This window comes from Pangasianodon hypophthalmus, chromosome 3 (assembly GCF_027358585.1).
Source record: "Pangasianodon hypophthalmus isolate fPanHyp1 chromosome 3, fPanHyp1.pri, whole genome shotgun sequence".
NCBI lineage: Eukaryota > Metazoa > Chordata > Actinopteri > Siluriformes > Pangasiidae > Pangasianodon > Pangasianodon hypophthalmus.
In genome coordinates this window covers 19,010,323-19,071,270 of record NC_069712.1, presented here as the reverse complement: position 1 = coordinate 19,071,270, position 60,948 = coordinate 19,010,323, and the positions used below count along the sequence as shown (strand labels likewise).

Below are 60,948 nucleotides of genomic sequence, written 5' to 3'. Positions count from 1 at the left end.
ACAAAAATGACAATTCTCCCATTTATATTGAGCATCTGTATTTTGGTTTCCTATAATAATATGTAATTATCATTTTGAGGGGAAACTGCTTTTTGTTTTTCTAGCCACACTAATTACCTTTGTTAATATCAGGATGTTTATAGCTCCTGAAATGTATGCTGAAATATCTGCAGCTTATGTCCAGCCTTCTAATTGTACACTTTGACCAGCAGATGGCAAGAGAGTTTTCTGATGAGTAACTGTAGCAGCAGACAGATATCCCTGTGATGACTTTTATTTCAGGTGTGGAACACTAGCCTCCCAAGCAGATGTTTTAGACTAAACAAATGAAATAAATCCATAAATAAATAGCCCTCCACTTATTTTGCTTGTTTGAAAAAAAAAAGACATAATCGTTTTGTTGTTGTTGTTTCTGAGGTGCATAGCTGGTATCTGAAAACAGAAAATGGAGAAGAATACTTAAGTACACTTGTATGGGTTCATTATCATCATTCATAACCCCTAGCTAATAAAGGAGCTTTGTTACAGTCTGTGCATTTAAGCATGCTGGACACCAAACACATCCCTAGGTATATATCACCTTTATATCAGAACATAATCATATTTTACATCTTCAAACCTTCTTGTCAGGTTAAGTCTGATTCACTCCCTCAAAACTTCACACCTCCCAGTTCAGTCAGTCCAAAACAACCACTCTGTTGAAAATGCTATTCTATTCATAATTTGTATCCATCCATTTTCTGTACTGCTTATCCTACATAGGGTCGCAGGGAGCCTGAAGCCTATCCCAGGAGACTCGGGGCACAAGGCGGGGGACACCCTGGATGGAGTGCCAACCCATTGCAGGGCACAATCTCACACACTACAGACAATTTTGAGATGATAATCAGTCTACAACACGTCTTTGGACGTTGTGTGCTTTTTTCCCTGCAGAGATTTGTGATTGTCAGTCACAGACTCAACTCAGGTCATGTGCAGCTGAAACTGAAACATAGCAGTACCTCTACAGAAAGAATCCTCCATACATAATTTGCTTTATGGCCAGAAGTTTGTGGACATCTGACCATGAAACCCATGGTCCTTCCCCAAACTGTTGACACAAAGGTGGAAGCACACAATTCTATAGGATGTCTTTTTATGCTGTAGCATTACAATTTCCCTTCACTGCAACTAAGGAGCAGAAACCTGTTCCAGTATGACAATGCTCCTGTGCACAAAGCGAGGTCCATGAAGACATGATTTGCAAGGTTGGAGTGGAAGAACTCGAGAGGCCTGCACAGAGCCGTCATATCAACCCCACTGAACACCACTGGCATGAATTTTAATGCCAACTGTAACCAAGGCCTCCTCACCCAACATCAGTGTCTGACCTCACTAACGCTCTTGTGGCTGAATGGGCAAATGCCCACAGACACACTCCAAAATCTAGTGGAAAGCCTTCTCAGGAGAGTGGAAGTTATTATAACAGCAAAAGGGGACTAAATCTGGAATGGACATATGGAAGTGATGGTCAGGTGTCCACAACTTTTTGGCCACATAGTGTATATAACTTGCAAAAGTAGCCTACAAATTGTATACAATGTATGTTGCTTTTGTGAATAATGTATTTAGAGGAATAGTAAAAACAATACAGATAGTAGTTTAATTACTGTAGTTGAAAGTATCTAAATCAGCTATGAGCCAACATGATTATTAGACTGTCTATAATTAAACTGTCTTCTCTTGTAAATCATGATTAAAAATACTACACAAACTTTTTTTTTTTCAGTACCAAATATATACAGAAATACCAAATATCCTACAACAGTAAATGAGTATAGGCGGCACAGTGGTGCAGTGGGTAGCACTGACACTTCACAGCTCCAGGGTTAGTTCGATCCTGAGCTCAGGTTACTGTCTGCATGGTGTTTCACATGTTCGCACTATACGTTCCAGAACATGTGCAACAAACATATTTCAGGCTCAGGATTTCCAAACCCATGTCTGTAGATTTATTTGTTGCATACTTGCTGACTATTTGTGCACTCCACTTCTGTAATATTCTGTCTAACAGTACAATAAAGTCCAAAATCACGACCACCTATTACAAAATGAGTTGTAATGGTCAAAGGTAACATTATACAATTTGACATTTAAAACATGTCATTTCCTTAAACAGTTATCTCACATAATATTACATATATTTGTTTATTTGTTATAAATAAAGAATAGCTGTGAGAATAAGTAGATCAATTCACTGAAACAAATAGTCTACATTCATAACTCATGTTAGAATTGAAACCAGAAGTGCAGAAATATGAGGGGAATATGAAGTTTTACACATGTAAATACGCTTTGTAATCCATTACCATGAGAAAAAAAAAACAAATCAAAAGAGATGGTTGTTGACCTACACAAAGAAGTTAATGGATATATATATATATATATCTGTTAATCAGCTAAAAATAATTAGAGTGATAACAAAAAATTTCACATGCCTGAAACAGTTGGAAATTTGCCAAGACCCATGACAGACAGACAGACAGACAGACAGAAAGACACACACACACACACACACACACACAAATGAGTCCAAACGTCACAGTTTTAGGATATAGAACAATGTAGTTGATTCTTGTGGTAGTCAAGTTTACAAATCAACTGTTAAACACTACTAATCTATTTTGAATCTTTGTAAGAAAGAAGCCCTTCCTGATAACATCTCACAAAATACAGCATGATTACAACTACAGATGATATTGCATATAGTGATCAGATAAGACCAAAATTTAACTTTTTCATCATGCACACCATTAACATAGGTGGACGGCATACAAGCAAAAGCACCTGATATCTGCTGTAACATATGGACGTGGATCATCGAGGCTTTGGGGTTGTTTTGTGGCTGGTGGTTCAGGGACTCTTTTGAGCATTCTGAAGGCATCATGAATTCTGCAAAGTACTAGGCTATTTCAGCCTAAAACCTGGTTGCCTCTGCCTCTACACACACACACAAAAACAATATTTTACAATGACAATCTCAGTCTCTGGATTTGAACCCTACTGAAAACCTGTAGTCTGAATTAAAGAGAGAAGTCCACATACACAAACCTAAGAAAATAAAGGAGCTTAAAATGTTCTGCATGGAGGAGTGGCCCAAGATCACCTTATAAGTGTCTCCTACACTGTTAGACATTACAGGAAGTGACTCAGTATTATTGTTCTCTCCAGGGCAGGCATGACAAAGTATTATTTTTAAGCATGCAGAGAAATTTGAAACCAAGTATAGTTTTGTAGAATATTTCTGTGTTTGAAAACAAAAATCAAACAAACAAAACAACTCTCCAATGTCCTTGTTTTTCTGAGCTCAAAATGTCACTTATTTTCTTAACACTGAACTTAACATTGTTCTTTTCACATATAGATTGTTGGTCATGATCATGAAGGGTGCCAATACTTCTGGAGGGCACGCCACTGCTGCTGTCAGTTATAGTGAGCTCGTGTTTGCTATTATAATTACCAGTTATGATCTGGTCTAGTTTTGGTGTTCTTAATATGTAAGATTATTATTAGCTCACATGCTGAAAAGCATTATAGATTATTATATTTGGATTCCTAAACCAATATAAATAAATGCGAATAATATGAATTACCTGATGTGATTAAACTGAAGAATGAATATCACTACTTTTACCTAATAAGACCTGATTTCTTTTTTTGTTTTATATACTAGCAGGCACAAACGTGATGGCTGACAGAATGGTCCATGAAGGGTGAAAGGTTTGGAAACCTCACTTGAGTTTCAAATAGCTATTTATTCCCTATATAAGTGCACTATATAGGCAATGAAATAAAGGCTAGTCCACTTTATGTAGTGCACTATTAGGGAGCCGTTTTGAATTCAGCCATATACGCCTCTGCCTGGTTTGTACTGCACATGCGTGATAACGGTACGCATGCGCAGTTCGGGCGGGGCAGGGGAGGCATATCGGGTAGCGACAGATATCTGTGCTGTACAGTCTCCTTCAGTTCGCCCTCCAATCCTTTCGGTTCACCACGGCTGCTTAGCGCTGGGGTTAAGTTAATTAAACTTATTTAAGTTAATCCACAGCTTTATCTATTAGCAGGTAAGTTATATGAGCGAAGTAAAATTTCATATATGCCATGTATTTCCATATGTATAGTTTTGGAACGTGTATAACCCTGTTTTATACTTTGTTAGCATGCTAGTTAGCTGGGTAGCTTAGCTAGCTGTGGGTAAATGACAGCTTGTGCTCTGTCGCTGTTAGGGAAATGTAGCTAGAGAACCAAGCTGTTAAAAGTTCCAGTGAAATGGGTACCCGGTAGTCTGTAAGAATGTGTGTGTGTGTATGTGTGTGTGTGTTGTGATTAAAGCTCGTGTATCGGCGTGCTGAGAGCAGCTCGTGGCTGTAGCCTGGTCAATGACAGGCGTGTTGCTTGCTAACGAGACTAAAAATGACTCAATCCACCCAGTTAAAGGTGGAGTAGAGTTGGTGTCGACGGTCCCAGCACGCACACACAGTACACAGGAAGCTTGTGCGCGGGATGTTCTCCGCCTGTTTGTCTTTAGCTAACAGTGTTGGTGGGGAACTGAAGTGAAAGTCCGCCATGCATGAGATGCGGCTTTCTAAGTAGCTAGATAATGCTAGCTGTTAGCAAGCTAGCAGCATAGCTCCTGAATGGTGACACAATGTTCCCTAAAGCTATTTGGCTAACCGGTTCAGCTGTATAACCCAATAACTGTGGTTTTCGTACAATCTGATGTAATAAATGTGTGAGGATGGGGTGCTTGGGTGCAGATCAGAGCGGGCTTTGAAATATCTTGATGAGCCAGTGAAAGCGCATGATCAGGGGGTGGGGATATGCCGGTGTTCAACTGCATCATGTCAATGTGAGCAGCCAATCTCTGGCCAAGATGGCCTCCACTTTTAACCTTGTCAAGATCTCCTCAGGATTCTCGCTTTACATGGTCATTTATGTTCATTTTCAAAGTATTTTTTTGAGGTGTAAGCACAAAGTAAGCTGGTCAGTGAGACGTTTGGAGCAGTGAACTCTAGGGAACTCTAAGGAACACCCTGTTCCCTCAAAGACATTTCCCAAAATCGATTGCACAAACATCAGTCAGATACAGGATGCTGACTGTTTGTGGTTTAATACTAAAACAGAAGGTACTGCAAAGGTATAATTTGAAAGGCTGGACATTTCTATCACATGGTCACCATGAGACGCAAGGACAACATGGGTCATGCAGGCCTTGAGCCTAAAATATATACCTGATCATATAAGAGTTATGTCACCTCTCAATGCTGCCTCATGTACAGACTGTACAGGTGCACTCAGGGATATTCCAGTATAACAGACTGTCAAGGAATGCAGCGTGTTCACTTCCTCATGAAAGACTCAGAAAGGTGTGGCCCGCTGTCATGTCTGATTAGCCCACCCATCTGTGTGCAGCAAGCTAACAGTACTGTACCTTTGAGAGGAAATATGGCAAACCAGAGATAATCCTCTGTAGACATTCATTCATTCATACGAATTTAGCACTTGTATGGTCTAGTCTTGTGTGGTGTGGGTGTTTGCTCTGAGCTACTAGTAATTGATGTTTTTTACTTGACCACTGTTTCTTTGTATTTCACAGACAATGGCAGTCCCCCCAACATATGCTGATCTTGGAAAATCTGCCAAGGACATCTTCAACAAGGGATATGGTAATGTGATTGCCTAATAGTTCAAGACAAATCAAGTTATTTTCGTGTGTGGTTCCTTGTTGTAATTTATGCATTGCTTTATTCGCTGAAAGGCTTTGGTCTGGTGAAACTTGATGTCAAGACGAAATCAGCCAGTGGAGTGGTGAGTGCATGATGCTATTATCTTTTGCAATAAAGAGGATTATCTAAGTGTAAACAATGTTTTATTGCAGGAATCACATCTTGTATTCAATACGTCAAACAATTCTATTGAACAATTGTGCTATTCAGTTGCTGTGGAGTTTGAACCTGTGATGTAAAATGTTGTGCTTTGTCTTCCCTCTGCAGGAGTTTAAGACTTCAGGTTCCTCCAACACTGACACCAGCAAAGTGGTGGGCAGTCTGGAAACTAAATACAAGAGGCCTGAGTATGGCTTGACCTTTACGGAGAAGTGGAACACTGACAACACTCTAGGAACAGAGATCACCATTGAAGACCAGGTCTGACTGCAGAGACGGAATCAAGGAAGATTTGTGTGATTGATTTATGTGGTTCATTGCACTTAATAGCCTTTGTCTGTCTTTAGATTGCAAAAGGGCTGAAGCTGACTTTTGATACAACCTTCTCACCAAACACAGGGTAAATATCTTAGTCTGTTAAGGCTTTAACTATGATTATGAAATTATAGTTTGCTGAAGGAGGTATACATTTGAGCTCTGTCTATGCCTCAGTGGCAACTTGAAAACAGCTTAAAGACACTTGTGTCTTATATAGAAACATTTGCTGACTCCTACAGAGCATAAGGTTAGTTGTAACCTGATACCATATTGAGCAAGTCCAATGTTGTCTTTTTTTAGTAGAAACATGGTGGACACCTAGATCACACCTAGACAGGGACTAATGGCACTGCAGGAATGATAAGTCATATCCAGCCCTTACAAAATTATATATATGTATACACACACACACATAATTAATGTATGTGTGTGTGTCATATTCATTATTTAACATAATGAATACAGCTCAGAGTGCAGACTGACTTTCAGCTTTAATTTAAGAATACTTATATCCAAATCAGGGGAACGATGGAGGAATTGCAGCACTTTTGCTGCAAATCCACTTTAGTTAAGGAAACTTTCTGAAAGGTTTCCACAAAGCTTAGTGTTTTCCAGCTGTTTTGAAGGTGCCCCTTTTCACTGTTAGCTTTGTGCTTTTTTGTATAGACATGATAATCATTCTACTGATTAATTAACTTGCTGGTGTAGACAGGGGGGGAAAAAAAGGCTCTTGCATTTTAGCTATTCTGCTGCCACCATCAGGTGAAAGGAAGAATTGCAACATTGGGCCACCTATTATACATTCCTTGACAGAAGCCGCAGGCCAGTTAACATCTTGTCTGCGGACTGCCTTTGGTCCTGGGGTCGGATTTGGACCCTACTCTAAGCTGTACATTAAACCCGAGGCTTTCATAACAGTGGCACAAGTACATGCTACATACTGACAGCATACTGCACTGTTTAAAGGTGCAATAGTCTTTTTTTTTTTTTTTTTTCTCCCCCACGGGGTCCTTACTTGTACAAATAGCCTGGAACATGAGTAAAACAAAAAAAAAAAAAACGGTGGATTAGCAAAAACTTAGTCGCTTAGAAAACCCACTTGGAAAACTCATCCTCTGTTTGAGATGCTTGTTTGTATTTGGCCTCCTGTCAGTCATTTTGTAGACAGTATACGGGCCACCTAAGATCCTGGGGCATAGCTTCATGAACATGGGTGGGAATCAATCAAAAGTTGAACCCACCTAACCGTTAGAGACCTAATCTTGGAAAAAAGGACTAATCTAACCTAATGCACCTTTAATCAGACTTGAAAAAATACTGTTTGCTTTTAGCTCCAAAGTACTGATGTGTTTTGGCAAGTTGGGCTGCTACTAATGAGTAATTTGATAACATCACATGGCAATCAATTGATTACTATTATTTTTCTTTAATTAGTTGGATTTTTTTTATGTGTCAAAATGTATTTTCAGTCAACTAATACTGCTATAGAACTTTGGTTTACGAACTAGGCTTAACTAAATAACAGGTCTCTAACTATAATACAACATTACTGATATTTATCAAAGAACCTTTTCTTATTGCATGAAAATATTAAGTGCTTATATAGACCACTGTTTCAAATCAGACACCCAAACTAACTAAATCCTGCCTCTCATTTCACCTATTTATACTATGCACTAAAAGTATGTACTCTTTTGTGAAGAAAAAGTACATACTTTTGAGTGTGTAGCAAAAGAGTATGAAAGTACTGGGACATACTAATGCATCATGTAACCAAAGACAGCATTGTTGCTTGGAAGAGAACACTGTCACCGTAAACAAACTCCTCACTGCATTTTAGCTTTTCTTCATTCATTATTCCTTATATAATTTAATTTGCCATTCCCTTGATTTATTTTTTACATATTTCATTTACACCTCTCTAAAATGTGTCCTTGAATTCGGTGAAGCAAACAGTCACAAAACTGCTCCCCCCTCGTGCAAGGGGTTGTGGGCAATATTAGCTGAAAGTGTCCACGGATCCACAATTTGTAAATCGACCAGAAGTAGTAGACCATCCGGGTACCTCTGGGATACTCACTTCAGCATACTATGATTTGGGACACACTAATTCTTATCTCGGATACTATTTAGGACGGATATTAGGCGAATTGAGATGCAGGGTCAGGTTACTGTATTCTGTATTTTTTTTGGTTTTGCACACAAAAAAACTATTTCAAACATTTGACCTTGATGCAACCTTGACCCTGTTTGGATCGATTCCAAAATTATTTTGTGCATCAGAGCCTAGTGGTAGAGGCATAAATGGGTAATAGTGTTTATCAGCAATTCTGGGTCTTTTTAAGAAAAAAAAAAAAAAAAAAAAGAATTAACAACTTAAATGCTAATTGTGGTGATATGACTTCCCAACACTGCATAATGCATGTTCTGATACACCTAAATGTGTTATTAATGCAGGGACTTAATTATGAATAAAATATATGCAAAATCCAAACAGAGGAAATACAGTGTAAATGAGCTTGGCTTCATGGCATGAGTTGTGTTTTGAAGTAAGAAAACATTCATCTAAGGTCTGTTGCATGAAGTGAGTTGAACAAACTCAAGAGTTGCAGAGTAAGTTTTAGTTGACCAAAAGAAAACAAATCCAACCCAGGCTAATTAAGGTCTCCAGGTTTTACGATGCTAGTTATCAACTTTCTCAGTCAACCCAGTCAACCCTGAGTCAATGTTTACTCTGCGTGCGCATGCACATAAAAGCCAGACGTTCGCAGCACATGGCCAGTAGCGTTCAACATGGGGAAAAAAGCAGGTGTACAGACTTCTGGTTGAAGAGCAAGAAATTATTATGCGGAAATATGAGGAATTTAAACCTACTCTAACTGCAAAAAAGCAACAGCTGCCAAAGCTTGGGAAAATTGCTGATTGTGTAAATGTGTAAGTTTACTTTTATAGGCTCAATGAAAATAAACCCCAACATATTTCATGTAAATTCATTTAATATAAATGTTTTTTTAAATTAAATATTAATAAAATATACATCAATTTGTGAAAATATTATGACAGGAATAATTCCACCATATAAAAATAAGTACCGCTCACAAAGAGCCACAAAGCAATTTGTGGTACAGTAAGAGCGTGTGTTCAGCGTGTCAGATTTTTAATAGAATAGTATGGAAAAACTATACCGTCTGCCAAATATCAATATCTTTTGTACTTGTGGATTCTCCACAAATAGTGAAGCCATCACTGCAAACACTAAAGGGTTAACTTTCACACGTTAGATTTCGATCACTTTGCTCCCAGCTGATTGGTCCAATTTGGATTTGAGTTCTCTTAACCAGAATAAAATCTGCTCCAGAGCAGCTTAGCTGTGTAGTGTAAGTTACCATGACAGTGAAACCTGCTAAAAACCAATCTACCTTGTTGAGAGTGAAAAACCAGAATTGGCTCAAACCACACGCAAACTTACCTGAGTAGCCACCGAAACCGGCGTCATGAAACAGGCCTCTTGACTAATCATTACCTCATAAAAACACATCAGTTAGGTCATGAGGCCAACACTGTAGTGTAATGTGAAGTGTTTCTGAGGATTTTTTTTTTTTTTTTTTTAAATTTCGATAGTACTGTTTCCTCTGTTGTAACATTTTCGGCCATTTTCCATCAAATACATTTTCTAGTATTTGTATTTAGTCTGCCATTGTGCTTTATAACTGAAGATAAAGTTTGTTGCTGACTGTTTTTGTTACTGCGTTTTATTGATAATATTTTTTTAGTAATAATTTTTTTGTTCATTGGTTGGTGCAAGCTTAATGGTGGCATTTTGCAGTGTGCAACAATGTGGAAGTAATATTTAATAAGAAATACAAACCCAGCATTTTTTTCTATGGTTTGATTATTTTTAACACTGGTCTGCTAAAAATATAAATAGTAGTGTTTGTGCTGACCACAAGCAAATAGAAGGCCTGATTTATAGTGCAGGTTGAGAGAGATCCATTATTCTCTCCACCAGCATCATCAAGCATTTGTGTTTAAAACCTTATTTTTAGTTCCTGCTGAGGTATATAGAGTTAAATTCTGTGGTAAGTTTAGTGATTTTGCTACACCACTTCTCCTAAATTTGTAGTAATATTGTTAATCCCTTGTTGACCTGCATTGTTTATACAGGAATAGTTCTTCTGATACTGCGCATATAGGCGTGATAGCCCATGGCTGTGACAACGATGCCATTTTTTTTTTCCTCCAGTGCATTGAGAGCACTTGCTGTCTGTCAGTTTTGTTTTACTCACTTTAGTGATGAATACCATATTATCATAATTATCATAAGTGAGGTTTAGCTCTATCTTGCTTTGGAAAACAGTCTATGTTACAGAATGTTCGTCTAACATCTATGTTCATCTTGATCTTGTTAATAGCAAGAAGAGTGGAAAAGTCAAGACAGCCTACAAACGGGAATATGTCAACTTGGGCTGTGATGTTGACTTTGACTTTGCTGGTCCAACTATCCATGCTGCTGCTGTAGTTGGTTATGAAGGATGGCTTGCTGGCTACCAAATGTCTTTTGACACAGCCAAGTCCAAGATGACCCAGAACAACTTTGCTGTAGGCTACAAGACCGGCGACTTCCAGCTGCACACCAATGTGTAAGTACAGATGTGTATAACTTTGATGTAGGGGAGTTTAATTTGCATTCACATTTCATGTAGTACTATTTCACTGAGTATAGTATTTATTATAGTATTGTAGTTGACACCTTGAGATTCACAGAAATAGAATGAGGCATTAGATATCATTGTGTCTATATCATTATACACTCACTGATCACTTTATTAGGAACACTGTACTAGTACTGGGTAGGGCCGCCTTTTGCTCTCAAAACAGCCTCAGTTCTTCAGGCCCTAGATTCCACAAGATGTTAGAAAAATTCCTTTGAGATTCTGGTCCATGGTGACATGCTGCTTCACGTAATTCCTGCAGATTTTTCAGGTGCACTTTCATACTGTGAATCTCCTGTTCTACCACATCCCAAAGGTGTTCTACTGGATTCAGATCCAATGACTGGGAAGGCCACTGAAGAACTCATTGTCATGTTCATGAAACCAGTTTGAGATGACTTTTGCTTTGTGACATGGTGCATTATCATGCTGGAAGTAGCCATTAGAAGATGGGTAGATTGTGGCCGTGAAGAGATGCACATGGTTTCAAGTTTCAAGTTTAATTTATTTATATAGCACCATATACAACAGCAGCTGCTGTTGTAAATGGTGCTATATAAATGCATTTGATGCTGTAAAGCACATGGTCAGCAACAATACTCAGATATGCTGTGGCATTCAAGCGATGATTGATTGGTATTAACTGGCCCAAAGTGTGCCAAGAAATCATTCCCCACACCATTACACCACCTCCACCAGCCTGGACTGTTGACACAAGACAGGGTAGATCCATGGATTCATGCTGTTGGCACAAAATTCTGACCCTACCATCTGTGTCCCTCAGCAGAAATCAAGATTCATCAGGCCATGCTACGTTTTTCTAATCTTCAACCGTCCAATTTTGGGGAGCCTGTGCCCACTGCAGCCTCAGCTTTCTGTTCTTGGCTGACAGAAGTGGAACCCAACGTGGTCTTCTGCTGTTGCCATCCACCTCAAAGTTCAATGTGTTGTGCATTCTCATATGCTTTTCTTATCTCCAGAGTGGTTATCTGAGTTACTGTAGCATTTCTGTCAGCTCAAATCTGTCTGGCAATTCTCCATTGACCTCTCTCGTCAACAAGGCATTTCCGTCTGCAGAACTGCTGCTCACTGGACGTTTTTTTTTTTTTCCTTCTCTTTTTCTTTTTCCTGTTGCACCATTCTGAGTAAACTCTAGAGACTGCTGTGCTTGTTGTGTTCAGCAGTTATAGAAATACTCAAACCTGCCCATCTGGCACCAACAATCATGCCACGGTCAAAGTCACAGAGATCACATTTTTTCCCCATTCTGATGGTTGATGTGAAGATTACCTGAAGCTGCTGGCCCATATCTGCATGGTTTTATGCATTGCATTGCTGCCACACTATTGGCTGATTAGATAATTGCATGAATGTACAGGTGTACAGGTATCCCTAATAAAGTGTTCGGTGAGTGTAAAGTGGCATATTCAAGTAGATATGAAAGTATACACATTAACATGCACCTACTTCCTGACTGACCAACAGACTGTTCTGTTCTCTGCAGTAATGATGGCTCAGAGTTTGGTGGCTCCATCTATCAGAAAGTGAGTGATAAGATGGAGACAGCGGTGAACCTGGCCTGGACTGCAGGCAGTAACAGCACACGCTTTGGCATCGCTGCCAAGTACCAGCTGGACAAGGACGCCTCCATTAGTGTGAGTGCATGATCTCTTTACTCTGTGAATGTTCTAAAGTAACCCAGGCAATTAATTATATCATAATTTTATATTGTGCCATGTATAATGCAGTTTACATAGTTCAAACCCCCTGCATATTCATGTGTGATAAGAGGTATGCAATTTAGGGACTCTAAACAGCGAGCCTCATTCCCATTGATTACGTCAGTATTTCAACACTAGTGTTGTGTTGCCTTCATGATCATAAATCCTAACCAAGAAAATGTTCTCTAATGGGTTTACTGTCATCACTGTTCTCTTAACAACTACAATGCTATTAAATACAAATGGTAGCCAAAGCATTAGCTTTGCATAGTGCTGACTGTAGCAACTTAATTTCAAGGGTAAGTGCTGTGAACATTATGAAGTATTAAATTTCTGGATTTAAATATCACCTTCCTTGCAGGCCAAAGTGAACAATACCAGCCTTGTTGGTGTTGGATACACACAAACTCTGAGACCAGGTATGGTTTTATTCTTTCTATCAGCTAAATATTTGTGACCACTGAAGAGATATTACTTGCATATTCTAGCCTCCATAATAGCATATTATAGTATAGTATAGTATGGAAATGACTATACCCACAAACACACACGTGCTATAACTGAGAGGTTTGGAGTGAGAAATATCCTGTAACTTCACTTTCACAATCTGTGTAAAATATTCAATCCATTTTGGTTAAAGCAAACCTGGGGCCTTCTTGTAACCATGCTGTAATGGTTTTGTGCAGGTGTGAAGCTGACCCTGTCTGCCCTGGTTGATGGAAAGAGCATCAATGCAGGTGGCCATAAGCTGGGTTTGGGGCTGGAGCTGGAGGCCTAAAATCCTGCACTCACTCATATCAGGGACAAGGGAATATCAGAGGAATCTGGCCTTAAATCTTAACCAGCAGGGGAATTCTGGATGGGAAGGGATTTGTTCAAAGACTCCAACAAATACGACCATTTTTAGTAGCCATTGCAGTGGTGTTCATTCTTTTCCCCGTGGTGTCTGTTTTTGGTTAGTACTACTGTTAAATACAGTCACTTTTGGTTCTGCCACAAATCTGATTTCTTATCTCACACTCCTTTGTTAGTTTAATGCTCTCCTGTTGCAGCGGTGGGTGTCTAAGCCTGCATGTTGCGTTTCCTCTCCAGTAAGGGATTTGTGGTATTTGGGAGAATGTGATGGATTTTTTTTCACCTGTGTCTATCACCTGATATTCCTTAGTCAGCTGAACTTAATATGTGCAACCATTAACTACATTTTAAAACCCATATCTGCTTATATTTAAATAATGTTATTTTTCTTTCCATACACACAAGAAGAACCTTGCTCCATAATACCATTTCTCTCTGTCAGCCATCATGATTTGAAACCTAGTTGCACTTGAATCCTGCCCTTAAACTAAGCAGTTTTTGGGTGGCCTAAATGGATGAATGAAAGCAGTTGAAACCTGTTTGGGAGAGCATGGCTGGCATGTTCGTTTTTTTTTTTTTTTTTCCTTGCAAAGATGACTAGGTGGAGCTTACGGTAATGCCAAAATGATGTGTTTTGAGTACCTAAAGCTTTCATTGTTGCCATTATGAACCTGATTTGCTGAGGTCATGCTTTCACAAAACCGTAGAGGTCCTCATGTGTATGTGTAAACTTTTCAATAAAGTCTTTGAACCCCAGTTGACTGCTTGAGATGTGTTTTTTTTTTTTTTTTTTTTTTTTTTTTTTTTTAAAGCAAAAAAAAGTACTGTTTTTAAATTAGTGCCGTGTTTTTTTTTTTTTTTTTTTTTTTTGGGGGGGTGGTTCGTATAGAACCCTAAAAGGGTTCTTTGAGTTGTCAAACCTTTTATAGGTACACTGCATAACCCTTTTGAGATGATTTTCCCAGGAGAAAAGGTTTCACAACCTGGCACCATTAACCATCCAAACAACCATGGCCTTCTGATACATAACTTAAAAATTTGCTCTGAACAATTGCTCCAGTCAGCATTTAGTTTTTAAATGGTGTCTATGGGCCAGTGTATGTTTTATGTAGAGTCTGCAGGTGCTTGCTAGTTGGGCCTGGTTAGAGTGAACATTGACCACATCCTGTCCCTCAACTAGTTCTCTGAACCTTCTACAGCGTTTTATACCAGCTCCTTTAAATTCTTTATTCTGATTTGCCAGAATGTGTTGATTAATTTTCTGTAGCAGCTTTTATATACTTCTGCTGGCAGGGCAAGTCACAGGTTTGTGCACGCATTCTAATACATTTCTAATAATAACAGCTAATTCATAGAGATTTGTATGATGGATGCTTTTAAAAATTCTTGATATGGTGAAGCTTTCTTTGAAGAGACTAACATATTTTTGGAAGGAGTCTCCAGTGTCAGCTCTTTGTAACCTGTATTTCTGACACATGGAACTAGCTTCAGAATGGAGGGCTTTGCAGTATCTTGTCAACATGACAAGCTGCATTTTTTGTCTTTACTCCCAGAGAGGAAAAAAGAGGCTGTTGAGGCAACTACTGTTTGACAGTGACGATGCTAAATGTAACTAAACATGGATTAAATGTTTTGTTCTTTAATAAATAAAAAATATGTCAGTGTTGGCGAACTGCTGTGTTATATGAGGAACAAAACACTTTACTTCTTACGTAATGCACCTCATGGACCTGGCTTTGTACCTCAAATGCTTAGCATGTGTATGATCCTCCACGAAGGGGAACTAATAACACTCAAGTAACCCTTGTTTTCCGGGGATGATTCCAGGCGAATAACCAGTTGTGCTATGTTACAGTCATGCTGTACATCCATAGAATCATAGATTCACATTTTATATTAGCTGTAACTAAGTTTGTTGTGGAGTTCTGCTACATGTCTGGGAGAGAAAAGTAATGGCACACCAAAAACAAATCGATATGCTGAAATACTATTTATTCTGCCAATATATAGCATTCTGTTAAATATACACATTCATCTAACAAGCAGTTGTGGTATAGCAAAATATTTGCATTTAAACATATACATTCTATTTTATTACCTATTTTTTATTCATCAGCCTAGATTTAACCTAGATATCAGCAAACATGCATACATCAGCTCTTAAGTTGCATGTAGGTTAACACTGCAGTTATTTGTTGCTTCATGCAGTTATGTAGCTGTTCATGCAGTTTTGAAAGCATTTGTGCAACATTCACATGACTTATCTAAACTGCTAGTTACTTTTACACTTTGCATTACTAATATTGCCTGTGAAGCTGTCTCAAAAATTCATTCATATATTTACTCCATTCTCAGTTACTTCTGGCACGTCTCTCTCTTTTTTCAGATCTGCTTTCATGCTGTTGTCCTGCCCTTTCTCAGATACAGAAACTTGTTCTTTCTCTGTAGGCTCCGGTTTTTTGGAATCTTTCAGGGGTGTAGGATCCTTTTCAAGATCTTTACTTTTAGTCATGCCCATCTTGCTACTGTCCTGCTTTGCCTCGCTGCTATCAGTCTTGTCTGATATCTCAATTTTTGTGTCCTTGATTTCACGTGAGTCTTTGTGTGTGTGTGTCTGGTCTTTACTTTGTTCTTTTTCTGGTGAGGTCTTTGGAACACTTTGTTCAGGCTGTACATCTTTAGAGGTTTTACTGTCTATCTCTTGCCCCTTAGGCTTGATTCTATCCATCTCTTTGATGTCCTCCGAAGTCTCCAGTTCATGCTCCTTGGAACCTTGTTTCTCTGGTTTTCGCTCATATTTTGTTTCCTTTTCAGTAGATTTTGGCTCTGTATCCTTCTGAATGTCTTCTTTCTGTATTTCAGAGGATTTGGTTGTTACATTTTCCTCTGTTTTAGGACTGTCTACCGTATCTTCTTTAGTGCCATCTGCATTTTTCTGAGACTGCTCCTCTGATTTTGTCTCCATCCCTACAACTTTTATCTGTTCTTTGATCTGCATTCGATCAACCTCTTTCTCTGTTTTCTTTGATTCAGTACCTTCCTCCTTTTTTGCACTGTCCATCATGTCCTTTGTTTGAATCTCCTTTGTTTCAGATGTTTCAACTTCTGTTTCTGTGGCAGCAGTTTTGGAGACATTGTCCTGTGTTTTTTGTGCCTCTGTAGATTGGGCACTGTCTCCCTTTTCTGGTTTCACAGTTTCTCTATCAACCTCTGGTTTGCTGTCCTCTTTTTTCACCTCCTCAGATTTTATTTCTTTTACTTCACTTTTTAGCGCCGGTGCCTCTGTCTTTACTTTCTCTGCCAGCTCTTTTTGCACCTCCGCTGCATTATCCTGTGCACTCGCTGCATTAGTAGTATCGAGTACTTCAGCCTGTGAGGTTTCTACACTCTGCTTTGAATCTGCTTGGCTGTTAGGACGTGTCTCTTGTCCTGTCTCAGCTTTTTGAGATACTGGCTGTGAGTCAGCAGTAGATGTGTCCACCTTCACAGATTTCACCTCACTAATTTCTCTGTCTTTCTCCATTGCTTTTCCAGGAGAGGAATCTTCAGGCTCAGCTACATTTTGTGTCTCTTTTTTTGCTGTTTCGTTCTCAGATTTTGGAGAAATCTCTTCCATGGCACTTTTTCCTGGCTCTGTAATGGCCTCCTGTGTGGCTGTTTGCTCTGTTGGCTGTGGTTGTTTAATACTGGCTTGGTCTATTTCTTTTGCTATGTCTTGTTTCCCTTTTTCAGTGTCGAGAGTTACCTTTTCTACATCCTCATCACCACTTCTATCTGCTTGTGGTTTTTCTGTTTTTGTGTCTAAATCTGGTTCTTTGGTTTTGGAGTCTGTGTCATCATCTTTGTTGTAATTGTTATCCGTATCCTTCTCTCCAGTTTGTTCTGATGCAGTTAAATTGTTCTGTGCTGGTTCAGTATTCATGCCGCCTTCCTTGAGATCCATAACATCTGTAACATCTGTAGACTTTTTTAGTAACTGCTCTTCCCTTTCTGTTGGTTTCTGTTTCTGTTGGTCCAGTTGTTCTGCATTGGGGCTGCCTGTGTTATCCTCTGCGTCTGATTCTTGGGTCTTTTTTTCCTCTAAGTGCGCTTCACTTCCTGCTGCTACACCTGCATTCTCTTTCTCGCTACACACTTTATCACCCTCCCTTTGTTCTTCAGCATCATCAGACCCTGTGTCTGATATCTCTATGTCTTCCCTGGTTGTCTCTGTAATAATCTCCTCAACAAACTTGTACTGCGGCTCTGCTTTGCGAGTCACTCCCCCTACCTTTGGGACACTAGGCAGAGTATAGATGGGTGACTGCCTGTAAACATAAGGCACTGGTATCTGTGCATCAGAAAGAGTGGAGTATCTTGACTCCTCACCCTCCAGCAATTTTCTGTGTAGGGGGACATAAGAACAACACGATTTGATGCAGCTGTTCAATAATTGACAAATTGTGAATTTTTATATTAAGTGAAACCACACTGATATTGTGACCTTCACCTGTATGAATAGATTTCAGCATCCAAGGCCATTTTCACATTTAGCAGATCGCGATACTCTTGCACATGGCTACTCATGTCATATTTGGTGTTTTTCAGCTCCTGTTCCAGTTCTCTAATGGTGTCCTGTAAACAGACATTGAAAGAATAAACTGAGGTTGTTTTTTTTAAATTAGAAACAGAAAAACAGTACAAATGATTTCTGAGTGTGTTATATAACTCTTTTAGTTTAGGTCAGGAGTGACCATATTTCTGAAGCACAGCCATTCTACAGTGTTTCACTAACACATGGCTATATAATACATGCGATCAGGATTAAGACTGGACCTAAACTAAATGATGCAGTTTCTGCAGTATGTTATTTGCAGTTTCCAGTGACTTTCCAGGGATGACAGAAAACTGACCTGGTAGTGATGGATTTCGGCGGTGTGTCGTTGCTCGAGGTCATACAGCTGCCTCTCCAGAGCTTCTCTCATCCCTCTGACTGAATCCAGCTCCACGCTCTTGGTCTGCAGCTGCCTCCTGTATTGGTTGATTTCAGCTTTTGTGGCTATCAGAGCCTCTCTGTCGGTCTCGGCAGCTTTGGTGAGTCTGGCCAGCTGACTGCTGAAGTGCTGCTCTGAGTGCGTGTCGAGACAGAAAGCGCGACCTTCCAGCTGTGTCCTGATGTTCCTGAGCGCCGCGGTGAGCTCGCCTTTCCCCAAACCGCTCACTTCTGCACAAACCCGCGTCTCCTTCATCTGCGTCAGAATATCGCTCACTTCAGCCTCGTGGTTTCTCTTCAGGAACTCGATCTCGTCTGTAAGAGCTTTCGCCTTTCTGTCCATCTCTTGTTGGGCTAGATACGCGTTGTCGATGTATTTCTTCAGCGCAGAAATGCTCTCCTCGGCTTCAGCTCTGCTGCGCGCCTCCCCTTCGCATTTCTCCCTCAGCGCGTTAAACTCGTCCTCCACACGCTTCTGCTCCAGCTCCATCCGGTGCTTCTGCATTGCCATGTCACGCACCTGCCTCCTCAGCTCCTGCAGCTCCGGCTCGTACTGCTTGGCCAGAGACGTGGACGACTTTGCTTTTAGTCGAATGTCCTCTATTTCCCTTTCCAGCGCTCTGTTTTGGCTTTCCAGACGATGCACCTTCTCGATAAAGCCCGCGAATCGGTCGTTCAGGCCGCGCAGTAATTCTTTCTCGTTCGTCATCCTTAGAGGCATCTCAGGAGCAAAGTGGCGCGAGCTGTGGCCTGCTTTCGGAGTTGATGCCCCGCTCGCGCTGGCTCTGCTGAGCGCAGGTGCCCTTGCGATGCGCTGTGATGATGGAGGTGGCTGATAGCGCTGCTCTTCCCGTCTCCAGCCTGCTCCGTTTAGCAGACGCTCCATGCTGAGAGTCGTGCGTTTTATCGCTTTGCAGACTTGTCGGGGTTTTATATTCTGCGCGATGTGTTAAGCTTGCAGAACTGAGGTGTCAGTAACACACAGAATGAGCAGCTCAGCAACAGCAGCAGCAGCGCCGGGCACGCGCACTCAGTCTGACGTCATAAAACCCCACACATGCACCTTTAGTACAGAAGGACAAAGACATAACTAGCCGAAATTTATCAGTTATGACTGAAAAAGTTTTTACCTTGCAACAAAGTGATAGTTGCAAGTGAAGACATTAAGACGCAGAAACTTTTGTCCATGCATTTATCACATCTTGTCTTGACTATTGCAATGCCCATTGTATTGGACTACCATTAAAGGCCATAAGCAGATTACAATTTATTCAAAATTCAGCAGCTAGAGTTCTCACCCACTCCTCTAGGTTCACTCACATTACACCCATATTACATAGTCTGCACTGGCTACCTGTAGTTCCTAGGATTCAGTACAAAATCCTTCTTCAGACCTTTAAAGCCCTCCATAACCTTGCTTCCTTATCTATCTGAGCTCCTTCATCCCTACATCCCAGCAAGAATCTCAGGCCCTCTGATTTAGGCCTACTCATTGTACCACGTTTCCGTTTCTCCACCATGGGTGGTAGATCATTGCTCCAAAACTTTGGAATTCACTCCCCCAGAACCTCAGAAATGTTACCTCTATCTCGACTTTCAAATCTACTTAAAACACATTTATTTCTTCAGTACTTTGGTTTGTTTCCTAACACTTGAAATATTTCTATCATTGCTCTTTTGTTTGCTCTTCTCCTATGTCTATTAGTTTGGAATGTAAAGTGTCCTTTTTACCTTGCAACAAAGTGGCCAGTTTCTGAGAAAATATGATGTATGTAAAATATACTTTGTTCTGACTACAAGCCAGAAAAAAAATGTCTGTGCAATATGTATGCCCTAAAGATTAGTGTTTTACCTTAAATCAGGTATTTCAAGGCAGGTTCTGGGGACCCATTGCCCTGAAGCATTTGATATTTTCCCTACTGCTGACGCTTCCTTCAACGTCAATCAACAAATCAACTTTTCCCTGTTTGGTCAGGTGTGCTGATAATAAGGAAGACCTCTCTTGCTTTGACCCTATAGCATGCATAATAAAAAAAGTGATGTATAATATGATATTCTTGAGCTGCAGTCACAGTGACAATCCTGTAATAGTAATTCATAGTCAGTGGTGTGTCAGACTTCTTTTGTGTCTATATTTGTGGTGAGCTACATGGTGTATGATGTATGCATACGTCATACACCATGTAGCTCACCACAAATATAGACACAAAAGAAGTCTGACTATACTGTGACAGGCAGGAGCCGGCATCCAATGAGGAGAGAGAAAGAGAGAGTAAATGAGAGAGTCCAATGTAGTCAATAAGAGGAAAATGGATTCAGGAATTATGGAGTGTTATCTGTTTTCTTGCTGAACAGGGAAGACATTTAAATTGGTCTGTAATTTGGTAGGACTCTGTAGTGAATGATAGTCATTTGAGTTATCCTTGTTGTGGAGTTTGTATTGTTACCCAGCTGTGAAGTTGTTTTAGCTAAAGAGATTACAATAGCCAGATGGTGAATAAGTTGCATTTGGTGTGTTTGCATTTTTTTCTTTAAACTCAGTTATATCTCAACTGGTATGTGTATTTTATCTGTGTCTTTTGGTGGCCAGATGTGATAGTATTGTTTTCTAAACTGTATTTTAGCTAGCTAGAGATTGTGGGCTAGCACCCTAACATCCATTGGCATGTAGCGTGGGCCAAACCTCTAAATTCAGCATTCCAGTGAAGCACTGTGGGATTACAGTGGAACAACCCCTCTGGCTTCAATCAGATCTTATATATTAGTTAGCTAGCTAACAATAAATGACTTGTTTGTTGTATAGGTTTTGTGCTGTTTATGATACTGCTTATTGAGCACAGTTACTCTGCAACAGCTCAGTGATGAATGAGCACTGCTACTGGACAGGACAGAACTAACCCTCTAAGCCCAAGACAAGTTCTTGTTGAAAGTAAGATGTTTAGCTCTTTTACCTGATACTCAGTAACTGTGATAGTCATGTTGATGTGCAAAATAAACTTTTTATTCTCATGCCACTTCTATAATACCAGACGTTTATTTATATCTTCACTAATGCTTGGACACAAACCACATTCTACTGTACTAGAAAGTGTGTCAGTACACCTTTGGTGTCCTATTTAGGCATGCTATTGCACAATGAGCTGTTTGTAGCACTGCTTTGAATTGTCTCTGAATGTATATTGACTTGGTGCTCACAGCCATGAGATTAATCCGTGCGGTGGAAATCAAGGAAGAACAACCCAAGTTACAAAATGTTCTTCCTCAAGTAGCTTCAATACCATTTTTCTACTGAAATCTTACATTCATTGGCTTTACATTTAAATGTATTCATTCACTGTCCCAGTTTAAAGGCACATACTAAAGATACAAAAGACACACCCTTGAAGGTTCCACCCTAGTGAAAAGCAATGATATAGTTTAGTACTTTTTTTTCTATACATTTCAGCAATGTAATAGGATATAAACACATTGACATTGTTGGTTTTTTTTTTTCAGCCTTACTCAGATGTATATACTCTCTCCTGGTCATCTTTGGCCCAAAGTTGGATCCATGATTTATAGGAACCATGAAGTTGTTTTATAATATTCATACTGACATTCTGGCAGCTCCCAATGAAATATCTGCTCAGAGGAGAAATCAGTGGCACTCCATACTCTGTGAAAAAACAGATGCTTTCAGTGAATTCAGTGAATCAGGACAAGGACGTGTTTCCACTTGCCTGTCAATTATATTGCTTGTCAGTTCAGAAAGGCACTGTTTGTGCCTTAGCATTCAGCTGCTCTAGCCTAGGTAGCATGTGTTTATTGTGTGCTGGGGTGTGGCTTTCAGGGGACCACAGAAGGGAGAGACTGTATGCTTCAGCTTCAGCATTAATCACTTACTATATATCTACTATATATCACCTCCACCACATAGCTCACCTCCGTCACATTCTTAGCCTTAAAGACGCAGAAACTCTTGTCCATGCATTTATCACATCCCGTTTTGACTATTGCTATGACCTTTTTATTGGACTACCATTAAAGGCCATAAGCAGATTACAATTTATTCAAAATTCAGCAGCTAGAGTTCTCACCCGCTCCTCTAGGTTCACTCACATTACACCCATATTACATAGTCTGCACTGGCTACCTGTAGTTTCTAGGATTCAGTACAAAATCCTTCTTCTGACCTAAAATGTCCTTGAGCTGTGGAAAGGCACTATATAAATAAAACATTATTATTATTATTATTATTATTATTAATATTATTATTATTATTATTATTATTGTTATGCATTTTTTAACTATTCACACACCATGTGATACATAGATTCGTCTTGGGTTCCTTTCATGAACTGCAATGTTCCATCTGTAATTATTTTAACATGCTTGAACATGTTTAGCTGGGTATCACACAACTGGCTACAGTCAGCAACTGTACTAATGCCAATCAAATAATCAAGAGAGAAAATCCTATTTAAAAACTAAGGCAGGCTATAGTCACTGGAGCTATGGCACGCTACTTTACTTTCCCTGTAGCTCTGGCTATAGTGCTATAGTTATCAGTATCAGCTTCAATATCAGCCGATAATGATAAAACACTGCATAGTTTTAACGCCGCCTTAAACAGCTTAAACTACAACAAATGGAGCTTGTGTAGGCTGTTTTGGGAAGGCCACTATAGCTCTAAAATGAATTGGACATTTTTCTGCTGTGTACATATCCCTTTAGAACAAGAGCTTCAGCCCTTCAGCCCTAGAGACCCACTGTTAATTTTTTGTGTCCCAGCACGTTCGATCAGCCTCATGAAGGGCCTAATAATAATCTAGCCAGTTAGATCAGGTGTAGTAAGCAAAAAGCTACAGGGCACAAGGTCCCCAGAACTAGACTTGGAAACCTCTGTTTTTGGCGACATATGCAGATTTTCATTCACCAAAAGCATTCTTATCATTTGCTTTATTTATTTATTTAAGCAGCAGAAAATAATTGGCCTAATTAGCAGTTTCAGTAATGCTGAAGTCAGAGAGTGAGAAATTGATTGGCATACACACACACACACACACACACATTACAGCAAGTTAAGTGAAGAATAATGTGTGGTTTATCCATGTCCTTCAGGTAACTTGGTGTTACCAAATAGTCTTCCTTTTAACAACGCTGTGCAAAGGTTTAGATAGTTAAATATTACACTAAAATGCAAATACTGTAAGTACATATACATATAATTAAAGGAAAGAACTATATAAATAAATTTTAAAATGAGTGATGCTTCCAGGCAGGTGTATTTCGTGATAACATTTAACACAGTTAACAACCACCTATGCCACCTATGGCATGTATAAAATACTGTGAAGCCCAGCTGCCCTCAATTTTGGGTCATGATGGCAAGAAGAAAAGATCGAAGTGGCTGTTAAGTAGTGATTATTAGCGAGTGGATGTCGTGAGCTTCAATTATAAAATGGCTGTTCTACTGGCTCATTGTTTAGATACAGTGAATAACGTGACATTTAGAACAATGAGAAAGATCTTTACATCTATGCTCGTGCAATATTTAAGAGAAAACAGAAGACCAACATACGTACATATATAGGAAAAAACCAACATAGCATGACTTATTAACATTTAGCGCCACCATGAGCCACCAGAACAGCTTCAATGCACCTTGGCACAGATTCTACAAGTCTCTAGAACTGTAGTGGTGGGATGAACACCATTCTTCCAAAAGAAGAATGTTTTGATGACAGTGGTGGAGAGTGTCAGTCTAAAATCTCCCACACAGTAGGTGTTCAGTTGAGCTGATATGCACTTGGGAAAGGCTTTGATGGTCATGTTCATCAAACCATTCAGTGAGTCCAGGGGATTTTGGTGCTGGAAGGGAACACTCCAATCAGAATAGAAATCTTTCATGATAGGGTAAAGGCAATCAGTCAGAATAACTTTGTACTAATTTTCAGTGACACTTTTCTCTAAAGGGACAAAACATTACAGCAAAATCCCTCCACAAAGTTACAGAGCCCTGTGTCTTAATAACATTTCTTGAAATCATGCAACAGCTCTTGTTATGATCATATGTTAAGCAGTGCTCTTGTAGAAATATACTTGACATTAATCATGATTATTGAAAATTCTAAGCAATTTGATAACAAGTTACACCAAAAGTTACACAAATCTAATTCTCATTACGTGCAGTATTTTCTCTTAAAGAGTGCATGAACTCTCGAATCTGGTACACATCATTTCTAGTATTGCGAAGGACTTTGTGGAGTCTATTTTTGCAGATCTTCCATTCAGTGGATACTTTTTGCAGTGCCATGCCCTCTTTGTAATGCTTAACTGCTGTTGCCTCTGAGCCCAGACGGTACATATTGAAGTCTCCATAGATGCGATGCCAAGCCTGGAGATCTGCTGGCTGCAGGTTCGGCCGTGCAAACAACTCTTGGAACTTTTGCTTTGCTTTAGTGTAGTTCCCAACTTCAGCATATCTGTGTGCTAACTCAATCTGCGGGTAGATGAAATCTGGATTTAGGCGGGCTCCCTCTTCTAAATGGTGTATGCAAAGGCTTAGGAGCTTTGGGTTGTGCATGTCTCTCAACTGCATAGCTTTCCAGCGGTAATCATTGGCAATTTCATGGTGCAAACGTGAGGAGTCCGGGGCTTTCTCCAACATTTTCTTCAGCACCCCCAGTGCCATGTCATAGCACTCCTCCTTCTTCATGAATTTAGCAACACTCAGGACAACACTCAAGTCATATGGAGCCATGTCTAGTGCTTGCTTCATGTGCCCCCATGCCTCTGCATTTCTCTTGTTCTTGTAGCACTTGAGGCCCATGAAGACGTGGATCATGGCATTGTCTGGATCCAGTGTTAGGGCTCTCTTTAGCTGGTTCACTGCAGGCGACTCTTCAAAAGGTATGCGCTTGTCCTCCCTGATCTCCAAGCCCTCCAGGTGAAACAGAGCGAAGGCATAGCCAGTGTTCCACTCTTTGTCTTCTGGTTCTTTCTGTAGAGCCTCATGAAAGATCTCTTTTGCCTTGATATAGTGCTTTTTGGAGAAACGCAGAAAAGACCACGCCTTTTCACTCAGGACCTCACGGAGCAAGTTTTCTGCTGGAGTAGGGAATGCTCCGGAGATTTGTGCCAATTTCTCCAAATATACTTTGGCCATGGTATCATCAGCCATGTGATGGTGCAACCAGGCTAAATTTCCATACGTGACTATATTGTGGGAATTATCATTTTGCTCTTCCTTTGCTTTTTCCAAACACTCGCGTGCCTTGTCACTGAAGCCCTGCAAGTGATAGACGTAAGCACAAAAATTTAACTCTCTCTGTCTGATATTCCCTACATGATCAGTCTGGACCGACAGACTCTCAGTGAATTTGATCTCCAGGTAATTAAGATCAGCATCCTCCTTCTGTAAGTCCCAAGTGAAGTGGCACTCCAGTTTCTTAAGTTCCTCCTCAAGCATCTTTCTGTAAAGCGAAAAAGACACAATGCTGCAGTGTGTTTTTGGCAACATTATTTCTGTCATGTGTTGAAGTGTAAGAAGGACTAAACATCCGACATTATTTCATTTGTTTGAATCTGCATAAAACTGGTTTATCTTATCTGATAACAGATCTATAAGATATTATCTTATATATATCTACACACACACACACACACACACATATATATAAATCTTATAATATCTTTATATATATATATATATATATATATATATATATATATATATATATATATATATATAAAGATATTATAAGATTTATATATATGTATATATACACATAAAGCCATATTAGGACAGTTTTGTGCCCTGGTAGAGAACAGTTACATTAAAAGGGTGTAAAGCATAAAATCACTCACTGTCTGAAGGAAGGCTTCTCTTATGATATCAGAAAACCGCTCGCGAATAGTTAGTAGTGTAGAGTCGAGTAGAGTCGAGTAGTGTAGAGTAGTTTAACTACTCACTTAACTTTCACTTTCTATTTCTTTGCAAATCAAGTTAAACGAAACCGAATGCGTGGAAGTATGAATCCTGTGACAGTCCAGTGAACCCTGGACCCAGTCATGATAATAACTAATTAAAAGCCTGTTAAGTGCACGTGAAATATTGTCTTCAACCTGAATCTCTACTCATACTGATTTTAACAGTTTGCAATATTTCTTTTATACTTTAAAAATAAATTCTGTTGAATGTTGGCGGACAAGTTAAGAGAAAGGAGTGCTGGCGCCATCTAGCGGCCACCGCCTGCTATTAAAATTCCTTAAACACAAACGTTTAATGTCTCCCCCATTTAATGTAAAGGCAATACAAAACACTAATCAAACACATGGCCGTTTTCAGGTAACACAAACAGTACACAGGACGACAGAGAAACAATTTTTTTCTTTGAAAAGTATGTAACATTGATAAAAGCATCATAGGTATACATCTTTTGGGCTTTTCTTGTTCACCAAGAAAAGCTTATTAGTCAATTTAGGTCAAAGTACATTTAGGGATCATTGTGCAAAATCACATGTCCAATAAACTCATACCATTCCCAGTGTACTCAGTATCAGAATCTTTGTGGAAAATAGTATAATACATAACATAATGTTAATAATAATAATTATAATTATAAAAAAAAGCATTTAATTTGATTGCAAAGAAACCTGAAAAGGCTAACCCAAAGGCAGAAACCACAGGACAGTTGTGACAGGAGTACGAATATAACCATTTCCATTACCAAAGAACTGTCGAAGAACAATTTTTTTTTAAATAATCAGTTGTCCAAAATAAAAACAGTAACTTTAACACAAGTGTCTAATGTAAAAGTAAAGGATTAGTGCTTTCTTTTTCAATTGACTCAAACTGTAGGTACAAACAACTTAGGAATCCAGCAAAGTAAAAATCTCTTCGGTTCATTGAGTCAGAAGTAGCATCTGTTTGGTTTTTCTTCAAAAGTATAATTAAACATGGCAGTGGTATTTGTCATGATGTCTTCTGTGCAGGGTTTATTTTGGTCCTATGCACATTGCCTTTCCAAATAAAGTAATTGCATGTGCATACTTCCACAACCTAATATTTCATAAAAAGTCAGTGATATTGTACCCTGTTATGGCCAATAGTACTGTCTATGCCTTCTTAATATGAACTATCATAGCAAAGTAGAAAACAAGGAACAGGTCATTCACATGGCAACCGATAATGCCACTGCACTATCTTGGCATTATTGTTATCAAGGAGGGAGATACCAGAGTTATCAAAAGGACCAGAATGATGTGAAATATAATATAATATAATTATGGAAGCTTTGCCCTTTCCGGTTAATTCTCTTTCCTCTTGATTTTCTTTTGGGCTCCAATATTATATTTATAATCTAAAAACATTCTAATGCTTTTGCCAAGTAGGCTGGTGGGTTGCTGCACTGTTAAAAACTAATAACGTCAAATAAGGAAAGAAATGTATTTGCACTGACCATTAGCAACTTCTAAATCATCTGAGGAAATTAGACTTATCCTATTAGATACGACATGCATTTCTGACACCTTCCAGTTTTCTAAAAAATTAGGAAAAATGTGGATTACCTTTCAAATAATGCACTATGTATAATAGAAAAGTAAATTGTCACCATGAATTAGATTTATTTGGCTGACATGATCTACTTCTAAGGAAGGAAGGAGTTAAATGGCATAATTTAACTGTTAGTGCCGTGATCCACGCTTAAGTCTGAAGTAAGCAATTAGCTACAGTGACATCAAGTGCATCGGCTGCACTGCAGTAGTTCTGCCCATGAAGCCTTGTGTCAGTCCTTTAAATAGGTCCTTAAGAAGAAAACAGAAGTATGTGTACTCTATTACTCTCCACTACTTTAAGTATATATAGGCATTCAGCTACAATGATAATGCAGTAGCCTACAAAATTCACTCAGACTGCATTTAAAGAAATCTGTGCTCGAAAAATAGGGATTAAACAGGCTCTGAATTTTTCAATTTATTCAACATTTCTCAAGACAGTAAGTAAAAGAGATCAGTGAGCTGCTGATTGATGTCTATGTCTTTAATAAACAGCCACATAATATATGATTAAGTTATAATTAATTATCAATAACAATTATACAAGGTCTATCATGGGGCACTATTTTCAGGAAATGTTTATAATTTAATAGCCAGTGTTAGGCCATCACCCACAGTGAGCATGCTCAGATCCACTCGCTGGTCTTTGTGGAGTTTCTTATTCAGCTGGTCAATGGTCTGGGAGGTGATGTCATCCTTGTCAGGGTTTATGACTTTTCCTCCCCAAAGGACCTGAGGAGTGCAGGGATGCCAGATCAGCATGTGTGCCATCTCGGTGAGGACATTGTTATCCTCGTTAATTATGTTGTTATATTCAGATTTTCCAGACACTTACAGTTATTAATCTACTTCATACTTACGTTATCAATAGCTATTATGCCACCTTTACGAATAAGCTGGAGGGATTTTTCATAGTAATTTTCATAGTTTTTCTTGTCAGCATCAATGAATACAAAGTCGTAGGTTTCAGCTTCACCAGCCTCAAGGAGTTGATCTGTAAAGAGGCCAAATCATTGACAAGTCATAGTCGTATACAGCTTAGATTGAAAGAGAATGAATGTGTAAAGCTAAAATATATCAACATTACCCAAGGTTTTAAGTGCTGTTTGTTGGCGGATGTCAATTTTCTTTTCTACTCCAGCCTGAAAAAGAAGAATTGCACTGGTTATTCCTTCTCTTGAATTGTGTCATGGTTGTGTGGTGCAATAGCTGCCCTTCTGCCCTTGGGATACAAAAACACAGTAAAGCAAAGTACTGTGATGCTTGACTTTGCAAGCTGTGTCGACACCGACACCGAAGCTGACATCGACAACTACTTCGGTCAGCATTCTCTCATCTCTGATAGACATTTCTGCATCTCTTCAGTTTCCAGGTAATTAGGCTACATACTGTCCATCCACCAGGGGATTGGAGGAAATCAATCTGTAAAATGTAGCTAGCTACCTTGCAGTTCTTTTAAATAGAGCAAAAGTCCATGAATACATGCAAAAAGAGTGATGTTCTCCTTTAAACCTGACAAGCCTTTCTTTGCCATTTGTCACAATCCTGAGAGATCTTCAAAGCCGCAGACCCTTCATGGATTTTGAACCGACCATTTAAAAATTTTTGGTAAATTTATGTAGCTTGTGTTCACAAACCTCTTTAAAGAATGGCTTGGCTATTTGCACATAATCATCATCGATTTCACAGGCCACCACTTGGCCATCCTCAGGAATGGTCAAAGCCATACTCAAGGTGTTGTATCCAGTATACATGCCTGAGACGAAACCAGAATCATTTTTTCAGAGATATGCATCTGTTATTCACTGGAATGTACAGACATCTTAATAGAACTTGCATTCTCACCTACTTCAATGGTTTTGTTGCCCTTAATCAGTTTTATTAGATTAGCCATGAACTGAGCTTGTTCTGGAGCCACCATCATTATGTTCTCAGGATCTTCCATTGTTCTCTGTGAATTAGAAATACAGATTATTTCAAACAAAAAAGCATTGGGCAAGCATTATAGGTAAAGATGGAATGCACATGTGATTTTTAGTTATGTTTTTGTTAGCCATCTTTTGTTCATATGCTAGATTTTACTGACCTCTAGTGTCTGTAATATCAAACAGGCTTGTAGAATTATGCATGTATGTAATGGATTTTTATCTTAGTGATTTTTTGTCGTTACTGCGTTAGATTTGTGAATTGGAAAAATGTGATTGGAGTATATGCTTGTGAGTGCACGTACCAAGTGCAGTTTAGTCAGCACTGGATGCTCCCTTAAAGAGTTATTCACCACATAATTGAGCAGAGGATTGTCTCTTTGGTGACTCTTGCTGATATGACTTATTGTTCCAGTTCCTTAAAACACAATAATGTTAAATTAATAATGGCTGGAGAAATGAAAGCTACCTACCTTTTTGCAGAAGCCTAAATATGAAAATTGATAGTCAGATATGATTTGTCAGATATTTGGATGGAATAATCTCTAATTCTAATATTTTTTAAAAAGTACTGTTTTCCCCAAATAATCTGTTATCTCTTACAGGTAACGCTTTTTTACTTCACAGTCCCCTAAGTTCTGAGTATGAGCCGGGGAAATATGTGGTACAAACTCCAAAGTACTGATCAATTATTTTAGTGCAAAACCAAAACTGTGTTACTAAATTTCACTGAAATGACTGGCACGATCTTGGTAATATAAAGAAAATAACATAATAAAACGCCTCAATTCTGAGGAACAAAGTGGTAAGTTGAAACATACACAAAATTTGCAATACTATGCTCTCTATGTTAATGTTTCATTTAATTATACTTAATTGTATATACTAAATCTACTCACAACATATTGATGTATACAGATGGATTGTTTTTTAATGACATGGTATGAGCCTAGTAAACCTTATTAATTGTTGTACTTATACAACCTACTATATAAATGTATAATAAATCTGTAATAGATGGGTTCATATTGTACAAGGTATATGACAACAATTGCAGTGAAAGTAAATCTAATTTCAAAGGTAGTTTTGGAAAATGCAGAATAGTTAGAGACAACTAAAAATACCAACTAAAAAATAAAAATAAAAATAATTAGCGAGTAATATAAAGTTGTAAGTAATACTGACTTTTTAGTTAGTTGTTGTTGTTGTTTGCTTACTGTTAGGTTTTACAATTTACAGTTGTCCAGTCTACAATATTTAAGGTATTATATTATGTACCACTGATCTCTCAGAGGGTTGATCACTAATATGACACAGCAGTTAAGCTTTAAACAGGATTCATTCTGGAATTATTCTACTTGTAGATTCAACCTCTCTGACTTTTCAGTTAAAAGTCTTATTAGATTTGTGTTCAAATTATCCTGTGACAGTCTTACCTGATAGTGCCAGGAAGAGAAAAACAGAGAAAATAATCCTGGAAATCATTTTGATGCCTCTTTCACTGTTTTCAGCAGGTGCCTAAGTCCAGTGACTTGTCAGTGCATGTGTTTATATCACATGCACACATCAGGGAAGGTCCATTGTATGTTTGGTCTACTCAGGGTAAACAGGAACGTCCTTTCTGCAGTGTTTACTTTTGATGAAACTGCATAACTTTGATGTTTAACTAAATGTGCAGATGCCTAAAATTTCGTAACTGAAATTCCATCAAACAGACCAATAAACAATTGTATACAAGCAGCTGAACTGTTATAATGTATAACAGCTGCACATATTATTGCAGTTGTTGCAAAGCTGTCATGCGTGTAATATTAGGGTGCTAAATCAGTACACCAGGCTTGATATTGATTAAGACCTTAAATCCTCTATTCCTGCAAAAATGTTACTTTCCATGGACATATACTTGTGTACTCCAACAATATGTTTTCTCAGTGTAGACTCTTACCTTTACATTACATTTAGTCATTTAGGGCATTCCAGTGCATGTGTTATTTATATATGTTCTACATTAAGGACATCCCAACACTGAGACTCTGTTATGACTGAGTAGGGAAAAATCAGCAGTGTTGCGAGCTGAAATCAGTGCAAACATTACACTTGCTTACACCACAACTCTTTTTTTTTTTTTTTTTTTTTTGGATTTTTCCCCCGATTTTCTCCCTAATTTTGTCATGGCCAATTCCCATCCATCAGGCAGCTCTTCTCACACAACAGCTACCAATCAGGGAAGGTGAAGGCTATCACCGGCTTCCTCCGAAGCATGGGAAGCCAGCCGACTGCATCTTTTCGAACTGCTGCTCATGCGACGTCAGGGGGCGGAGTAACACGCTCAGAGGAAAGCGCTGTTAACCCCCTTCCCCTTCTTAACCCCATGAGCTCATAGATGCTCGTGATTGGCTAGTGTCACTGTGATTGATAAGGGAGAGAGAGTAAACCACCCCTCCCTCCCTGAGAGCATGGCCAAGTTTGCTGTCTTGTGCTCCCATCCACAGATGGCTGTGGCATCATCAGGATTCAAACTCTTGATCTCTGGATGTAGGGTGAACACTTTTCTGTTGTGCCCAGCTGTTGACTTCTTGAATCTGATTAGTCAGAAGGTTGTTTAATTTTCAGCACTGCTCTGACAAAAGTGGTTCAAATCACAGGTTTATATCAATCTAATCTAATAGATCATTGTTTCTATAGGAACGACTCATTCACAGGGATTTGTATGGTGGATGCTCCACATAATCTAAATCTAATAATTATGAGTTAAAGAACATGTTGTTATTTAACAAAGAAAAGTGTATAATTAAGCAATATTGCACTTGATTGCTTTTATGTAACAGTTTTATAAATAAGAAATTAATATTGAGTAACTGACATTATATAATTAGTTTACTTTTGCTTTGCGAACAGAAATAGATCCCGAAAAAGCCACACGCACTGATAGCTTGTTGGCTACCTGGCTAGCTAGATGACAATGATTTGCACATTCTCATTAAAGGTGCTTCTGGTGAAATTGGCTTCTTGCTTTTCATCTTCATCTGCTGTGCTGTCATATTTTAAGTCAGAAGTTATATTCATGAAAAAAAATATCACTTGACATGTCCACTGATGTCAGTAAATCAACTGAATTGGATTTTTACGTGGCGAACACAGACAAGTGGAGTAATACAAACAGTGAAACATCCCAGTGTGGTTATACTAAATATCAGCACTCTTGGAATGCTGCTCGTCCAGTCAAATTAGTGAACTGGAACTAACTGTTTTATAATTGTTAATATGGCAAGGTTTTCTGTAGGATATATTTTGATCCACTGTAAAAAATGCTGTACATTTACAGTTTTATTATTTTACATGATTGTACTGCAAATGACTGGGCATTTAGAACACTGCAGAAATATCAGCATACACAATGCATAGTGGGATATCAAATGTTTTATGTTGGACTAAGAATGGTAAAGATTCTATTTATGCCCTTTATTTTAGTGACTTTAGGTGAACCCAAACTATTTTTTGTGTGTTTATATGCTAGTAAACACCTTGGTTTAGTAAAGCACTGAAATCTATATATTTTCGTGGGAGTTAATTCAATGGTAGAGGTAGTTGAATCAGTGCAGGTTAGTTGAGGAAAAGGGATGTATCCTGTCTCAAATGTAAGTAACTCTGATAAAATTTCAGCCAAATGAGCAAATATATTTGCATTATATTTTATTTCATACTGTATATTTAAGTTTATATTAATATATATTATATTTATGGTAATTGCACTCTGCTGCCAGTAAATCACTCTAAAATCAATATCTACAGTACATTACTAGAAGCATACTGATATACTATATACTGTGTAAAAGTACAGTAATTATATATATATATATATATATATATATATATATATATATATATATATATATATATATATATATATATGTGTGTGTGTGTGTGTGTGTGTGTGTGTGTGTGTGTGTGTATATATATATATATATATATATATATATATATATATAGTACAAACTTTCTAGGATTTATAAAGTGTTATTTTGTTTCCTGGGCATGCCATAATGTTAAATGTAACTATAACTAAATAACAAAAGTATGACATATTGTTCATTGATAAATTAATACATTGTTGGCATTGTAATTGGCATTGTAATTGCTGTGGTACAAGAGGAATAAAACACTTCAGGACATGCTGTTATAAGAAAAGAATCAATGTCTTTAATTATTTTCCTATAACAGCATACTCATGTTTCATGTTTCATTCCTTATATACTTAATGGCATTTCATTCAATCCCATTAACTCCGATAATTTACATAAGAAATTTAATCAAAGTATGAATGGTGGTGTGGAATGGAATGCTTTGTAGTTTGTCAGTAGAGCTAATAAATCTGTTAACCTCTTGTGCGGTTCTTTTTTATCAGGGTGCTAAACAATAATGTATAATATCAGCAGAATAATTACTAAGACTGTGTACTGTTTTCTGTTGTAGAACAGATGTGTATTGATCATCATCTGTGTCAGGATTCAGTGCCATCAAACTACCAACACGTATACTATAGACTGTGTAATTTGTGGTTGTTCTGTGCCACAGAAAACGCATCGCTGTCAGAGTAGATTTCTTCTGGCAGGACAAATGTAGTCTGCAGACCTGAGTTTGGAGCTCAGACTACTGAAGTGTGCTTGGAATCTTTATAAGTTGTGAGCTATACTGCCCCCTAATGGACAAGGCCTATCTGTTGCCTGCATGGTAAAATAATGAGGATTCCTCAGTCTTTTATTCACTTGCATTACCACCTAATCACTGGCTCTAAATAATTAATCAGTTTACAGATTTGATCACAATTTTACTGCCTTTGCTAAACTGAAGTCTCTTCCTAAAGTGCCTTTAATTTATTAGCACAATGTAATATTGCCCACAGATACAACCCTGCCTGTGGATCAGCCTCCCACATATAGCAGTGAAGTTCTTGCTGTCAGTCTCCAAAGTGTGTGCACCTCCATGAAAAGTTGTTTACTCCGTCTCATTACTCACAGTCCAAAACAAGCTAAGACTGTGTGTGCGCGACTCAGAGTTCGTCTGAGTGTGAGTCTGTGTGTGAAAGCAGGAGCGGGATGTCAGAAAAATATTCTCAGTGTTGGAGGTGGGATGGTGGGGCACTCTCGGAGGAGCGGCACACTTCCTTCACCGCTTCTCTAATTAGGTATGCGCGGATGCAAACAAATCCCCCTGCCCACACGTAGGTATCAGTGAAATGAGCCGTGACTGCTGCTGTCTCTAAAACTTGCCCGTGCCTCCTATGATGACGGGGGGATGGAGCTGCCACTGTATGTGTGTGTGTCGCTCACGTCCGCTGGGTGAAAATAAGATGCTGTGTTTTCACATCCTCTCTCCCTCTTCTTCCTTGCTGCTCCGGGCTGCTTATGTGACGCTAATTGTTTCTGCTACTTGTTCCAAGTAGCTAGTGTTCAGTGGCACATTGTATAGATATGGTCTGGTCCATGTGCTCCTGTACAGACCTCTTTAAGGCCTGAAGACATGATCTTGCCATATGTGGAGAGTGTCTTCCTTTCTAATACCTAATCCTGTTCGGTTTGGCATTGACTCTTGCCTGTCAAGGTGCCACGCTCATATACGACAAATCCAGATAAGCATGTTGTAAAGGAAATAATTGTCTCTTTTTATTATATACATATAAATTATTGATTTTGAAAGGGGTTCATCTATGATAGTGTAATTTAATCTTCATATTTATGTGTATCTGAAAATGGTGGTTACTCTGTGTGTATGTTTTTGTGTGAGTTATACATCTTCTTCAGACAACTTTACAATTTTAGAGTCTTTAAATAGTTTGAGTGTGATTACGCTTATGGTTTGGCTTTAGAGCATGTGTAATGTCGGATAATGTGCATCCTTACTAAATAAACTAAGTAGATATGAATATAAAGTAAATAAAGTTAATCAAAAACATTCACCCTACTAAAATTGTCACATGAAAAAGCAGTTTTCTGTTTAAAAGCACTGTGGATTCTGTTGTGTGTACTTATGCATTACTATTAAACAGAATTCACTTGTACAGTACTTAAATGTTTTATAAAAGCTTTCTGTGATTTGGTTTTTCTCACATGGTTTGAAAATGTGATACAGATTTTTCCCCCTCAGCAGCTTGCAGAGCAACATAAGCAAATTCTAATTCAATCATATACCTAAGAGAGGAACACATTGCACATATATATATATATATATGTGTGTGTGTGTGTGTGTGTATTTATATACTGTCATGCTCTTTGTTCTTGTTTTTTTTATTCATATCTCAAGGATTTCTTCCTGAAATTATATATTTACATTTTATTCATTTAAATCTTTAATTAATTTAAATTTTTATGACAGTTTATTAACATTAAACTATTGCCAGATGTCCAGAAGAATAAAAAGTCCAGAAAAGCAGGTTGATAAATAGCACAAGAAGACTGCACAATATGTGTGCATTCATATGAAGGATGAGGCAGTGGGGAATGGAGGAGAAAATGCTTTTCTTGTTGTTTTGCACCAAGTGGCAGTGTTGTCTACCTAATATCACAGTACACTTGGTCTGCTGTTCCAGAACACCATTACTGTTTGAGAAGCGTTGTTGTTGAGCTTCATGTTATGTATACATAATATATATATAGAATTGTAATGTTATGAGTATAAATAATTAAGTACCATTTTGTGTGGTATGTTAGACATTTTTAAAAGATCACCAAAATACATTGTTAGGTTTTTTTTTATTGGAAGTACAATCTAATAAAACGTTATTATTTTTATTCAGCACTAAAAATGGAAATTTTTTAGTAACCGGTTTACTTTTGTAATTTTGTTTTGGAAATAGTTTCCAAAACATTTTAGTTCTAGAAATAGAATACTGTCTTTATAATAGTTTGATAGTCTGTTTTATGATTTTTATGTTTTATGACAGTTTATTATCCTGCCTTTATACCTCTTCTCTATTGTACAGCTGCACTGCACTTGTCTGCATAAATTTACATTAGAGTGGCAGGTGCACTTAGGCATCTTTTTCTATTAACCTTGTGTGAAAATAAATACAGATTTCAATTTCTGTGGAGTCACACGAAGAAATGACACTCCTCAAAATATCAAATAAGGTGCTTGGGGGCAATCATGCCATTGCAAGCCCTCTAATCTGAGAGGCACTGACACCTGAAGCAAGGTGCAAAAAAGACAAATATCATTTTTTCAGAAACAATTAAGGAGGAAAGGAAGGTTTTCCACCGCTATGTCGTGTCTGTCTCAGGCTGTCTGCTTGGCAGTGCTGTGGCAGTGTGTGTATATCACTCACTACTGACGGCTGCCTGTTCCTGTCAGTCACAGCTCTACAGTACACACGCACACACACACACACACCCGCACACACAAATCTTCCTTCTCTCCACTGAACACTAAACAATGTGTGATTTTGTTGCACATTTTTTGACTTTAACATGCTAACACTTCCACTTACATAGTCAGCATTAAATAATTGTCACTAGTTTTCTGTCTTCAGTACCTGAAGTGATTTAGTGTGAATTTGACAGTCAGAGTTTCATGCACAGATATCCATCTAAAGTGGCTGGACGAAAAAAAAAAAAATCTCACATGCTCATTTGTCTACTGATGGATTGTGCAGCATAGCCACAGGGAGAGAGAAGCTGACACACGTGATGGGATGTTTCAGTTCTTTTATCTCCATACTGCTGACACCAGGGCTATTTACACCACCCAGTGCGTCTGAAATGGATGTCCTTTTGTGCAAAGTCACTTCATTTTCCTTTCCTATTCTTTTTCTTCTGCTTGTGAATGTCCTATAATTGCCATACTTGAAGTGCTAATGATAATGTTATAACTTGGATCAATTTGCTATGGCAATTGGACCTACTTAATTGAGTCGATTATTAAGCCTGTGTGTCCTGAAGCTTACAGAGACAGAGAGAGAGGGCAGGACAGAGAAAGACAGCTCTCCTCAGGTTCTTTTTGTGTTTGTATAGAGTGAGTGTGAAGTGGTCTAGTTAAAGATGAGGGCCAGAATGTAGAAGAGGTGGTTTATACTCTCAGACACTTGCCAGATCTGAAGTTAATCCAATAATAAAGAAACGCCTTATTTTCATCTGCTCCAGACGCACAAACATAAGGTCAAGAGCAGCTTGTATTAGCAGAATGAACTCAGAGTGGCGTAGATAATTAACTTTCAGTGTGTTTGAGATGGGCTCCAATAGCCAGTCAGCCATATGTAACACAAACTTTCCTGACAGTATTTTTAAGGTATGGGCACTCTAGGAACAGATTTCAGTAAAACTACATATCTTCTCTTTCATTCTTTCCTATCTGGAGGTCCGGGAGGTCTTGTTGAATTATCTCAAAGAGCAGGAATGCCGTCATTTCTCAGAGCTGAGGTGCTGCCAAGTGCTTGTCCTGACTGCAGGTCTTTGACACGTTACAGTTGGGGTTCTGTGAAAAGATTCTCACTTTGGAATAAACACATTACTGCAGCCACTTATTTGATTGCCATGATTTCTATAAATGGGGGAGAAGGCATGGTGCAGCTGCTTTAAGTACTATAGTGCATGTTGTAATAAATTTCATCCTAACAATTTCTCTCCATTTTTGGACTGAAATATTAATGAAAGCACAAGTTCAAACCATTGAAAATGGTTTCAGTGTATTGTGATGTGGCATGATTTATGAATGGATTAACACGTTTATTTTGTTACACAACACTGTATTTCAAAAAGCTATGCTCTGAAATAAATGTTTCATGGCCTATTTACAGCTGTGTTATTCACATGAGTGAAAAAAAATTCTTTAAAGGAACCATTTTGGTGTTTTTCTTCGCCCCCTCCCTTCTTGCAGTGTGTATCAGCGGTTGAGGCACAGGACTTTGTAGGGAAAACAGAAATCCGCCTAATGTTCCATGAAGACCATGGTGAATTTATATTGATGGGAGTGTTGACTCTGAACCACATAGCCATGATTTTTTCATAAGCCACGGGGAACAAGAAGTCAGTCAGCTGACAGGTGTTAACACTGAGAATAGCGCCGTGAATAAGAAAAGGGACACGCATAAGAGCGTGGTTGGATTTTCTCTTGCAGAACGTTTTCAGAACTTGTGCGCCTCACCCTGTTAAGTGTATAGCTGGAGGTTTTACTGGGACTCTGTAAACACCACAATGCATGTCAAATATGATGAGTCTTGATAGCTGTAAAACATACCCAAGGACTGTTCCTCACTTATTATCTGTAGCCGTGCCCTGGAGCCATGTCTGTATCCTCACTTGCTCGTCAGCTCCGCCGGGCCGCTCGGGAAGCCATTGATTATTTTGGCATGAGATGGGGAGAGGGAGAGGTGTGATTTTTTTTTGTACTTTTCAGTTGAAAGAAATAGAGGAAAAAATCAAGAAAAAATAAATATTTGTATGTGCACGTGAGACGGCGAGAGAATAAAGTTGATGCATCCTCTGGGTCGTATGTGTGTGTGAGAGAGAGTGTGTTTGCAAGGAGTGTCGCAGCGCTTCTCCTCAGAGGAGCAGTCTGCCAACCCCAGGCTGTGCGGCATTCTCACCAGTCAACTTTACTGCCTTTATTTGGGCTCACGAATGGCTGCCTGACTTATCAGCTCCTGCAGGCTGTAGTGGGTCTCAGGAGCTCTGCGGAGCTGCTGCTGGCCCAGCACACTTGCGCTGTATTAACTTTGCCTGGCTCCAGCACTGAGGGGAGGTACAGAACACTGCATGGCTCCAGCAAGTGGACTTATGTGGCTCTGGGGACCAGACTTCCTGCATCTGCTCAGGCCTTCATTCCCAGCGCTTTGCTCAGCACACATACATCAGATAGATATTACAGTAATCCAAAGGTAATACATTAGCTAGTGTGCCATGGGGACACTGTGCTAGGAATAGATGCCTCAACCACTCACCCCTTTTGTCGGGCCAGAGTCTACATCTCCTGGAGAAAACTCCACTGCTAACCATTTATTTATTTATTTATTTATTTATTTATTTGCTATGTCACTACTGGAATTTATTCAGAAGTAATGCGCTCAGTATTTTATTCCTAATCACACTGCCCAAAGGATTGAGGCATATTTCCAAAAAAGCAAATATATCTTGCATGCTCTTATGAAAGCAATATATTACTTAAGCACTTAGCATCCCAGAGAGAAGGAATGAAGCTAGCCACACTTATAGTCTGTTTATAAGGCTATATTACTAGTGGAGAGTCCCTCTGGGCTTTAGGCCATCTATTATGGCAAATACTGCATCTTTATCTGCGTTGTTTTACCTTCAGGTTATTATAACACAGATTTGTTTAACTTAATTTAGTATTCAATGTGTTTTATGATGCACACTCAGTAAAACCATCTCAGACATGCTCCCTGGATTAGTTATATTGCTGAAAGAAATGTTCAGAAAAGAAAATTACAAATATACTTATGCAGGCAGAAAGCAAACATCATCAATGTTTAGATATAACAAATCAGATAACGCTGGCAGGGGAGGGGAGCAGATATGAGGCTCCTTATTGACTGTAGTTCATAAAGTCAGCTACAGAGAGAAACCTGTCAGGAGGAGGACTAAACGAGACACCTCTGACATCCTCGCATATGGAGAGCCATATGTTTGCTTGATAGACAGTACTTAGACAGGGCAAGAAAAACAGAAACAAGTTCTTGGCAGTCAGAACACTCAACCTCCCGCACAAAAGGAAATAAAAGAGCCTCAGTCTCTCATGTCTCTAGTGTCTGCTGATAGAGCAAACAAATGTATTGCTAAAGGCTGTATTCTAATCGGCAACTCATCCTGATTGATATTATGACAACAAAGACTATATTACACCTTGAAATGACTCGTTTTCATTATCACACTCAGCATTCTCCTTTGACGACTGCTACTGCCTAGCAAAACAGGGTACTGGAGTGAAGGTGGAGGCAGCTGGATCAATATCATCTTTCCAAAAGTTTATCAGCTTTAGGGCCTTTGTAGAGAAGTAAGGTTGTGTGTTGGTGTAAATGGGGGCTGTGTGGATCTGCTCCCATCCCCATGTTAGCCATTGTCAGCGGAACCTTAGATAGCTGTCTGTCTGTGAGACTGACAGGCCTGCTGATGAGATGATGGCATCAGAAAGAACCGGCTGACAGCTGCTGCTTGACAGGCTTCATGTCTGCCTCCACAGCAGCTCCCTGCTCTACTCTGCTCTCTTCCGTGCTGTTGAGAGCACGCACACACACACACACACACACACACACACACTCACACACATACACATACACACATGTCCCTGGTCGAGGGGTGGAGTGAGGCTGTCATCAGCAGATCTGTTTTTTGGTTATGATGGAACTAGAATGGTAGTCATGGAAGACCCAGAGATGTAGACAAGTGCTTGTGTGTGCATTAAAGGAAGATGTAAAGTTTGTGAAATTATAGCCTGAAATGTGACTACATCCAGCTGAGATTTTCTTGCATCACCTTTTTTTTTTCTTGTTTTTCTTGGCTGAAGTTGTCTTTAAACATAGGACGTTGTGGGTAACTTGTTTTTTTTTTTGGTAATTATTAATCATTCAGGTTTATATATTCATTTGAATGTTTATGTGCACTATAATGGAACGAGTTTCTCCTTTTCAACAACTCTATGATTGAGCACTGTCTATTGGCCTCTCACTGTGATGCTTAAAAGTGACAGGCCCGGAGTGAGAACAATGTGTCAATCATGAGGCTGTCAGTGCTAACTGATACTCCAAAAACAAATATTTTCTATTCAAAATGCTTCTGCATGTACAGCACAGAGCTAGTCTTTTTCAGAAAAAAGAATTGCATCTAAAATTGCATCTAATGTACAGTATGTTTGTTCTTCAGAGCCACTGAGGTGACATGATGGTTATTTTTTAATAGGGAATGGTCACAAATTAATACACTGAGGCCATTTATATTTTGAAGCCACAAACGGTATTATAATCATGAAGTGTGTAACTTGAGCCCATGACATAATATGGTGTGAGAATGCCATACTTCAGTTATTTAGGGCGTAAAAGTCTATTCGCTTTGACAATAATTGTTTAGGCTGATGCGGACTAATGGTATATCCGTGTCACAATACCAGTTCATTTCAACTACCAATCATCTCCATGCTTAAGTTTGTGTGGCCATAATTGCCCAGTTATTTTCTCTCTGTCTCACTCATTTTAAAATTCAGTAATTGTCAACCATTTGACAAAATGTTTTGTTTATTTTTGCTCCGCTTCAGGAAATAGAGCCCAAAGAAGCTACACTCACTTTATAGCCTTTTGTATTGATTTGTACATTCCTCTTAAAGGTGCATCTGGCGAAACTGATGTCCCTTCTGAGGAGCTTTCATTTTTTTTCTCTACCCATCAGGCAGTTTTTGCCTATCACACAACAGCTACCAACCAGTGAAGGAGGGCTTCGGAGGAAGCATGTGAAGCCAGCTGACCGCATGGTTGCGAACTGTTGCTCATGCAACATCATGGATTGGCGTAACACACATGGAGGGAAGCGCTATCCGCCCACTTCAGCATGCAGGCGCTCACAGATGCCCATGATTGGCTAGTGTCACTGTGATTGATAGGGGGCCATGTCTGCTGATGTTGCTAACTCTACTGTAGTAATGGGTTTGAACTATTGCTAGAAGTGCAATTTTGTGTGTAATTTATGTGACAAACACAGATGAGTGGAGTGATACAAACAGTGAAATGTCCCAGTGCAGTTATATGAAATATAAGCACTTTTGGAGTGCTGCACGCCCAATCAAATTAGTGGACCAGAACTAACTATTGTATAATGGCCATTGTTATATTCATGTTAATGTCTTTGAAGTGATCTAGTTTCTGAAAGATCATGCTGGCAATGTTTGTCACATGTGACATGGAGCTCTGGTACGAGCACACACACAGACACACAAAAGCAGTTTACTCATTACTCATTAATACCCTGATCCTTAGTATCCTAATGCGAGTCTATGAATTGCTCAGTTAATTATGATGTTTCATCATCCAAAGTCTGCATCCCAAAATGCCCTCTGCTTGCTCCTTTTAACAGTATTTGCACCTGATCCTATCTTCATGTCATAAAGATAGTTATTATGTTTACATGTTATTGTTTTCCCTCAACAAATTAATTAACACTTAAAAATGGGCCATCCAACTATAGCCCTAGGCATACAGAACTGGCTCTCTGTCAGCCTGCATTACATATACATGTATACATATTTCCTAATATACAGTGTATATATAAAGCTATTATGAACACAAAGTAGGAAAGTAGGGATGTATCCAAATAGGAATTCATTATTATTATTAATTCAAATATGAATAGGAGGCACACTATTCAATTCTTTATGAATGCTTGCCAGAAAGGTTCACATGGGGATCTGGTTGAGAATAGAGGTGTGCATCAGGATTGGGATTCCTTCGGATGCAAAAGAAAGACCCAAATAAATTTGTTAGAAAATATTGCAGGCAGGTACAAAAACACAACAATAATAACTGCAGGATTTAAACCATCCCATGCGCATCTGTAGTTGAGACCAATTATGAACTTTAGTGATGCAGCTGAGGTTGAGGAACTGTTGTAAACACCCCTTCTCCTTTTCTAGTGTTTCCAGAGGCAAAAAAGGACATCAGTAAAAAAACACACCCACTGAGTTTAAATCTGAATACAGATACAAATATCTGGAGCACTAACCAGATACAGATAGTGGCATTGTATTACACCCCTTTTACAAAGAGATACCAAAGTTATGGATATACAGTACTGTGCATAAGGCTTAAGTATATGAAAATAAATGTTTTAAAGCAAAGATGCCTTTTTCTATATTTCTACATAAAAATATACTATGAAATGAACTGGTATGTTTTACTGAGCATCTTGGAGAATCTGCCAAGATCTGGAGACTTTGACTGTCACACTTGCTTCTGTTTTTGCAAGCAAAACCTACATTCCGACAAACCTACAAACCGACTTCATTATGTTTTTGCCTGAAAAGTGGTCTATTATGTCTATTATGCAATGTTACTCTCTTTACTGGCATACAAACATAATTTTTTGTTGTCTAAAATGTTTTTGTTGTGTCTCAGTAATGCAGAGGTCATATAATAAACATCTATAAAAAATGTGTATCAAAAAGACTTTTGCACATTACTAGCTGCCAGCAGTTGGATTTAAACCATTAGACAAAACAATGTGTGGTGAATTTTTGGACCACGTAAAAGAAGCTGTGGATCTATTTGCATTCAGGATGTCAGTCACCTTCTGCCCACTTGCACTTCTCATGTAAGACTTATTGCCAGCAGCTGGGGCTTCAGATATAGCACCTCCCTGTCCAGCTCTTTCAGCTCTCCCAGTCTCAGTGCGTGCTGGCCTTTGAAGTTAGGATCGGTGTTGTAACTCATCTGACTGCTTTACATTTCCCCCTGCCTGCCATATCGTGCAGCACTGAGGCCGACTCGGCTGGCAATGGTGTGCTGCAGAGAGAGGGGGGGCACTGGGGAAATATCCCATTTCTCTCTTTAGCAGCCAGAGCAATGGCCTCTTAATATAGTTAATGAGAAAAAGGGTGGCTCCATGAATCCTCATGAGGGAGTAATTGTCAGGCCTCCCTGAGGAAGATGAGCAGTGCATGTGTGTGTGTGTGTGTACATGTGTGTGTATTGAACCACTGCTCCTAGCCTCCCACCACCATGTGACACTTCTCTCTCTCTCCCCCCTCTCTCTCACAGCCCTTTGGGTCGAGACTTTTACTTGATTATTGAGGAGTTATCAGCTCACCTTCCACCTACAGAAAATATTGTGCAATTAAAAGTGCCCCTGGGTATAGAGTGGCCAATCAAAACACAGTGCAGCATATATACTGTACTCAAAAGCGTGGATTGGCATTTACACCGAGAAGATGGATGGCCTAGTTTAGCGCAGGGCCTATTTGGGTGCCATGTAAACAGGAGTTGGAGTTGGAGCACTAGGCTGTTTTGCTGCTGTGCATAATGTCAGGCTGTAGTTTAAATGGGACTGTTGTGTGGAAGAGGAAAGCTGAAGCATTAATAGGCCAAAATTATTCCATGGAAACGCAATGGATATTTGAATGTAGCAACTCTTTTTGCCATAAGGGGTGTATCAGTGACAAATGGTGCTCAGTTTAAGGACAGATAAACAACAATTATATAATAGTAATTTAATGCAATATTAAGGGGAACACAAATGTCCGTCAGAATAGTCGATAATGTTAAGCCAAATCAGTTGCGTCAGAGTAATTCGGTGTTAAATAATTTTAGACTTTCTGTATGAAGTATTTGTGTATGTTACATTGATATTAATATGGTGAATGAGATGTGGGCTTTTGCATTTTAGAGTCTGATTTAAATTGCACAGAGCTTTCGCCTTAATACATTAACAGCTTTATCTCTGACTTAAACAAGTTAATAAAGGAATGTCATGGATTTACTGGATTATATCACTTTATTCGTTATCTTAACGTACACTGTAGTTAATTCATTAACTCAGTAAATATCAGTCTCAGTGCAATTGTGTAAAGTATAACTTGCTGCATACTGAACAGATAAATTTAATGCATGTTTTATTGAACAATGCCATTACCTCTTCTGTACTCACAGCTGCTTAAGCAATGAATTTGATTAATTAAGATGAATTATTGGCCATCAGTGTGCCTCATTCTCATTGCTTATTTTGTCAGTTATCAGATCATTATTAAGTTTGCTTGGTTCACAATCAGTTTGTGTTTTAAAACGGGACGGTGCAGAATTGAGAAAACATTTAAGTCATTGTTATATACCCAAATCCTAGTTTCTGATTTAGTTAATAATGTGCATAAATGATTCATGGTGGACATATTCATTATTCATAATTAGATTACTGCTTGATGATGTGAAATTTATTAAGTGTGAAGGTATGTGTGCCGCTGTTAATAAACTAATTTATTTCTGTAGTTTCCTTCACTGGCACCTTGCTTGTTGAGCTGTATGGGGCTGTTGGGTCTAGTTACTGAACTGCACTAACACTTTCTTACAGCAAATTATCTCTTCTCCAAGGGAGAGCAGACATTTAGTGATGGCTACAATATGCATTTGCCTTTAAAACTTAAGGAGGGCGGTTAATTTATTGAAAGTGTCACATGGCCCCAGTAAGTAATTATTTCAAATGCCCTTAAAATGGCAGCTAATATATTCCAGCGCCATAGGGAGGGAAGTGTGACTAAGTTGTCCTTTCCTTTACAACCATTCAAACAAACCACTAATGCAACATGGGCATTAGCATATGACTGGCCTATCAGAGTGTTTTTTTGCTCTCAGGACTACTGTTGTCCTGCCCTCTTGTAATGATCATTTTAGTGTACTGGAAAGGCTGTTATTTTTTAATAAGCATTATAGTGCAAAAGTTTGCTGTAGCACTAAGAGTCACCAAAGTGCACACATGAAAATGTTCTCAAAATAACAAGCCTGACAGCCCTTATGCACAGGGGCCTAAGCTGAAAAGTAGTACAAGGTTCAACCTACACTCTGTGATGCTTTTGTTTACACTCCTCTTCTTGTGTCCAAGTAGTTCCCTCAAAGAAAAAAATCAATGAGATGCTTTGAAATTTGAAAGAATATGTCCCCTCTAACAAGAATCCACTGTGTCTAAATCGTGAGGTTGTACAAAAAGAACAATGCACATTTCTTTATTCATCTTAGTAGTTATTGTCCTTCATATGAAACTGAATTAGCAACATCTTAGTCTCTCCCTCAGCATTAGAACAAAGAAAGTGATTAGATCACCAGGCATATTGCAAAAACAAACATCATGCTCACTTCCAGCAAACTTCCTCTGTGTTCCTTCAGTGACAGTGAAAAGTCGTGATCAAACAGTGTTGGAGCAAGTGTGTGTACTGGCTGTACCTGGAGCACTGCCTCGGTCTGTGGTCTGCTCCTCCACCCGTCACATTGTCATCTTCATTTGGGAGGAGTTTGGTATTATGACACAGTAATCTCCTTCTCTTCCTGTGTTCTCCTTGCTGTGGAACATTCTGCCCATAGGCCTAACTTTATCTGGACAGCTGGGAACCATAACTCAAACTGCCTGGGAGAAATGCATTTGTCTTACTCTGTTAGTTCCTCTAATTAAAACCGCTGTCGGATGACTGTATGATTGTTCATGTTTACATTTAACTGAATGGTATGAATCAGTCGAGCCTTTTTTGCCTCGTGAACAGCATGTTATCCTCTTCAGTTGTCAGTTTAATCTCACAGCCTCAGATTTGTGCTCTTCTCTGCATCTGTTGTTGGGCCAAGGAGTTAAATTTGTGCCAAAAGTATTAAACAAAGATGATCTGTAAGAAATATATTCAGTATTAAATTCTAAAAAATGGTACAGTATTGCATAAACAAATGATAAGAACACATACTCATTCTCTTTACTGGTTCTTCTTTTATTCTAATTTTACCAGTTTGGGTTTTGCTTCTGGAATTCCTATGTTCTCTTTGACTCTTGTTACATTTTTCACATTTGGGTCTTAGTTGAAGGTACATGCATTACTTGTCTACTGGTCAACTAAAAATGGGAACAGTTGGAACTCACAACAATGGCAGAAATATCTGCTTAGCAGCATTTATTGCTATCTGAAGCTAGCTACCTATGTAGGTACAGTACATCAGTAATGCAGAAATATTTGAAACTTATTTTTATGCAATTGTAATTAGCTACTCACAGAAAAGAGATTCGTAAAAGTGGCCATGTTTTTTTTTTTTAAAAACAGAAAATAAACATAATGAACTCCATATTGGGTTTTCTTGATGAAGACAAACAAGGCTCACTCTTTTAACGGCTCAAATTGTTATGGTCCCCTTAGCATTCATGAGACTCTACTGCAATCTACTGATTCAGTTTCACAGCAGCTCCCTAATTCCTATTACTGGGAGCACAGTATCCTTTTCAAGCTAAACAATAAGCCAGTTGTCAGTAGGGCTACAAAATATGAGGAAGCATCTCCAGGCCGTAGGAACTCATGACTTTCCAGTGTGAAAAGAAGAAAAAGCAAAACAAAACAACAGAAGCCCAGAGTCTCCTGTCAAAGTCCTCTCCGTGACCTCTCGTTCTACATGGGGAAGAGTAGGGGGTGTGGGAATGCTAAGGTAAATCTGATCGCTCTGCAGATAAATCAGAAAATTGAATCTCATTCATTTCATGTGATGTAGGGTGCAGCGGGGGAGGACAAGGGGGGGCCTAAAATAGAAGCGGGCTACTTGCCTATAAACCTGTCACAGAGATATGTCTCTTGCTATGATGGCATCCGATCCCCCCCCCTTCCCACTTCAGCGGCCGCTATCTCCTTCCTCCCGCTATGTCTCTCTGCTCTTTAAGACAAAGGGTAATAAAGCTATAAATTGTGTGTCTTGCAGAACGTATAGACATTCTGTCTCAGAACTGCTGTTAGAACTGCCATAAAGCACCCTCAAAGTCATAGATAAAGATTTACAGTTATTTAACATCCTCCTCCTGCACTAAATCAGTGTGATAAGAGAATTAAGTGATGGCTATAGGTTCTTTGTCCTTAGGCTATTGATTTTTTCGCCCCCAGAAGGTTCTGCTATGTTATAATTATTGAGCTTTGGATTTGATTCAGGTTTACAGAGGGGAAAGGGTGCCTGCTTCTCTCATTTCAACATAGATAAAAAAGACAGACCACACTCTTCAATTTGCTCATGTACTTTCAATATCTTTTTTTTCATAACGGCTGTTTGAGGCCCATGTGTAATAAAACTCCCATCTTCATTTAATTTAAGGTTATTTTGACAGTTTTTAGGGTTGGAATTGCATCAGTATTGTATCTAATACTTATTTGCTATTGCCACTAGATTATTTGGTTTACTCAGGTTACTGATCTGTAGTACATAGGGAGATATGTTGCAAGTTTAAAGCCCTTTAACATGCTGACATTCAAGCTAGGCTCTAAAAAGCTGCAATATAGCTCAGGTGTCACACTGAGCACATTGCAGTGAGTTAGTGTAACACTACTTGGCAACAGACATGCCTTCAATCTCCATAAACAATGCCATTATATGTGATGTGTTATCAATATGTGTCACACAGAGGAAAAACAGGTGCGCAGGAGTGATGCCATTAAATGCAGCCCAGGCACTTGTTAACGGCTAAGTGTGGCAGTCACAATGCACATCTCAACCTGAATTAGTGCAGTGGCACCTGAAGTGATCAGGAACTGTCATAAACTTGTGCACCCATAAAGCACAAATCAGTTTGATATTAGAAATGTCTCACTGCTTGTTTGTTGAGCTCATTTTCTTCACGTTGTAGAATATCTGTGTGCTTCTCTCTTGTGTGAGAGAATGAAAGTGTGAAAGAGAGCCTTGTCGCGTTGTGTTTGCAACGGTCAGAGACTTGCCAATAACAGTGTTGCGTTCAGCAGAGAGAGTGTGCGATCTGAACGGATCCATGTACCTGCTAATTCCTGTTTCTGCTGCTTGACTGAGCCAAACCCCCAGGCATGCTACACACAATGTACTTGGGTCTTGCAGCTTGTCACAAAAATACTGGGGATATGATTAAAACATATTTACTGCTGATATCCATTTAGCTCTGTAATTAATTAATTCTCCCACAGTGCACTCGAATGACAGACTGAAGGAAAACAATGAAAGAACTGACTGCACACACTTTGGGGAGAAAAGACAGAACAGAAGGCTTAAGTAGTTAAGTGGTTGAGCTACAGTAGTTGTCAGGCAAATCAGCATTGGCGTTTAGGCTAATGTCTGAGGACATGGGGCTTTTCTACACAATCATGCAGACTTTAATTTCCCTTGACCTTTCACCATGAAGAAAATTCCAGTTGACGTTGTCATCATGGCACTCCGAAAATAGCTGTGGAGATCCACAGCATCTGCATGATGAATGGGAACATAGGCCACGATTCCACACAGACCATCTGCTTCAAGGCCTTGGATACACATGCACACACATTTAATAACATGGAGGCAAGTACAGTATATGAAGTGCAATTGCCACTCTTAGCCTGAACTCTCTCAAGGTGAATGTTACATTACATTCCTACATAGCTGCTCCATAATACTTTTGTCAGGAGAATTTATTTTTAGACCTCTTCTAAATATGAGATCATTAGCTGCTTTCGTCTTTTAGCTAGAGACAATGGCTGTTTCTGACTTTACTCATGGCCTTGTGTGTGTGTTCTTGCTCTTGAAAGCATCAACCATTTTAATCAATGGTGCTTCACTACCTATTCAATTTATCCTTCAGATTGTAGACGGTTTTGCCACTGAGAGAGAAAATACAGTTATATTGTTTTTTCTTCACTTATAAATTACTGCCACGAAATAAAAAGCATCGGAAACCACTTCTGTAAATTATCGCTGACAAATAATAATGAATCACTTACAGAATTGAGAGACAGTTGATTTATAATTGGAGGCTGACTGCAGCAGGAAATATGGCCAGTGGAGCCAGGAGGATTTGGTGGGTCTGTGAGCTCGTACATCATTCTGCCCTCAAAGCATGATCTCAAGGCCTGCTGCTGTTCATGTGGAGAGAAGTGCCCCACTCCTTCTGTTTATAGAGCACTGCTTAAACATGTTAGTATGCCTGCATGAGTGCAAGGGAATTGTTTTAAATGTAATAAATAAATGATCAAAATATAACATCCATCCATCCATTCTCTGTACCGCTTATCCTACACAGGGACGCGGGGGAGCCTGGAGCCTGGATGGGGTGCCAGTTCAAAATATAACATAATATATTTAATACATATGAGAATAGCTTTTGCATAACAGTTAGAATAAAGCACTTTTAGATAAACATATGGATTTTTGGCAAGATCTTATGAATAATACATTTCTACTTATGGTAGCATCTGTGGAAAAGTAGAAGAAAGAAAAAAATCCAAAGTGGTCAGAAAGCATAGTTTAAGGTTTGTGATTAACATTTTTAGTATAAATTCTAAACATGCACTTAAAGACTATCAAGGTGATTTTTTTCTGACTTGTCTATGCATGTGTATAAGGCTGCCAAAACTTGTTTTATCTGTTGCCATTTGTCTGAATAATGTGATCACAGATAAATTTGTCATATGAGCTGTAAGAAACAAGTCCATAGATCAGTTTACCTCTGGCATTCACGAAAAATAAATTCTTTTCTTTAACAGTGAGTGAAGTTTGTATTAAACCCCCAAAACAATTAGTCAAGGGGAGAAAAAACAAGGCCTTGTCCTTGGCTGACTGACCTAATCTTGAAGATACTCCTCCTACTCTCATTCCCCCCACCCTGCTCCCTCTCTTTAGTTCTTCACTGCTGGGCGCAGTGGAAATGATTTATCTCAGCATGAAAAGACTTGTGATAATACCCCAACAGGATGAGGCCTAAAGCCTTGCCTGTTGAATGCTTCAATTCCGTTTGCATGAAGTTCATGGCCCTGGAGCAATGATAAATGTCAAAGGCAACAAATGTCCTGTAAATAAGAGCCTCTAACAGTAAGACACAGCACTGGTTAAAGCCTGCCAGAGACAGTGAATTCAGGAGAGGTCCAAACAGAAGTTTCCTGACAAAAAAACAAAACAAAACACTAATTCACTTTCTCTGGTGCGCTCATGTATATGCACACATACCACACACACAGACACAGACACACACATATATATAAAGCAAATCTTAATAATTAAAGAGCTTTTTGACCTAAAAAGCTTTTTGTAAATCTACAGCTGGCTTTATGATGATCATATTTAAATAACATAATTAAATAGATACTTTATATTTGATAATATAAAGTAAATATGAGATCAAATGAAAGCAGTGAACTAGTGGTTGGTTCAAATTTTCCACAACATTCACAGACCTCAGTGCTGCCATCTAATGGACAACATATACACCAGCAGAACCATAGTCTGTAAGCAACATGACAAAAGCCTAGGCAGGATGTGTTACTACATTACTGTTCAGTTATGCATATATGGACCCTTATAAATGCTTAAAGGAATTACATGAGTAGATAATGAAAGCTAATTTGAATGTAATTAACATTTTGTGGTTTTTTTTAAAACCCATATTACTGATAGAATGAAAAGAAGGGTGTATATTGTGTGCACACACACTTAAGTCATTAAGTAATTTTGGCATTCAAGCTGCTCACTTCAAAGTATTGTTACATTTATTGATTTGCCAGGGCTGCACAGGCCTGTGCACTATTAGTCCTCTTATCTCAGGAGCAACAGCATATTTCATAGCAAACAGTGTCATCCGCACTTGATGAGCAACCTTTGCTCTCATCAGGGGAGTTTGAAGGTTAAAAACGAGGATAGAAAAAAAAGCTCTGTATTTCATCCTCGGGGAAAATTGTGACAGGCTCTTGCTTTTTAAAAAATATTACAAAACACCTCTTTTAATTTGCATTGTTGAAGATGGGTGGCATGGTGGTGCAGCATGTAGCATTGACACTTCATAGCTCCAGGGTTTCTGGTTTGATTCTGAGCTCAGGCTACTGTTTTGAATGTTCTCCCTGTGTCCACTGGGTTTCCTCTGTGTTCTCTGGTTTCCTCCCATTCCCCAGAAACATGCTGGTACCTGAACTGGTGACTCTAAATTGCCCCTATGTGAATGCTGGAAGTAACTGGCATCCCATCAAGGGCATATTCCCACCTATTCCAGGGACAGGCTTCAGATCCACCATGACCCTGACCAGGGGAAAGGCATTAGTGAAGATGAATGATTGAATGAGTTGTAGACTGTAAACCCAAGTCACGCTCCCAGCTGATTGTGTGCACTGATGTAATGATACTTCCACAAGACATGACACTGTCTGCAATTTCTGTATTACCATTCAAGAAGGACACACGCATATAGTATGACATAAAACATGAACACTGATCCATATGCAAACTTATTTGTGCATCCACTTTGCTGGATTAAAACCCTGGCATAAATTATAGCACCACAATATTGACCCGATGAGTTGGACAGTTTGGTCCCTCCCTTTGCCTTACAAATATCCCTGGCACCGTTGCTTGTCTCTGGCCTGGTCTGGTTGCACGCTCTGCTGTATATCCAGTGCTTACTCCCCTGTCCGTGACCATGCTCAACAGACATGCCTGGATTTATGGACCACTGGCTGCTAGCTGATTAGGGCACAGCTTGTAAAACGTATTTTGGCATGTACAGAGATTTTAGTGGAGCTCCTCCTGCCAGGCCACTGCAATACATCAACAGCAGGAGAGAAGAGAGAGAGAGAGGGGCACAGTGACAGTTCTAGCCCCTGGTATGTTTAATCCCACTTGCAATGTTTGAGCCTCATGGATGCCTATACTCTAGCCTTGTGATAGTCATATCCTGCTGCACTAGGCCTAGTTAAACCTGATTGACTATTAACACATCTACACCATTTGATCCTGATGTTATTCATAGTACTGGACACTTGAAGTACATGCTCACATGTTTTGAGTGTACTGTTGCTGTCAGGTTATGCATCACAGCTGGGAAAACTCTACATTACCCATATACTCACATAAAAGGAAACGATTCTCCCATTGCTCTACGCATGCTGAGGATTTATGGCTCCTTACAGGCCTCTGCCTCTGGGGGTTAATGAGGCCTGTTTTTCCTGTTTTACTCTGTAATGCAGTTCCTGCTATCATCTCTTTTTCACCAAACAGCACAGAACTGATCACCCTCTGTGCACAGGAAGTGTGGGTGAGGTCTCCTACCTGCTACCTATAGCACAAGTGCTATTTATACCAAAGCCTGTCTAGTCTATCTAACCCTACTTACTTCTATTATGAGAGCACCAAAAAGCCAAAAATTGTAGGTCTTTTTAAACCATGTGAGAACTTGACTGAATTACACACACTTGAGAATTTACCAGCATCACATGAATGTACCATTTATGTCCTGGAAACTAGACAAGGGCGAGTGCAAAGCCACTGACAGTGTTTCTCTAAGGCAACTGGACTGCAGATAGACAAGAGGTTCATCTGGAACTGAAGGATGGCTTTCTGGCTGTATATTTGTGTTGACCAGCTTGCTGTCAATGCCAGAGAATGTGGTTTGGGAATGCAGGGCAGGGTAATCAGCAGAACCTGAGACCACCTATAAACAGTTGTCTCTAGCACCACAGCCAAAGTGCAGCTCTTTAAAAGACAGCTAGGGGCCGTTCATCAAGAATATTGTCAAGCACATTTGCTAGGACGTGGATAAACAATTACTTTCAGCAATCCTCTGAGGTGCATTAATGTTATTTATGGTGACATGTAAATATATAAATTGGGCCACATACCAAATCAAGTTCTCTCCAGGGTACCATGCTAGTCATGCTGCCTCACATTAAATCACTGATGCAGATAACAATGGGCATAGTGTGCATATGATAATGCCCTGACTGTAAAATATCGCTTCTACTTAGCTGCCTATGAGAGAGTGCAGTGACATATGCTGAGAGGCACAAACGCTCCTGCAGGATCAATAAACTCCACCAGGTTTTGGGATTTATGACGATGTGCCATCAATCAATTAGGAATGAACTCATTTTAAGTGCTCAGAAATGCCAATGGGCATTATACCCAAATCAGAGGTGAGACAAACACAGCTGAAGTGGAGAAACTTTCAGCATGACTTAGTACAGCAAATTTATGGCACTTTGTTACAGCACAGCACTAAAGTCTTGAGGAGAAAGTGTTATACAGCAAGCAAAAAAAAAAAAATTAGGGTACCAGAAAGCAAGCAGGAAAGAAAGGACAGCCCTGTGTGGCTGAAGGAGATGAGCTTTATAACTCTGCACACCATCTGCAGGACTACGCTGCTTGCCATGAGAAGCTCAGGACTACAGCAGAGATACAAACGAGCACGGTATGCTGCCTCAGCCCCTCCCTCCCACCGCACAGATGCACTCATTTGCTTGATCACTCTCCCTCTGGCTATCACTCAAAAGCAGGAGCTTTCAGCATGCCGCTGATAATCATACATATTCTATGTGCCGGCAGCCCATAAATCTCAGTCACTGCTTTATCTTCCAGTCATTCATCAATCACACGGCGAGTCGGATGGTGAACAGCCTGCTTTACAATATATTAAATTAGTACCTGGGATGTTTACCAAAATAATGCATGACAACACGATGAGGTGAAAATATGGCTCTGCAGCATTCCCCAAATTAAAAGTCCTCCCAGTCACACACTCAGGAGGAAAGTGCAGCGTTTTCAGTCTGTGTGTGTCTGGACACGATCTGCTCTTACTGATTCTGCAAGCTCAGAGATTGATAAAAAATTATGGACTACAGTTGAATAGTGACTTTAAGTATATTTTGAATTGCAGTTGGGCAAAAATCAGCCTTTAGTAATATATTGAGGATGCAATATTTCAGGAAGGCAATAAGGCAAATGCAGCACATTTTCTGTGTATATATCCTATAATTAGATCCAGAATGATGCTGGAAAAGCTAAGAAACTGCTGTTTATCTTGAATGAAACTAAAAATCGATTGAAATAGTCCAATATCTCATTTTGCTTTTCTTGGGCAATAAATGAAATGAAATATTAAATTTGATTTAGCTGTGGCTGCACCTTTACAAGAAATATGAAGGAATAAATTCACCACTTCATGTGCAACCAATTTCTCTCCCACTATGAGACAGGAAGTGTAGACTCTACTTATTAGTGTGTCAGACTGTGTTCAATAATTAAAAGGCAAACCACCCTCTCATGTTATGAACTATAACAAACAGAGATAGGGAACTGTCTGGTTATACTTCATGTCAGCATAGTCAGAAATGACAGCAATAAGAAGATCTAATTCTTTGCCTACTAATTAAAGAAGAGAGATAATCATGGTAGGTAGCATTTGGTGGTTAATTGAAGAATTGTTAACTTATTTGAATGCCACTATAAAGAACATAAGTGCCAGTTTCATGTGAACAGAGTTTTCATTTCTATACAGGAATTTGGTTATGTTCATCTGTCCTCAGATAAGTCTGGGAAATACTTTCCAAAATGTATTTACTGGGCAAAGATGTAGGCTTAAAGTTTCCCCTGGGCCCATTCCCTAATGTACACTGCAAAAAATTACATCTTATCAAGTGGAAATACCTTGAATATAGTGAAATTTATCTGGTATTTCCTATTATAAGATTACAGTAAACTAAATATAAGATTATTAAACCTATTTCAAGCCATTTGTACTCATTTCATGCTTGAAATAGTCTTTTGGCAGATATTTATGCTAATTTTAATTCTTTATTTCTAAAAAGAAGCAAAATTATCTGCCAATAGAATAAGAAAACTACAAGCTTGAAATGAGTAATAATGTCCAGAAATAGGTTTAATGATCTTATATTTGGTTTACTGTAATCTTATAATAGGAAATATTAGATAGATTTGAATATATTCAAGATATTTTCACTTGCTAAGATGATTTTTTTTGCAGTGTAGAACCAGGTCACACCACTACTGGGTGAAATGGATGCTCTCTTTGGGAGTGTAATCCATTTTGATCTGGCTGGATTCATTAGGGGCAGTTAGCTAGTAATAATTTGTGCATATTACAGTATATAATTCACAGTGCAGGCAGTCTTCTTGATGCCGGCACCCATTTTTTATCCACTCCCTTTCCTCTGCACACACACACACACGCACACTTGACACTGAAAGGGCTTTTGATCTATTACATGTGGGATATTTATGGTGAGGGTATGAGGAAGGCTTTGCGTTGAATTGAAGCTCCTGGCCTGTATGCAGTGTGTATCAGACTGTCTCAGGAGGATGTGTTCACTCTTTTTCAGTGTCAGCTCCAACCAGATTATGAGCTGAAAAGAGGAGAAATTACCACAGGACAGTCCATAGAAATCCCCTGTGGAGTGAACATGGCATGAAATCTAAGGAGCAAACACAAAAAGATTACCATCAGTTACTACTGCTTATATCCACATGTTCAGAAGTTCAGAGACAAATTGCTGATGGCCTCGATCAGATATACAGCACATACAGTACATATACTGTAAGCAGATGGTCAGTAATACATTTTTTGTTGATTTGACTAAAAGGTGTCAATGCTAGTAAAACAGGTCATTGTGATACTAAGAAATCATATCATCTAATGGGATAAATATATGGTATTGGCATGTACTGTATAGCTCACATATCTTTTCATTCATCATTCAATCATGTTCCATAACCACTTTTTCCTGGTCAGTGTTGTGTTGGATCCTGAGCCTATCCTGGGAACACTAGGCATAAGGCAGGAGAATTCACCTTGAATGGGACACCAGTCCATCACAGGGCATCACATGACTTTACTGATTATAATACTGGCAGTTGCAGCAGTGGAATGAATTGTGAAATGCACAGTTGTTTCTTATCAGACTCAACTAAATGACTGGATGATGACCCAAAACATATTAAAGCAACTATAGTTTTCAGGGTGACAAAGCTCTTGATTGGCTTAATTATTCACCTGATCTGATCCCTATAGAGCAAATCACTTAGAGAAGACTGAATACCCTTTAAAAAAAAGCCAGAGATAAAACTGGCTACATTATACGCCTTGCAGATCATCAGCAGTCTATGATTTGCAGACATCAGGCAGCCACTGACCGCAAAGAAGCTGAACCCAATTACTAACCTGGACAATTTTAGTTAAGATGTTGTTAATTACTGTAGTCCAATTACATTTGGCCTACTGAAATATTGGACTATGTATAAAAAAAGGCCTGTTTCCAATATTGTTTAACTAGTGTAAATATCCTATCCCTATCATGTTCATCACTCTATACGTTTCCTTCCCCATTTTTTTTTTGTTTTTTTTGTTTTCCACGTTCCTTATATGGTCGGAGCTTCCTATGCTTGTTATCTGTTGTCTAGGTAGTTAATTAGTCACACCTGTCCCTTGTCACCCTGTAATTAGCCTCTCTATTTATAACCTCTGTGGTTGCTTGCTTGGTTGTGATGTATTGTATGTATGTGCTATAAGCAGTTTCCTGAGTTGTAATGGGCCTTATTGAAGCATCTAGTTCTTGGTTTTCTGCTTTTTGACCCTGATCTGCCTATTAGTGATGGGAATTCTGGAGACAGAGCTGTAGGCTCAGGTTAACAAATGGACCTGGCTCTTTCAGCTACTTGCCAGTTTTATCCATACCACCCAAAGGTGTTGGTTTTTCTTACTCTACCTTCTGACTGACAAAACATTATACTCTGCATTGTGCTTGCTAATGTATTAAAATATTCGCTTTCTCAAATGTAATAAGCATTCCTCCATTAATATTATTGTGCCTGCTGTGTCTTTCATTAAAGTAGAATTCAAAGATTCCCATCCATTTATCCTGATAATTGTTCACCTCCACAATGCACTATACTATATAAATCATTATAACAAGCATTGCAGTCTGACTCTTATACTGCCTCAGTCACACACAGATGAGAGACATATACCTGACTTGACATTCTCACTACAACTGGCTTTAAATCTGTATGATGTGCCAATTTATTGCGTTGTTTATATTACCTGATGGATTTTGTTCATGGCTGCCTAGTATAAGATTAACGGCACTGGGAACCATGAACACAGAATAATGAATTTTCAGCAAGAGGATATATTACAGTTCTTTAGATATGTGTGTTTTTATGAACCTAAAAGAACTGGCGCAAAGAGTTTGTGACTCATTTGCAAACATTTCATTACTACCCTCAGTTTGGATTATGCGTATGGATGAACCTGTTTTATTTTCTTCTGCCTGTGTTCTGACCCCAGCATTGGACTTTGACCCCAGCATTGGACAAATACACTTCGATACACACTTGTGTACTTATTCACATCCTTCCGACACGGAAATGTTACGGTTCAGAAAAAAAGTAAGGCACAGTCCAAAAGTAAATAGTACCGTAATACAGTTAATGCAGAATTACAAAATTGTCCAATTAACTTAGTGTCTTTTTATTTTAAGGATAAATTCAAACTTTATGTAACTTCTTGTATTGAACAGGATGCCTACACGCAGTGAAGCGACCATGTTTGTAAAATGGTCTCCATGAGTAAGAAATCTCCTTTAGTCAATACCACTCTCTCTGTCCAATATCAGTCTGATGGACTTTCACTCCTTTAACTACTGCACTGACAGATACATAGCAAGTAGGTTTCTGTCTACACCAACTGATGTAGAAGTCAATGAAGGCCACATAACACTGCATCTTCTTTTACATTAACGACACTTACACTATTGGATTTCTATTGATGTCCTGAGGCCTCATATTATTTGGGAAATCATTAGAAGCAATTAGCTTAGCTTTCTCCCAACAGACCACATACATTAAACACCATGCTCTAGCATTCTGAGTGAATAGTATTAATAGATTTAAATATCTGTTATCCGAGTGTTAAGTAGAATTGGAGTGTATCAGTGTGTCAAAGCTCCACACAAGCAAGTCAGCTTGGTTAGTACTAGTGTGGGTTAGTTAGTAATACAGCAGGTTTGGGTGATAATATGCTAGCATTGTGGCTATGTTTTTTCTAAGCACTATGAAAATATGTATGTAGAACACTAACACACTGTATGTTTTATAAACAAGAGACGGATACACCAATCATTAATATAATCTCTTAATAACAATCAGTCTTAGTCCACCCTAAATGTAAGTACATAGTAACAAGTAACTGATTTATAGTAAGTAATGCTGATGTGTTTGAAAATTACAAAAAGTATCAATCCTTAAACTTGAGAACCATCTTACTTTTCAGGTCTCATTAATCTCAGCAGCTAGTAATTGCTGTATTAAAAAGTGGTCAGTCCACTTCATTTGTCAGCAAGCTCACTCTGAGAGAAGGGGACATGTAGGCTACTGTATTCCTATGAATCCCTTTTCAGATTACAAATCTAATTTGCAGAGATGAATGCATGCTATTTCACTTTGCTGCAATCAGAGGCTGCTGTGCCAGAGAGGAGCATTGCCTCCTGATTATTGAATTTTTATGGTCATGTAATTAATTGCAGATTCGCTTTTTTGTTCTACTTCTTTCTCCCTGACATTTTAATTTCGACGGAAGGCCACACTCTCCATACTGCCTTTCTCTGGAGATCCTAATGGCCTATAAAACACAATTGACTTATAAATATGGCACAGACTTCACTTCACCAGTGATTGTTTAAAACCTTGCTGATCAGATGAAATTTGGGCTGCTTTTTCCTGTCCTGCTGAATTCATCTCCTGTCAATTACACTGTGGCTAGTGTCCCTGCCAGATAAATGGATGCATATCAATATCATTGACCAGGAATTCATTATTGGAGGACACCTTGAAAATTAAAAAAAAGAAAGCTGCCTGGAGGCCATTATTTCTTAAATATGATTGTCATTACCTGTCCAATGAGCCATCATTGGTGTTGTATGTTGCATTTAGGAGGCAGAAAGGGCACTGTGCACTATGTTTGTCAGGTCAGATCCGAATTCCAGAATTCTTACCAGGTACCTACGATTCTGAGTCAGTTTCCTTGTCTACATGCTGTGCAACTCAATCGGTTGCTTTAGAGAACATATTAATCTCTGGTTTTGAGACACGGAAGAAAACTTCATTACTTTGCCAATACTTATTGACTGCTCTGGATGTTTCACTACTGTGGTTAGCATTGATCAACCTTCACTTCATGACTTCTTCTCATGCAGATCACTATACTGGCTTAGCTATAAACCCAAGCCTTTTTTGGTTGAACCAGGGAAACCTTATTGTGTGTTACTTTTTTTAAAAAAAAATCTTAAAATACAGTAAATCCACCTAAATATACCTTATAGTGTATTGGTAGACAGCAAGGAATAGATTTTGTTGAGACATGCAATGATTTTTGAGTACCCACTCATTCTGCAAGACACTGATCGTTTCTGTAGTATTTGTGAGTACTTTAATATATAGCCCCAAGAGAGAGATCCATCTTAGTGGACTTATTTATTATCTTGTGACCATGCCTCTCTGTCCCT

The 60,948-nt window shown here is 38.9% G+C and overlaps 4 protein-coding genes and 1 long non-coding RNA gene across 6 annotated transcripts; 1 reads left to right on the top strand and 4 right to left on the bottom strand.

Moving 5' to 3' along the window:
• Positions 1-352: 352 nt before the first annotated feature.
• LOC128317985 (uncharacterized) lies at positions 353-3,751 on the bottom strand. Its single transcript, XR_008301383.1, has 3 exons — positions 3,633-3,751; positions 2,827-2,979; positions 353-432 (listed from the first exon to the last, which is right to left on the bottom strand). It is a non-coding gene; the product is annotated as an uncharacterized LOC128317985 (long non-coding RNA).
• Positions 3,752-3,946: 195 nt separating this feature from the next.
• On the top strand, positions 3,947-14,289 carry vdac2 (voltage-dependent anion channel 2). The gene is made up of 9 exons (XM_026941600.3): positions 3,947-4,106; positions 5,639-5,708; positions 5,801-5,850; positions 6,036-6,188; positions 6,275-6,327; positions 10,658-10,885; positions 12,462-12,612; positions 13,040-13,097; positions 13,365-14,289. Exons 2-9 carry the CDS (start codon positions 5,642-5,644, stop codon positions 13,454-13,456), a joined length of 852 nt encoding a protein of 283 aa, XP_026797401.1. The 5' UTR covers positions 3,947-4,106; positions 5,639-5,641; the 3' UTR covers positions 13,457-14,289.
• Positions 14,290-14,993: 704 nt separating this feature from the next.
• LOC113538988 (neurofilament medium polypeptide) lies at positions 14,994-19,683 on the bottom strand. The gene is made up of 3 exons (XM_026934506.3): positions 18,426-19,683; positions 18,023-18,147; positions 14,994-17,915 (listed from the first exon to the last, which is right to left on the bottom strand). Exons 1-3 carry the CDS (start codon positions 19,389-19,391, stop codon positions 15,866-15,868), a joined length of 3,141 nt encoding a protein of 1,046 aa, XP_026790307.3. The 5' UTR covers positions 19,392-19,683; the 3' UTR covers positions 14,994-15,865.
• Positions 19,684-23,443: 3,760 nt separating this feature from the next.
• ifit8 (interferon-induced protein with tetratricopeptide repeats 8) lies at positions 23,444-28,306 on the bottom strand. The gene is made up of 2 exons (XM_026933079.3): positions 26,354-28,306; positions 23,444-25,959 (listed from the first exon to the last, which is right to left on the bottom strand). Exon 2 carries the CDS (start codon positions 25,953-25,955, stop codon positions 24,657-24,659), a length of 1,299 nt encoding a protein of 432 aa, XP_026788880.2. The 5' UTR covers positions 25,956-25,959; positions 26,354-28,306; the 3' UTR covers positions 23,444-24,656.
• A 142-nt stretch (positions 28,307-28,448) lies between these two features.
• On the bottom strand, positions 28,449-31,564 carry comtd1 (catechol-O-methyltransferase domain containing 1). Of its 2 annotated transcripts, XM_026933092.3 has the most exons (7): positions 31,407-31,564; positions 30,276-30,388; positions 29,891-29,996; positions 29,683-29,801; positions 29,133-29,187; positions 28,906-29,039; positions 28,449-28,777 (listed from the first exon to the last, which is right to left on the bottom strand). In XM_026933092.3, exons 1-7 carry the CDS (start codon positions 31,453-31,455, stop codon positions 28,625-28,627), a joined length of 729 nt encoding a protein of 242 aa, XP_026788893.3. In that variant the 5' UTR covers positions 31,456-31,564; the 3' UTR covers positions 28,449-28,624. The 2 variants fall into 2 exon arrangements, with proteins under 2 accessions (XP_026788893.3, XP_053088959.1); XM_053232984.1 differs by lacking the exon at positions 29,683-29,801 and having other exon boundaries at positions 29,895-29,996.
• Positions 31,565-60,948: the final 29,384 nt, after the last annotated feature.

Bases quoted from the DNA above. Each gene is read 5' to 3' on its own strand.
- vdac2 (XM_026941600.3), top strand. From the start codon at position 5,642: ATGGCAGTCCCCCCAACATATGCTGATCTTGGAAAATCTGCCAAGGAC. The intron at 6,189-6,274 runs GTCTGACTGCAG...GTCTGTCTTTAG, and splicing joins AGATCACCATTGAAGACCAG to ATTGCAAAAGGGCTGAAGCT. The intron at 13,098-13,364 runs GTATGGTTTTAT...GGTTTTGTGCAG, and splicing joins CACACAAACTCTGAGACCAG to GTGTGAAGCTGACCCTGTCT.
- LOC113538988 (XM_026934506.3), bottom strand. From the start codon at position 19,391: ATGGAGCGTCTGCTAAACGGAGCAGGCTGGAGACGGGAAGAGCAGCGC. The intron at 18,148-18,425 runs GTCAGTTTTCTG...GTCTGTTTACAG, and splicing joins CCGAAATCCATCACTACCAG to GACACCATTAGAGAACTGGA. The intron at 17,916-18,022 runs GTGAAGGTCACA...CCCCCTACACAG, and splicing joins GCTGAAATCTATTCATACAG to AAAATTGCTGGAGGGTGAGG.
- ifit8 (XM_026933079.3), bottom strand. From the start codon at position 25,955: ATGCTTGAGGAGGAACTTAAGAAACTGGAGTGCCACTTCACTTGGGAC.
- comtd1 (XM_026933092.3), bottom strand. From the start codon at position 31,455: ATGATTTCCAGGATTATTTTCTCTGTTTTTCTCTTCCTGGCACTATCA. The intron at 30,389-31,406 runs GTAAGACTGTCA...TTGTGTTTTAAG, and splicing joins TCTCTTCCTGGCACTATCAG to GAACTGGAACAATAAGTCAT. The intron at 29,802-29,890 runs GTGAGAATGCAA...GTTTCGTCTCAG, and splicing joins CAACAAAACCATTGAAGTAG to GCATGTATACTGGATACAAC.